Below are 69,858 nucleotides of genomic sequence, written 5' to 3'. Positions count from 1 at the left end.
TAAGCCTGGGCATGAAACCAACATAGGCTGAGAAATAGGGAGAATAAGAATCCTTATAACAATGTTTGAACTGCTGGATCCAGCCATTCCTGAAGCCAGAGTTTTCAGCTGCATGAGCTAATCAAGTTCAATCATTCTCCAGAAAGAAGGCAAATCAATCAAGATTCTTTCCATTGCAAATGACAGAAAACCCAAGTCTAACTGCTGTGGTGGGCAAAATAATGCCACCCACCGAAGACATCTATGTCCTAATCTCTAGAACTCATGAATTTGTTGTTATCTGACAAAAGGGATTTTGCAAATGCAATTAAGGTTATGGACCTTAAGATAGGGAGAGTATTCTGGATTATCCACGTGGGCTCAATCTAATCATTTAAACCCATAGAAGCAGAGAACTTTCTCCAGCTGGAGGCAGAGAGGGGCAGGCAGGAAAAGGAAGTTGAAGAGATTCAAAGTGTGGGCGGAAGGACCCGCTGGCGCTGGAGGGGCCGCAGGGAAGGAGGGGGACACAGGCAGCTGTCGGGAGCTAAGACCAGCCCCAGCCAACACCCAGCAAGGAGTGGGGACCTCAGTCCTACAACACGGAACTGAATGCAGCCGGCGCCTAGATGCCCCTGGACGTGGGCTCTTCCCCAGAGACTCAGCCTTGTGAGACCCCAAGCTGAGGCCCCAGCTGGGTCATGCCATCCCCGGAGTTCGGACCCACAAAATCGTGACGTAACAGATGAGTACTGTCTTAAGCTACTAAGTTGGTGACGGTTTGGTAACAGAAAACCAGTACGCTGGTTTAATGAAATAAGAGAATTGACTGGCTCTCTCTCTGCTCTGCCTTCAGGAATAGCTGGATTGAGCAGCTTAAACGTTTTCATCAGGGCTTGATTTCTCTCTTTTCTCCACCCTGCTACCTCCTAAACTGGTTTCACAGTCAGGCTCCATGAAAGGTCAGGGTCCTGGCAGGCTCTAACCCCCGACAGGTTAAAGTTCACAGAAAAGGGGCCCCGCTTCTCTCCCGGCCTCCCTAGCATAAGCCTCATTGTATCTCACTGGCTGTAGCTGAGCCCTGTGCCCATTCCGGAACCAATCACCGAGGCCAGTGGCATGCAATGCTCTTATTAGCCAGGTCTGAGTCAAATCCCCCAGCCCCACCCCGAGCCCCAGGGACTGGGATCAGGACAAGGATGGCCCCCCGACCTGCGCACATTACAGGGAGTCTGGTGAGTGGCCCCACCGGCCACCTGCACAAAGGGGCTTGCGGGAGGTCCATTCTGGAAGAGATTTGCCTTGCTTTACTTTCTGCAGGGTGACCTGGGTCGAGGAGCACCCCCCACGCCCCAGCCCCCCAGGCGGCCCCAGCAAATGACTCAGAACCTCCAGGCAACCCCAGCCCGAGAGCCCTTGGCCGTGGTCCCCTGTCCCAGGTGGCTAAGGAGCAGGGAAGCCTTCTGTTGCTCAGAGGCAGGCTTTCTTTATTGGGACACAGAGTAAATAAACTGGTATTTATACCACAGCCCCACAGGGGGGCCACTTGGTTCTGAGGCAAATATGGTCAAAACTGAATTCTGTGGCCCTGGGAGGAGAGCGAGGTTGTCCCAAGAGGAACCGGGAGGGAGCCCTCACCGCCCACCCTCCCCTGTCTTTGAACTCTCCCGAGGGCTCCTGAGGGCAGGGTCGGGGGCAGGGGCTCTGGTCTGTCATCCACACCGCAGCCAGCACGGCCTTTCAACACCAAGGCAGTTCACATGCTCCTCTGCTCAAAACCCTCCAATGGCTTCTCCTTTTGTGCAGGAAATTAAACCCACACTTCCTCCCCTGACCGCAAGGCCCTGTGTGATCTCCTCCAGCTTCCCTCTGACCTCTCCCACCACCCTCCTCTCCAGCCACAGCAGCCGCCTCTCTGTCCCTCCAACATGCCAAGCAGGGCCCTGCCCCCAGGCCTCTGCACCTGCCATTCCCCTGGCTTCATTCTCTCACCCCACACATCACAGCCTCTCCCCTAGCCTCCTTCCGGATGTCGTTCTAGTGTCACTACCCCAGCGAGGCCTTCCCTGAACCCTCTGTAAATTAGAAACAGGCACCTCCTCGGCTCTCTGTCCCATCCACTCCACCTTGCCTCCCTGCCCAGCTCTTGGCACTGTCTGATGTACAATTCTGAGTTCCTCGTTCAGGAGAACAGTATGCTCCTTGAGGATAGGGACGGTGTCTCTTTTGTCCTGGCCGTATCCCCAGCCCCTAGAATGGCGTTGCCATGTTGCACATGCTCAATAGACATCAGTTATGTTCCTTCCTAACAGTTTCCAAGACGGTGGCCCCTCTGGGTGACTCCTGGGCGGGTGTCCTGGGGCTGACCAGGCATCATCGACACTCAGTAGTTTAAAAAGGAGCCGTTGCTGTCCCCAGTCCAGTCCCCTGCCTTTCATGTCCACTGTCCCCTGGGCCAGCTTGAGAGATGTGAGGTGACAGTGATGCCACCATCCCAAGAATAACTGTGGAAACCCTATCTGCAGGAAGTGGGCCCAAACCACCTGACCCTCTGAGACACCAGCCAAGGTGGGAAATTTTTCCAAAAATTTCTCTCTGTTCACTGACTACATGCCGGGTCTGTACTGGGTGCTGGGAGTTCCCAGGGGAGCCCAGCACTCAGGGAGCAGAAGGTGGCAAAAGACCAGAGAGACAGGGTCAGCAGATCATGCCAGAAGCCCAGGAGAGGGAAGAATTAATTCTGAAAACAAAATTTCAGGAACATTTTCTGGAAATGGTGCATTTGAGCCAGGTCCCCAAAGGTAGATTTTTAAGACATTGTATGACCTTTGTGTATTGTTTACTCAATGGAAAAGGTTCTTCTCTATGTCTCACTGTCATCTGTTTCAGTTATCCGTTGCTACATAACAAACTGCTACAAAATTTAATAGCTTAAAACAACCACCATTTTATTATCTCTCATGATTCTGTGGGATGGCTGGGCTCAGCAGGGCGGCTCTTCTCCTCATGTTGTTGGCAGTTGTCTGGGGCTCAACTGAGCTGGGGCATACGAAACGGTGCACTCCCAGGGCTGGTCCATTGGCAGGGAGGGAGGGAAGCTTGTGTTCTGCTCTCATTCCAGGTAGGCTTGCGGCCTAGTTCCTCTCTGCATGGCCTCTCCAGGTGGTCTGTCTACGAGATCTCTCCATAGGATAGCTGGACTTCTCATAAGGTGGTTTAGGGCTCCCAACAGGTAGAAGCAGAAGCTGCCAGGACTTCGTAAGGGTCAGGCCGAGAACGGGCACAATATTTCCACTGTAAACAGCAGTCACAGGCCAGCCAGGTCCAGGACAGAGGACCTAGACTTCTCCTTTCGATGGGTGGAGTGACAAAGAATTTACAGCCATCTTTAGTCCAACACACCATGCTTCACGTCTCAGCCTGAGGGCACCTCCTCAGGGAAGCCTTCCCTCTTCCGGGTCCAGGAGAGGGTCTCTGCCATGGACACTTGAGTTCCTTTCCTTCAGAGCATGTCTTCCTTGGTAAGGATTCAGCCACCAGTACGATTATTGGTGGACTGCCCCTTGCACAACTCAGGGGCCCCATTCACTCCGCCTTTCATGTGAATTTTGCCCCCAGAACACCCACCAGCCACTCAAATGCTGCCCCCAGAGTTGTGCCAGGTTGCAGCCCCAGTTGTCACCATTGTCTGTCTCCTGACCACCCTGTGCGCTCCATGAAAGCAGAAACCCTGGCTACTGCCCATGGGGTCCTCAAGTCTAGCAGGTGCCTGCCACAGCATCAGGGCCCACCTCCCCTTTTTCAGATGAGTCGCCCCTCCTGTAGTATCGCACAACTTGCATGGAGCTTTACAGTTTATAAATCAGCCTGTTATCTTATTGGACCCTCACAGCAACCCACAGGCAGAGCCGGTGTCTTCAACCCTCACTTTACAGATGCACAACCTGAGGCTGAAAGAGGAAGCCCGCTGCCTCACGGGCTGGCTCAGGGGGACTATGCAGGAAACTTCTGACTGCAAATAACAAAAATCCCAGCCAGAAGCAATGCGATGAGCCAAATATATCATTTTCCTTAGTGCAAACACAGGGTGGAGGTGGCAGTTCCAGGGCAGGTGGACTCTAGGGGACGTCATCACAGACCCAGACTCACTGCTCTGCTCTGCCTTCTCCATGAGTCACCTTTGTCCTCTGGCTTGTCCCTGCATGGTCATGAAGTGGCTGCTGTTGCTTCAGAGGCCACAGCTGACCTGACAATGTCCAGGGGAGGAAGAGAGGCCTGTGTCCACTTTTCCCCAGTGGGGAGGCCTGTCACAGAGTCCCCCAGCAGCCTTTCCCCACGTCTCAGTGCCCCAGCACTGTCACGTGTCCTCCCAGCCCAATCCCATGCAAGGGAAGGAGTAACTGGCTTAGGCCACCCAGGCCTCCCCCAACAGTCTGTGGAGGTGCCCACCCTCTGGTTCCTGAGCAAAACCGGGGTTCTCTGGCAGGCAAGGAGGAGATGGAATGGTCACAGGTGAGCATCCGCACCTGCACAGTGGCTGACCTCGAAGTCACAGCCAGGCCACCATAATCTGAGTCTGGTGGTCTCTACCTTCTAAGCCCCCTGCAAACGAGGGGTTGGCAAAGAAGGTATGTTCTGCAGGGTGATCAGAGCTCCCCCCGAGTCAGCAGACCAGGTGCTAAACTGCCCCCAGAGCCTGGCTGAGTTTTGGGTCGAGTTTGGAGGCTCATCCTAACAGGCAAACAGGTGGGAACAGAGGTGAGTTGAGCCCTATGGCGACAGCTCGGCACAAACTAGAAGAGGCAGCTCATTGCCCTCCTTCCATTCACTCGTGCTTTCCTGTATTCAGCAAATGGATGTTAGGAGCCTTTTATGTGCGCACTAGGTTCACACAGTTGGGAGCGAGACCCCCCAGTCCTGCCGGAGACACTGTCCTCGAAGTCATGCTGGCTTTGGTGTCCTCATCAGGAGAGGAGTAACACCCCCTAGGACCCCCCAGAACACGAGCGAAGGAAGCACCTGGGGCCCGCTTTGAGGGGCAGGCTAGAGGCTGCCAGCCCTTTGCCAGCATCAGGGCTGCTGTGCTATTGTCCGGGCCTGCCCTGTCCTGAGGAAGTGCCCTCTCCTGCTCCCGGGCCCTCTGTGTTGGGCAGGTCCCCATGCGTCCCCCACTTCCCAGTACTGAGGATCTCGGGGACCCCCTAGACCAGCGTCAACACCAGGAACATCCCTTGCTGGCTGGCTCTAACCCCAGCCAGACTTGGCAACCCGTCCAAAGCACAGACACGTCTACAGTGACTTCAAGAAGGGACCACGCGGCCCCACCCCAGAGCAATCCCTGTTATCGGGGCTCCCAGAGCTGCTGAGAACCACCTTGCCCAGCCCCACCTGGGACCAGTCTCTGGGGAGGGCCTGGCATTTCTTGATGATTCTCACGTGAAACCGGGCCTAAAGCCAACGTGCTTAGTTTAATTTTTATGTTTCCACCTGTGTGTTTTCCCGTTGTTTTTCTATTTAGTTTCTTCAGCAAAGGGATTCCGAGGCTGCGTGAAGAGTTCACCTTTGTCTTCCTTTTAGGGTTTCGGTGGGTCGGTGGTAAAAACGCTTTTCGTTAGTCCTCTGGTTAGAGTAGGGCGGGGGCTCTAAAATCCTCCCCGAGCAGAGCATGGGGCTGACTCCTCGGATGATTTAAACCGATTTAAAAGAATAACACTAGATGTAAATCAAAGGAAAAAAATGAGACGCCGCTTCGCATGGCTAGGACGCCGTTGGGAGGAGAGAGAACAAGGATGGGGTCGGGGGAGACGCCTCAGCCAGGAGGTCCCAGGAGCCAACTCCAAGGGCGACATGTGAGCTGGGGTTAAAGGGCAACTGGGGAGAGTGGCGCTCTCTGTCTCTGTCACTCTGTCTCCGACTCTTGGGATCAGAGAGGCGGCACGTCCGGTTCACCTGGCAGTGGAGGTTGCGGCAAAGAACTGGCATTTTACTCCAGGGCAGCAGGGACACTCGGAGGGCTTTTTTTTTTGTTTTTTGTTTTTTTTTGCCAGGAAGCGTCACGTTCTGAGTTCCATTCGCAAAGATGGAGTGGGCTCCCCAGACAGCCTGGAGGGCACAAGGGCAGCTGGACCCCCAGGCTCAGGCCGCGAGGGACTCGGGGCGTGGAGGCGTGCACGGAAGGTAAGGTCGAACCACCCAGCGCCAAACCTCGCGCTCCGGTTTTCGGGCTCAGCTGGGAGTGGCACAGAGTAAAAGCCCCTGTGGTCCTGCTGTTGCTAACCCCGGCCTGTTTCCTTCCACCCTGTTCATACATACATAGATTGTTTTAATTAACTTCCTTTAAATAGTACTAGTTTTGTAATTTAGACAAAAAACATTTATTTTTAATTTCTCTAAACATGCCCCCGTCCCTGGGGCAGGGAGGCCGGCAGGAGGCGCCCGGGGACCTTCTGAGCTGTTTCCGATGTGCCCGGGCCGGGCTGGGGGGCTGGGCCCATCTCGGGGCTGTGCACAGGCCTGGGGCACTTAGGCTGGGGCGGGGGCGGGCAGGCAGGGCCCGGGGCTGATAAGCGGAGACCGGCACTTATCAGCCACGCGGGAGGCCCAGGAGGTATCTGGAGGGCCAGGTGCCCGCCCCAGCCTGTGCCCGTGCGACACCCCGCCTGGGGCACACTGGGCAGCTGCCCTGGTGTCCTCGCTGCGTCTGGATGGTCCCCAGCCTGTGGCCCGGGGGAGTCCTGGTTCCGTGTTTATGGTGTTTACATGTTACTCAGCAGCCAGGACAGGGACGCAGGGAGGACACGCCCGGCTGGCTTTGGGGTGAGGGAGGTGGAGGATGGGGTGGTGGCCCGAGCCCGGTCCTCAGACAGAGGCTCCATATTCGGGGGGTGCGAGTGCTGACCCTGGGTCTCCCATTCCCCAGCTCTCTGGCCGTGGACGGGTGGCTAAATCTTCTCAGCCTTGGTTTTCTCATCTGTGAACTGGGCACAATCAACCTCCCACAGGTTGCTGGAAGGGTTTGGGGAGAGAATAGACTTACAGCCATGGTAAATTCTAGTGAACGTTAGTTGTCATGCATTCTGGGGGCCTGAGGACAACCTTAGCTCCAGAGGTGAGAGGCCGAGCGTCCTCCCCGGGCCTGTCCACCTGCCAGCTCCGAGGGTAAGAGCTCAGAGGCACCTGGCCCTGAGCAAGCCCTGCTGGTGGGCTCCCTGGCCACGCTGTCCTGCCTCGTCACCTCCTTGAAAGGGAAGAGAGCAGGAGCTGCCTCCAGGGCTCAGAGGACTCGGGAGTAGCAAGTGCCTGGCCCTCCCCGCACTGTGACACTCAGGGCTGTCTCGGCTGGGTGTGCAAACCCCAAGCTGCGGTTTATTTTGGAGGTGGCCCCAGGAGGCGCGTCCCAGGATTGAGGGCGTGAGATGAAGAGAAGGGTGTGTTATGGAGTCAGTCATTGCCGTGGGGACTCAGGGTGCCAGCGCAGGACACGCCCATAGAGCGATCCCGCTGGGGGCCAGGGAGGCGGGGCGTTTGCCCCCCAGCTCCCTGCCAGGGGCTCAGGCAAGGGGGCTCCACCCCTCGGTGTGTGTTAATGGGGATACCCATGGGTGACGGAGACCATCCCTGAGAAGCACTTGACCCGCAGTCAGCTGCCGCGGATGTGGGCAGCCACCGGCCTCTTCGCTCTGATTCCTGCTGCCGTGACTCGTGACCGCGGCCCAAGTCCCTGCGCCCTCAGCCCAGCCCTGCTGCCCACTCAGCTGGGGTGACTTGAACGTGCTCTCTCAACCCTGGGACCCAGGAAGATGTTTTCCAGGCCCCGCGGCCTTCCCCAAGGCCTGTCCCAGCGGCTGCCAGCGGCCGATAGCAACAGGAAACTCGCTGGCCACAAGTGGCCTTCCTGATAACCCTGGTAGCGCCCCCACCCCCTCTCCTTGCCCCCAGGCCCTTATCGGTGGCAGCAAATGTCTCCTCAGGGGGCACGCCTCTCCCTGACCCTCCCCAGGGTTCGTGAGCGGACGCAAGGCCCTGGGAAGAGTGAACTGGCAGAGACAGTCGCACCTGGCACCCGGCCTGCCTGACACTGCCCTGAGCAGAGGCTATTTGCAAATCTCAAGTCAAATTGGAAAAAGCCAGAGAAGACCCCTTGGGTGCCCTCCGGGGACAGAGCAGGGAGGGAAGGTAGCCCCAGGTCCACCCCACACTCCCTCCCCATCAGGGTGACCCCGTCTTTCTTCAAAGTCAAGGCTGACCATATGGAGTTGTCCCTGCACTCTGGGGTCAGACCCAGCTGCAGCAGAACTGGCCCCAGGTCTTCCTGGCCACGTGGCCTCCGGCGAGTCGCTTGACCTCTCTGCACAGCTACTTCCTTCTCTGTGGGACTGGGAGGCCACACTTGGCCGCGGGAGGTGGTGGCAGGATCTGCCCCATGACCCTCCTGCCCTTGCCCTGGGAGGCCGCTCTTCTCTCCATGTGTCCCTCTGCATGTCCCATGTGGGCATGACGGTGACTGTGGTCTCTGTCCCCTGAGCCCAGCCTCTGCCAGCTCAGACCTGCCCAGCACACTCCAACCTGCGTGGATGGGCCTGAAGCTGGTGCGGTGGGTCCTGGGGCTCATCCTTTGCCGGAAATCTCTGACACCCATTCACTGGCGGCTGGATCAAGTTCAGACTGCTTGCAGCGGGCCTCAGTTTCCCAGCTGTGCGCCTGGCACAGCACCAGTGGGAGCTCAGCGGGAAACAAGGCAGACAGCCCCTGCCCTCCAGGAGTTGATGTTCCAAAGAGGGTGGGACAGGGACAGATGAGGTTGAAGATGAGGGGAAGTTGCAGGAGGTGGTCAGCTAGAGGTTCCCGACAGTGGGAACAGCAAGTGCAAAGGCCCTGAGGTAGCTGTGCCCAAGGGACAGCGGGGAGGCTGGGGTGGCTGGAGCCAAGTGGGTGACGAGGTAGGTAGGAGGCCCAGGGAACCAGTGACAACTTTGGCTTTATCTTCAAGGACAATGAGGAGCCACGGAAGGGGCTGAGCTGGGGAAGGTGTGACCTCCCCGGGTGAACAGGGAGCCCTGGCTGCGCGTGGTCGTGGACTGCAGGAGGAAGTCGGCAGAGGCAGCGAGGCCATGGCAAGGAGCAGGTGAGAAGGTGGGTGGTGCCGGGGCCATGGCTGGGGCAGAGCGGGGAGAATGGGGTGGATTCCAGACGGGCTTAGGACGTGAATCTTCTGGACCTGCTGAGTCCAATGTGGGGTGAGGGAGGGAGCGGAGTTCAGGGCAACTTTGAGTCCCTGGCGTGGCTGCTGCATGGGTCAGTGAGGGCGGCGGGGACTGACCACCTCTGTCCGTACGCCAAGCTCTGCCCTGCCGGGGTCAGGGGAGGACAGGCCTGGCACGGGCGGCTGGCCTGAAGGAGCCAAGGCCACAGCCTCCTCACCAGGATCCCCCGCTCCATTCCCTGCCACGCCAGCAGCCCCTTCGCCCTCGAGCCCGCTGCCCCTCGGGGTCTTCCCTACCTGTGACATCTTCCCTGCCCCTCCCCCAGGCCCAGGGCTTCCTCTGGGCCCCACAGCTCCCTGGGCCACCCCCTCAACAGCCTCAACCACACCATGCAGGGCTTGCCGGGTGGCATCCCCGTGAACCCCCGTCCCCCCCCCCACCGCAGACCACATGCTCCACACCATTGTCCCCACGGCCCTGTCTCCCCAGCTCCAGCCCTGTCACCTCCCTAAGCTCATCCCTTGCCACTTTCCCCTCACTGCCCCTGCCTGCCCCCTCCCCAGCCACACTGGCCTTCTCCTATGGACCTGTCCCTGCCTCCAGGCCTGTGCGCCTGCCGTTCCCCGCTGCCCTGCACGGTCTCCCCCAGGGCTGATCAGCGTTGGGGACCATCCCACGGGCTTGTCTGTCATCGCCCCCGCCAGATCGTGAACCCTGAAGGGCGGGCTGTGTCTGTTCGTGACCAGCTCCAGGGCTTTGCACGGGACCCAGCTCACGTTTCTTGGAATGAATGAATGAACACGTGAGCAGCGAAGGTAGGAGTGGCCCATCGGCGCCCCATCACCGCCTCCCGCGAGGCCCGTCACCTCCCCAGCCCTGGGTTCTGGGGGATGCTGGGACTGTCTCTGCGTGGGGGGCCCATCCAACCCCAGGCCAAGAATCCCTTTTTGACTTTGCTACTTCTGCCCACCTGTCCTGGCTGCCAGCACCCTGGGGCAGCTGTCCTGGACGCCTGCCGTTCTACCTGCTCAGCAGCCCTTGCTCAGGGGCTTCTGGGGCACCCTTCTTTTGGGGAACTGCCCCCCTCCTCTGCGGACTCCTGGTGCAGCTGCCAATCACTACCCCCTGCCTGCCCGGTACCCCCAGCCACGACTGCAAGGGCCGTGCTCTGAGAAGTGCCTACGTGCGGCACACGGCTGCCTGGGGACGTACACAGTGGGGACGCCAGTCCTCCCCCATGGCAGTGGGTGGTAACGGGGCTGCCGCTCCAGCTGTCACCAAGGTGCTCAGTGGCCGGCGCAGGGTGGGTGTTTGATGGATGACTGTGAAACCCAGCTCCCCAGCCAGGGGGCCCAGGGCAGGAGGCCCAAAGCTCCCATTCGAGGAAAAACTATAAACCATCTATTTCTTTAAAGAAAACAAGTTTTATTTTTATAATCAGAACAATTCTAATAAAAATATTATAATATTAGCTACCTTTATTTTCTAGGCCTCAACTCTACCAGGCGTGCCAAGGAGCGCCGCACGCTCCGCTCCCGAGCCTCCTGCTCCCTGAGGTAGGTCTGAAAGAACCCCCAGCGGCCCCGCCTCCCCTCGGCCCCCAGCGCCCCCACAGGAGCCACCACCCCACCAACTCCCACGCACGGCAGGGGCACGTCTTGGGCCTGTATTCAGCAGGTGGCAACAGGAGGAAGAGGGTGGGCGTGGCCGATCCTGCGCTCTGGAGCCCCCCGAGGGCAGGGCTGAGGGTCACCCCCCGCCCGGCAGGCCCCTGTGGTCTAGACCCTGAGCAGCCTGAACGCCTGGGGCCCGCCCCCCGCCGCCCTGCCGAGGGCCCCGGCCTGCCAGCCGGCAGATGCTTCGTTACAGAGACACGGTCCTCGTCCCCACGGGTGGAACCCACAAAAGCAAACAGCTCAAAGTCAAAAATAGGTTTTGGATTCTTGGTGGCGGCAGTCTCCACTGAAAAAATAGACTGAACTTGTGAAATCATCTTAGTAGCAAAACGATTAGAATAAGAAAAAAGTCGCAGTGCTTCGACTGAAGGAGATCTCTGGGCAGAGCCGGGGCCCTCCTGCACCTGGCGCTCCGGTGGGCCTTGAGGAAGCCGCCGCGTGCAAGGTAGAAAATGAGAATTCAATGAGGAGGTGTTTGCCCCACACACCCGACTGAGGCTGACAGCTTGTTAGGATCCAGTGACAATAAACAGTCAATCTGCTTCTGTCGCAGGTTTCCCTGGGGTAAGGCATCTCCGCGCCGGACAAGGTATCTGCACAGGCCAAAGGGCAGCTGGGGTCCGGGGAGGATCCGTGACGACCCGCCTGGACGCTGCCGTGGAGACAAGCCTGAGGGCACCTGGAGTGTGACAAGGGGCAGGAAAAGGTGTGGGAAGAAGGCTGCGCCGTGTGCGAGGAGGAATTTCTTCTTAAAGTCCTCCCTGGTGACACAGGACCCAGATCTGAAGAGAAGGCCTCTCCCGGCTGTCCCAGGGCACAGGTGCTGGTCGCACCCAGAGCTCAGCCGGGCCGGCGGCGGCCTGTCGTGGCCTGGTGGGTCTGCCTGTTGTGGGTGATGCTGCCACGGTCCCCAGGGCGGGAACGCCCCTCACTGCATCCTGTCGGGCTGCAGCTGCGGCGCCTGGTACTGCACGAAGGCGGTGCCCGCGGGGGCCGCAGCCGACAGGGCCTGGGGCACGGTGGCGGGGTAGCCGTAGCCCACGAAGCTGGCGGCTGTGGCAGGTGAGGCGGCATACGGGTACTGGTCGTAGGTGGCCGGCGGGTACTGGGCGTAGGCCGGGCTGGCTGGCGTGTACTCGATGTAGGGCGAGGACAGCGACGGGACGGGGGCAGCTGGGATCACCACGCTGGGCTGGACGATGGCTTGCGGGTAGATGTAGTGCGGAGTCAACCTGCGGGGCCAGGCAGAGAAGTCAGGGGCGGGCGGCAGACAGTGGGGGACACACAGCTGGGACCCACCCGAGTCCCTGCTTCCTCCCCGTGCAGCAGGAGCTGCCACCCTGCGCAGCAGACACACCCCAGCCCGGGGCCTCTGCGCAGGCTGCTCCTGCCACACTGCGCCCTCCCGGCCCCCCGCCCATCACCTGCCCCCCAGGACAGCCACAGGATCTGGGCGGCCCAGTGAAAAAATAAAAAACATGGGACTTCTGTTTAAAAACGATTAAAAATTTCAAGACAGTGACAGCAGAGCATGAAACCAAGTGTGGGGCCCTGGCCAAGTGCCAGGTCGCTCGTCTGTGAAGCCAGCCCCGTCCCCCAACACCGGCTTACCTCCCCAACGCCTGCACTAAAGTGACATCAAGTGACACCTGCACAGTTTACTCATTTACCACAGCTGTCTCTTTAACTCACATGCCGCTTGCTTTCACTGCCCAGACTCCGGCCTGCGGTCGGAGCTGTCTTTGCCGAGAACACACCGACGCCGCCAGCCCGTGCCCGAGTGAAAGGCACCTCTCGCGGGGTAGCTGGACTCGTCCACCCCACCGGTGAGTCCTCACGTCATTATGCTCATTTTACACACGGTCCCGTGACTTGCCCAGGGTCCCACAGCGGATGGGGTGGACCTGTGCTCTCAGCCCCCAGCCACAGGCAGCCATGGCACGTGTCACGGAGGCACCACTTACTGCAGGCCTGCCGTGGGCTGCCCACCGTGCACGCAGCACACCCAACTCAGGTAAGAACTCCATGCCTCAGAGGGGGAAACTGAGGCTCAGGGAGGCAGCTGCCCTGGTGTGTGCCTGCTCTACTGAGCAGCTCTGGGCAAGCAGCTGAGCCTCTCTGAGCCTCACAGCACGTCTGCAACAGGAGCACCCACCTGGCGGCATCAGAAGATGCTGGGGAGCGTCAGGCAGAGTGACCGTGTCTGCACCAGACAGTGCTCCCCGGGCATCAGGCCTGCGTGAGTTACACAGGACAGGGCCGCCTATGGGGCGACCTGGGACCTCAGCTTCCTTCCACATCTGTAAGACGGCCGGGATCCCTGCCCTGCCCCTACTCGCAGGAAGCTGCCCCAAAAGGAAAGGTAGGACATCCCTCCCTGGCTCTCCACCTGTGGCAAGGACAGAAACAGGGCAGCCTTTTGTAGAGCATTTTGGTAACACAAGGGCCACTGAAAACACATGTGCCCTCCCTGCAGCTGGCCCCGCTCAGGATCGAAGAGGACCCCTCGCTCCCAACCAGCACCCACAGGATCTGACACCCCTTTAGGTTTAGGAAGGGAGGAGGCCCCGCTCAGCCCCCGCCTCCCCCACCATGCCGCTGGCAGGGAAGGCACGCAGCAGACCGCGAGGCTGTGTGTGCAGACCTGCAACACTGCTGCTAACGATGATACTGTTTGCACATATTGCTGATGCTAGAAAAATAAAAACCAATGTCCCTTTAAACCCAGGCCAAGGACAGGAGAGGCTGAATGGCATGAGACTACCGTTTTCATTGGTCCAAGAGATGCCACCGCTTTCCAAGGTGCCATGGCACGAATGCTCGGGAAAGGGCTGGAGAGAGCGGCACGTGCAGGTCTGAACATCTGCACGAGGAGAACAGGTTCCACGCGTTGTTAAAAACAGAACATTATTGGCCCTGACTCTGCCATGGAGACCCAGAGATCCAAGGGCAAGAACCTGAGTCCAGGTCCTGGCCGGGCCTGTCACTGTCCCGGGGACAATCACTTGGCCTCTCTGGCCTCAGTTTCCCCCTATGTGAACTAAGGATGTCACTGAGCCTGCCAGGCTGCCCTGAGAAACAGGGAGCTCGGGACGCTGGAACTGGCCAGTGCTCACGAGTCACAATGACCACTGACTGACGGACGGATACACAAAATGTGGTCTATCCATGAACGGAATACTATTCAGCCACGAAAAGGAACAAAGCACCCTGCGTGCCACAACGTGGATGAACCCTGAAAACATTACACTGCGTGAAAGCCGCCGCTCAAAAGGCTACACACTGTTTTGAGTCTGCTTAAATGAACTGTCCCTAAGGGGCACATCCATGAGAGGCTGCCAGGGGCTGGAGAAAGGGGAGTAAGTACCAACAGGTTTCCTTTCAGGACAATCAAAAAGTTCTGAAATTAGATAATGGTGATGGTTGCATAACTTTGAGAAGATACTTAATGCCACCAAACTGTACATATTAAAATGGTGGATTTTATATTATGTGTATTTTGCCACTCTAAAACATGTAAGGAACAAATCCTGACCCGTTAGGATGACAGTTCATCGGTGACCCACCACACTGAGAGTACAATGCACAGCAGACAGGTGTGGGCAGAGCTGGGCAGTGACGGGGCGCAGGGGCTCTGCTGTCCCCACGGGTCTGGCCGCAAGCACCCAGGGAGCCCAACTGGGCTGTGCTGCCGGGGAGCTCCTGCACCCTCCCCACTGCTGCTCCCTTCCCAGGTGGCAGCCACCCCAGCACAGCACCCTGCAGCCCGCAGGGCCCAGAGACCCAGGCGGTGCCTCCATCAAGACCGCTCCTGCCCAGCCCCGCCTCTGCCATGGGAACGAGACCTTGAACAGAGCCAGGCCTGGGTTCGAGTCCTGCCTCTCGAGCTGTGCAGCGCCCCTCTCACATGGCCACTGGGATTCACCAAGGAGCAGACCACATGGCCCGTGCCCTCGAGTGCACACGGGGGGATCCCGGCCACCTTACAGATGTGGAAGGAAGCTGAGGTCCCAAGTCCCCAGTCATAGGCGGCCCTGTCCTGTGCCTGGGCAGAGGGAGAGCAGAAACTATGGGGGTGGGCAGGGCAGACTCCCCCACACCTGACGCAGGTGCCTGGCTGGGGGGCGGGGCCATTTGGGGGAGGAAGACACAGGGGTTTCTTGGTTTCCCTTTCCCCGTAGTGCCAGGGCCTGGGCAACACCAAAGCCCCAAATCGTGGTGGTGCTGCAAGAGGCCACCATTATGGCTGAAAATAGCCTGCCACGGGGTCCAGGGCTCACCACAGCCCAGGACAGGACAGGGGCTCCAGAAGCCTGGTCCAGACCAGAAACCCAAGAGATGCCCACCTCCCCTGCTGTGCACACGTGCCCTGGCAGCGTCTGCGCCCTCCACTGTGGCCCGACACACCCAGGGCCACCCCAGCTGACTCTGCCACACAGACCCAGGGATCCAGGGGCAAGAACCCGAGTTCAGGTCCTGGCTGTGCCTGTCACAGGGACAATCACCTGGCCTCTCTGGCCTCAGTTTCCCCCTATGTGAACTAAGGATGTCACAGGGCCTGCCAGGCTGCCCTGAGAACATGGGGAGGTCGGGACGCTGAGAACCACGCAGCGCTCAGCGAGTTGCCAGCCGAGTCGGACGGGTGGCGCCAGGGAGACGAACACGCTGCCCCACACTCAAAGCAAAACTCTCGGTGAGAAATGACTGGCCACAGCCCAGGAGGACTCATTTTCTGAACACAAAGGCATTTCTGAAAATAACAACGAAAAAGGCAAATGAGCCCATTTCACTTTTTCTGCTCTCCAGGGGCCTGGCCCGCCGTGCGGGAGGCAGATGTACAGCTGCCGGCAGCCGCGCCTGCAGCCTGCCTGGGTGTGGGGGCCCCGTGCGCGGGGGCCCTGGCCCTCGGGGGGAGGGCCAGGTCCTGGGGGGACATTCAGGTTTTCTGGGGCCCTCCAGACAAGCCAGGCAAGGCTAGGGGCAGCTCGTCACAGGAAGCAGGTGAGGGCTCTGCAGATGCCACCAGGCCCCGGGACCCATCTCCACCTGAACTTGTCCCAACCCCAACTCCCGCCCTTCTCCCCAGAACTGTACTCCACAACAGTCAAGGCTGATCCAACCCTCCATGTCCTCAGGCCCAATGCTCTGGAATCTTCTTGAACTCCTCTTTTCTTCACAAATTCTTTACGATATGTACCCAGAATCCCCCGTGTCCCCAGGGCTGCTGGCCCAGGCAGCACCATCATCTCGCACCTGGATTACTGTGCAGCCCCTAAGGCCTCCACCCTCCACGCCAGCCCTCGGCAGGCCAGGTCACCCCGCAGCCAGAAACAGAGACACTCTGAGAACAGAGATGCGAGTCCACCTGTTCCTCCTCCACTCAGAGCCTGCCACGGCCCGTCGCCCAGAGCAAGGCCCCAGCCAGCGCTCCCCTGGGGCACCAGGGTCCTCCCCAAGGCCACCCTGCTGGGCCCACCCCCCCCCCCACCTCCCTCTCCCTGGTCTCCTCCCTCCTCCCACGGCCACCTGAGGTACGATTATTCCCTGTCTGGTCTGTCCCCCTCGTCACCACTGCACTACGGGAGGCGCTGGGATTATGAAGCAGAACGGGGTCTCCTCTCACCCCCGAGGTGTCCCTAGCCTGGCACAAAGGAAGTGTCTGTCGGATGAAGTGACGCCTACCCCCTTCCACGGGGTAGGTGGGAGGGGCTGGGAGAAAGCTCCGGATGCCCCAGCACCCTGCACCACGTCCCCAGGGCAGGTGGGGAGACTGACACTGGATGAGGAAAGGTCAGACCTGTGCTTTGGCCCATCTGTGGTCAGGCCCTGGCCTCTTGGCCCGAAGCTTCCAAAAGAGGCTGCCCAGGCCCAGCAGCAGGGGATCCTGCCAGGGCAAGCGGGGCCTGGGCGAGGGACTCGTCCTCGGAGAGGAACCCAACAACCGCCCAAGGCTGGTTTCTGTTACAGCGCCGCGGACAAACAACAGGTGCAGCACGGCTGCCCGCCCCACAGGAGGGCCACGGCACCAGCCCACGCCTCGCTCCAGACAAGCTGCCAAACAGGAAGCCACGGTGGGGGCCACGCAGGGCCACCGCAAGAGATACCCCAAGGGCGCAAAAAACCGCAACACTACCATGGGAGGGGGGGACACCGGCCTCCCTTAACCTCCATGGCCTCTGACCTCACTCTGTGCCCGCCATCACCTGCTGCTAGACCACTCTCCCCTGGGGTGCCCACAGGGCCAACTTCCTCACTCCTCAGAGGGGCCCTCCCCCAACACACATGTGCACGCACACACACGTGCACACAAACACACGGATGCACACCACCACCTGCAAGCCCCTTCCCTGGCTTTATTTTCCCACTTTGAATTATAAAATAATAATGGACTCCCAGGAAGTTGCAAAAACATCACAGAGAGGTCCCCTGCACCCTTCCCCCACCATCCCCCAAGGGCGACGTCTCCAGTGACCTCACACATTATCAAAACCAGAAAGCAGACGTTGCCACAGTGCTATGAACGACACTCCAGGCCTCCGTCGGATCCCACCATTTTCTGCATGCACTTTGTCGTATGTCGTGTGCAGTTCTATGACACTTTGCCACACGCACGGACACATCCACCCACCACCGCACTCGAGAGGACTGTTCGGTCTCCACAGAGGCACCCCTCACAGCCAGCTTCCTGTTCAACTGTACTCGCCACAGCCCGGGCCCACGGTGCACAGACGGAACGTGCGCGCCCTGAGGACTGTGTCTTATGCAAAGTATCCCAGCCACAGGGCCCGGCATACAGCAGGCGCTCAACAGACACTGGAGGAAGGAGCGTTTCTGGAGGCAGCTCTGTACATTCTCCCAGCTGGGTGTGCTCCACGCTCCTAGGGAGACACACATCTCCCAGCACCTCCTTCCCTCACCCCGGGGACCAGGGCACCCTGCTCAGGCCCCTCGACACGCACACACCCATGGCCTGGTGGTGTCGAGGGCAGCGTGTCCCAGCATGGGCACCAGGGACCGTCACACGGAGGACGCAGGTGTCCCTGGAACTACATACTGAGTGGGCCGTGCACGTGCCTGCGAGTCCTGCCGCTATCAATCTCCAGGGCTCCCACGCCCTGATGCACCCAAGGGCTGCCCCGTGGCCAGAGGGAGGCACTAGGATCCTCAAGGAAGGGACAAGGGTCTCAGAGCCCCCTACTCAGGCCGAGCCTCTCCATTGCTCTGGCCTTGGTTTTGCAGACGGACAGTCACCAGCCCTGCAGCAGGAGACGCCTCACTGACAAACAGAGAGCCTTCCGGGCCCACGGGCTCCGCACTCAGGAGCTCCCTCAGTCCTCAGGTCGGGCCTGTGGAGGAGGCACTGTCACCATCCCCATAACACAGATGGGTGTGAGCCCTTGCTCCAGCACACAGCATGCCTGACATGCAGCCCCAAGACCCCGTCCTGTCGTCTCGGACCCCAGGGCCTGATCCCATGCCTGGCATGGAGTGAAGCTGTCCGTGAATGGGCATCAGGCCCACAGCGGGCACCTTAAGAACAAGGAGAGGGACCTGCACACACAGAAACAGCTGACCCGAGGACAGGGCCAAGTGCAGCCAGGTCCAGGGGTGGACAGACACCCCCAACACTAGGAGGCCCTTCCAGGCCAGACCGACACTGCCTGGACTCGAATCCTCTCCAAAACCCCGCGCCCTCCCTCCTGCGTGCCCCACTCCCCGGCAGAGACGCTCGGCTGGCAGTCCATGGCCACACGGGTCGGCTTCCACGGTTATCTCGCACTCGCCATGGGGAAAGGAAGGCTTCCCCAAACCCTGGGCCCCGCCCTCCCCACAGATACAGTTAGGTGACAGAAATGCCAGGCCGAGTTAGGTCTGAAAGAGCCTGTCCAACTTAAGAAAAACACAAAGACACTGGCAGGGAAATCCAAGCAGATGTCAAAGCGTAGCAGCTCCTTGGTGAATCTTTCTAAGCGGACGTTCACGACCCGGCCAGGCAAAGCTTCTGCCCCGTCTTGCCTGAAACCTGTGGAATCTTTAGAACTGTCCAAGGCCTGTGATCGGGACAGTCTGGGCAGAGTTCAGCCAGGCGGGAGAGGGGTTAACTGGTGGACAATCCTCAGCTGCCCGGCTCCCACCACGCCCTCACCCAACGGCAGGCCTGGCCTCACTGCCAGCCCGAGGCTGACAAAACTGACCGCTGAGTCAGGCCCGGCTGCGCTCCCGGGGCCTGATTGTTTGCAAAGACAAAAGGGACGCTGACGGCCCAACTCTGCAGCCTGGCCAGGCGGGAGCTAGGGGCAGACAGCTGACCCAGGCAGCCGGGCCCCGGTCGCCTCTCCAGGGCCACACCCAGGGACTCTCCAGCCATCCCGGACCTCAGCAAGGCCCGAGCAGGGGTGGGAGGTGGCACGAGTCTCAGAGGCTTCAGTTCAACGCTCACAGGAGACGAAGAGTGGACTGTCCCTCTGACCCCTTGCCCCTGTTTGTGTCTCCACCCCTTGGCAACCAACAAATAGAGTTTGTGGCCTCTTCCTCGTCACAGGTATTAAATGGCCAGCCAGTGGATTTAGTTACAAAACACTGTCGCCTGAAGTCAGGTGCACACAGCAGCAGTATCTGTGACCGGCCCCTGACTCCTCTCGGCCAGGTGGCGCTCATGGGACTCCAGGACGACCAGGGGAAAGGTCGGGCCCTTCCTACCCTCCTCGCCAAGAGCGCAGCGCCAATCTCCTCCTGGATGCTTCCTGCCTCGCCCCCCGGACAGGTTGTTCACTTTTCTTTGCCTCTGTTTCCCCACCTATAAAGTGAGAGTATCAATCTCAACCTCAGAGGCCTGTTGGGAGGACGGAAGGAGGTGCATGGGGAGCACGGAGCACCCAGCCCACGTGCCCTGTGCTGTTTTAAGCAGTTATTCTCATTCTCAGGGAAACTACGGAGGACGCCACTTCCAGGAGGGACCTCACTGGTAAGTGGCAAAGTCCACATTTGAACCCAGGGCTGCAGGCTCCGAAGGCCAAGCACTGGCGGTTGCTAGAGCGCCACAGGCAGCTGAAATGGATCGGAGCAAGCCCAGACACTGGTCGGGATGGTGGGGACAGCCTTGTCACACTGTAGGAGGGAGAGCTGCGCACACTTGAAACTCTTCCCGCGTCTCTAGGCAGTGGCCGAACCCAGCCCTTGCCCCTGGGCACCTGGCGTGGAGGTGGGGAACAGAGTCAGGACAACGGAAAATCAGGAACATCCTTCTCATGGGGCCTGAACCCCAGAGAACGAACCTGTGGTGAAGGCATGAAGCTGGGGTGTTCCCAAACCCCTTCTCAGACATTTATGAAACAGATCCCAAGCTGAGAAGAAGGCTCAGAGCCACCCGCCCGCCCCCAACGCCCTCCACGCTCCCTCCCAGGACAGAGATGCCTAGATGGGAGCTGAGCTGCCCGGCCACCCGCACAGGCCAGGAGGGCCCAGGCGACATCCTGACCCCATGGCCAGCGGCCCCTTCTGTTGCTGAGTACACACACGTCCACCAAACCACAAGGGAGCCACCGTGGAGCCCCGAGCCACCCCTCAGGGCAAGTGCACCCAAACAGCGGGCATGCCAGCTCCTCCCAGGTGACTTGACTAATCTGCTCATCAGCCCGTGAGCCGGGTGTAACCCTGTTCCACGGGAGCCTGTGTCCACACCGCCCCAGTGGGACACGTCACTCCTCAAGCTGTGTAGCCCTCCACAGTTAGCGTCTGCACGTGCACACACACTCAAATTGAGGCACAAAATCTGGAGGCCGGGATTTGGACTCCAAGAGCTCAAGAGATGATAACGTTCTGAAAGGGTGGCCCGTCTTAGACCTGCCCTCCCCCCCAACCCACTCCCTGCACTGGGGCAAACAGCCCACATTGCTGGGAAAGCAGACTGCGTGGTAGGGTCCCTTGTGTCCCTGAAGTATGCGTGTCCTCTAAGCAGCTGCCAGGCCTTCTTAGATGTTTAAAAAAACAGGCAGGGAGGTGGGAGATTTTCAGGACAGAGAATGACGGCACATGCTGCTCCAAAGTGAGTCAGACAAAAGCCCACAGGCTGGGCCACTCGGACCCACGACATCTGGCCCTGATCACATCTTACCTGCAGCAGTTCACAAACATCGGACACTGGCTGGCAGTGACCTACTGCCACCATCTACCCCAGCACTGGAGCAGGTCAGGGGTGCCCAGGGAAGAGTCTAGCCCGCCAGTTCTAAGAACATTAGCACATGCTTCGACAGTGCCTACCTGCTCCAGGTCCATCCTGAGCCCCAGACTCATGGAACTCAGATGTGCTGCTACCACCCCCATCTCAGAAGTGAAGAAACTGAGGCACAGATGCCTGTGTCAGCTGCCCAAAGCCACACAACTCGTAAGGGGGCCAGGGTCTGCACTCGGGCAGGCAGGCCCCGAGGCTTGGCTCCCCTCTCTGTGGTGTGGCCTCTGTGAGGGATGAGAAATGCACGCTGCCTTCTCGTTCTCCCACCATAAACACAACCCCGTTTCTGAAAACTGTCCTCCCCCAGCCGCTGAGACCCAGCAGCCCAAGGCACCCTTCACCTCAGCTCCAAGAACCACCCACCCCAAGCCAGCCACGGCCACTCACCCGTAAGTCCGCTGAATCAAGGTGGGGTGTAGCTGCTGCACACCGATGGCAAAGCCTAAAATGAGAGAATGGTCAGGGACCTGGCCTTGCTGCAGGTACGATGTCCAAAGGCCACATATCTCCAGTCAAAAGGGATAATCAGCTTTCTCTCCCCTCCCTAGGCCACCCTCCTCGTGGACCCCAAAAGACTCGGCCGAACTGGGCCAAGGGACCCAGGTGGCAGCTCCTCCTGGTGTCGAAGCTCCCAACTTCCAGGCCTGGGGTGATGTCCTCCCTCCCTTCCTCCAGGACAGCTGACATATCCGTCCCACGGGCCACATGCTGCTGGGAAGAGGTCTAGCACCCACTCTGGGGGGGGTGACTGCCTTGTGAAGGCTCTGCAGGCCCATGATAGCTGACTGCCACTCCTGGGGGTGGTGGGGCCTTTTTCCACCCAACAGATACTGAGGCCGAATATAGAAACCGAGGAGAACCAGGGGAGGAAAACACAAGCTCTCACCAGTCTGGAGGCTCCGAGGCTTGGCGCCCAAATATGCTAGGTTCACATTGGCCTTGCGGCCGTCAATGATGGGGTTGGGGTCCTTGCACGCCCTCTCAGCCGCTGCCCGGTCGGCCATGGTCACCTGCAGAAGCACAGACACTTCAGGGGCTTCCGTAGGGGGGCCAGGGGGGAGACAGAGGCAGAGAACTCCGCCCTGGCACTTGACCCTCCCTTCCCCCACCAAGGGTGCCTGTCACCCAAGGTCCTTGGGCCAAGGCCCCTCTGACCCCAGCCCAGAGACCTCCCACAAAGACGCCTCCCGGATTCCAGCTCCTACCCTCGAAGTTCAAGTGCTGGGAAACGTTGCCTTCAAAAACAAAAACAATCCCCTGAGGAAATGGGAAAAAAAAACGAACCCCAAACAACTGTGGGGGCCCAGCCTGGCCTGCCCACCAGGGAGGACCCAGAATTTCCTTCTAGACGCAGTACAGCACATTGTTCTTGGAAGAGAAGTAAAAAATGTATCTTCAACTGAATTTTACATAAGTTGGTATTTATTCGGGTTGGCTGAGGGGATTGTTGAAAACACGAGAGAAGGGCCAACGGGCCCCAAAGCACCCCTGGGTGGAGCCTTGCCCATCGCCCGCCGGCTTGCTGTTCCCGGAAATCCCAAGCGTGGCCTTCTGGCCCCAAAACCTCCCCGCAAACTTAGGAGTCCTCCCTGAGCACAGCGGGTCTCCCTCCTACACCGCTGGGGGCGGGGAGCCGCGGGGCGGCGGAGGCGGGACGGCCGCGCGGGCCGAAGACGCGGCAGGTGCGCGCGCCCGGCGGGAGGCGTCGGCGGGGGGCGGCTGCGGCCCGCGGGGCGGGTGCCCGAGTTGACTCGGGGCCCGGGGCCGCGATAAGGCGGGGGCGGGGTGCGGACCCGGGCGCAGGACCACTTACGAAGCCGTAGCCGCGGGACTTGCCCGTCTGGCGGTCAGTGATGACCACGGCCTCCTCAATGTCCCCGAAGCCCTCGAAGTACTTCCTGAGCGAGGCGTCGGTGGTGTGGTAGGGCAGGCCGCCCACGAAGATCTTCGTGAACGTGGTGTCCTTCTGCGAGCCGTGCATGGCGCCGCCGGGGGCGGCCGGGGGCCGCGGGAAGCCCGCGCTGGGGGCGCAGGGCGCGGGCTGCAGCAGCATGGGGGGCGCCCCGCCGCCTGCGGACCCGGGCCGCGCAGGGCTGCGCGCGGGGGGCGGCGGGGAGCGCGCGGCGCGGCGAGGGACGCCCGTCCAGCCGCCAGGCCCGTCCGCTTGCACGCCGCTCCCGCCGTGCGCCAAGCTGCGCCGCTCAGCGTTGCGCTCCCGACCGGCGCCGCGGGGACTCTGCGCCCAGGCGCCGCCCCCGGGCTTTGTAGCCCGCCCCGCCCCCGCCGCCCCGCCCCCATCCGGCCCCGCCCCGGCCCGGGCGCGCGGGGGCTGCCGGGAAGCGTAGTCCCGGCCCCGCCCAGCCACGCGCCGCCCGGGGAGCATGGGCCCCGGGTCGGGTCGCACCTGGCGAGTGTTCCCACCTGGGCGGCTACCGCGCGCTCCCGACCCCAGGCACGGGCACAGCCCGAACCGGACAGGCCAGTCCTGCCCTCCGGGGCGCCGTCTGGCGAACAGACGAAACGGTTGAGTCAGTATTTAACCCAGGGCTACTTGGGGAGCAGCGACGGACCCTGTTAGAAAGGCGAGATGACTGCTGTGTACCAATATGTGAATATAATTAATCCGAAAGACGGATATCAGGGCCCCCACGCGCGGGGCACGAAAGCTGCGGCGGGCACGTACCACCCTCCTGGCCCACGAGACGCCTATGCAGAAGGCCAATAATCCGTCAAGTGAACGTACAACGTGGGATCGGGAAGGAACTAAGTCAGGGTGCTGCGATGTGGGGGGGGGGAGGTCCCTCACGGGGTGTTGAGCTCGGCTGGTGCCGGGGATCCCTGTCCAAGAATTACTGGGCCGGCGCAAAGTGCAAACGCGAGGCCCTTCTTCAAGCGTTAGAGATTTCAAATTGGCAACAGTTGAGCGTTAAACCAAGCACGGGGCCTTTCTGAGCTTCCCGCCCTGGGAGCCGCCACGTGGCAGCATCCCGCCCCTCCCGTACCCGTTTATCGCCCATCCCCAACCCGTGTCTCACACACCCCCTTGAGGAGTCGAGTCTGGGGCCTCGACCCCGCCCCATCTCTATACACCAGTGTTGTGATCGTCAGTGCGGGTGGGGGCGACACAGGAGGGGTCGTAGAGGACTGGGAAGGCACCCCGCGGGCTGAGGGGGCGGCGAGGCAAGTGGAGAGTTAGTTCACCAACCGCTCAGCTCCATCTTTCCGGCGTTTATCCAGCACCTTCTCTGCCCCAGCCGCTTAGCTCCAGGCAGAGAGGAACTTTCTAGAAGCCCCTCCCCCACCCCGGACCCATTCGCCACCGCAGCTGGTTAAGTGTCCCCTTCCCTACCGCCCTGCGCCAGCCCCTGCACACTGGGAATGAAACCCCAAGTCTGGAAAGTCCAGGGGCGCCGCGCACACGCGCCTGCTCTCATGAGGGTCTGCTCCACCTAGTCGGGCTCCAAGACAACGGGGACCTTGGGTGTTTTGCTCAAGCTGTAGGGGCTGGCAAGCAGAGGGCCCCCGAGAAAACGTTTGTTGAGTGAATCCACGATGGAATAAGGCGGGCAGGGAAGGCTCCCCACCAGCCAAAGTCCCCTCGAAGCGCCCTTTGAAAACTTGGATTCAAGTGTGACCTTCACTTGCCCCCTAGAGGCCAGGGAAGGCAGCCACTGCCCCGCAGCGCGACTTTGGGCCTGCTGGGTCCCTTCGTCGAGCCTCAGTTTCCCCTTCTGTGACGCATAGCGCCTCTCCGAGGCTGTCCCCAGCCGTCGCGTCGCCAGGGCGGACCGGGAGACGATCGGCGCGCGCTGCGGCCCAGAGGCGCCGGGCCCATGCCTACAAGTCCCAGCGCCACCAGGGCCACCCTGCCCCGCCCCGCCCCGCGGGACAGCTCCGCCCCGCCCCGCCCCGCCCCGCCCCGCCCCGCCCGGTCCCCACCCCCGGCGGGACGGCCCGCGGGGAGCTTGGCGGCTTGGCCGGGTTGGGGAACACGAGCCACGGAGTGGGGCGCGGGGGCCGGTGGGGTGTGGGGCAGGCGGCGGGGGCGCTCCACGGGCTGCGGTGGGCCCGGAATGGAGCGGGAGGAGCTTGCGGGTCTGGGAACGCCGCTGCCCTTGGGTTTCTGGGTCACCAGCCTCTCCGCGTGTCCGGTGGCCCCACGTCCGCACGTGTCACCAACTCCTGCCTGACAAGCATCGGTTCCCCCGAACACACACTTATTAGTGGCCTGTCCCCGGGGATGCAGCAGAGGGGCAGAGACAAAGCATGGATGAAAGAACGTGTATACGTACTGTATTCATACTCGGGTAAAATCTCCTAGGCAAGTAATGAGTGGGGCTCAAGAGGAGCAGGGGCGAGGGCCAAGAGTGACCGGTGCCCTGTAGAGGCAGGGAAGGCCTCTGGGAATTGGTCAGATCGGGGGCCATTTGAACAGAGGGAACAGTGGGGGGAACAGACAATGCGAAGGCTAGCAGGTGACAGAGCCACCGCCATTTAATGAGTACTTTTAGAGTGCTGGGTACTCTTACGTGGTTAATTCCTCACACATCACTGATAATTACAAAGGTCAGTTGCCTTAGAGTGCCTGTTTTGGGCCAGGTCCTGGACTGAGTGACTTGCATACATTAGGCGATTTAACCTCGGAGCAGCCTTTTCCTTGACAGGTAGTCTTAGACCAGTTTTAGGGAGTGAACAGAGGCTCAGAGTGGCTTCCCCAAGGCCACCAATGGCAGTAAATGGCTGGATCTACAATCCCATTTTGTCCTCCCAGCAGCATTTAGAGGAGAACCTTGTCTCCCTGCTTTGAGGGCTGGGCAGGTGGAGCCTCAGAGAGGCTAAGTGAAGTGCCCAGGGCCAAAAGGAGGTTCCCAAGTCAGCGTCCTGTGGTGACAGTACCGCAGGGTGGCTGAGATCTGGTGACTGGTGCCCGCAGAGTCACAGAATCTTCACACTGCCCATGTGACAGGCACTATAATTATCCCCATGTTAAGGAAGGCATGCTGAAGACAGTGCCCAGGGCCACACAGCTAGTGGGGGTGGGGCCGGGAGCTCCAGCCCGGCCCTTGTCCCTTCTCCATCCAGCCTTGAGGCAGCCTGTTCAGAACCACCACCAAGAACCAAGTCAGTGTGGGTGTGGCCGAGGGACTTTCTGGTAAATGGTTTTTGTCCCCTCTGCCATGGCTGCAAGCAGCACAGATAGAGAGCCCAGGATGAGTCCTGCCTAGTGCCTGTTCTGCCCTGGGCTTGCTAGAAAGAATCTCTCCCAGGTCCTCAGTTTGCCCATCTGTGGAAATAGGGGTTTGGACTAACTGTCCTTTACTGATTTAGGAATCAGGCCAGTTGTACTAGAGCTGCCTGTGACCCCGCCCCAGCTTAGGTGACCTCTGGTGTGCATGGAGTCACTTGCTCCCCGAAATTCTAATCCTGACTTGCCTTGCCCTGCTTAGCTGTGTGGTCTTGGGCACTTCACTTAACCTCTCTGGATAGGATGCTGAGGCCTTTGCAAAAGCTTCCACTTTTCTGCTAAAAGACACAGAGGCAACTGGTACTAGTCTGTCATTGTTGTTTCTGCCCTGACAATGGGCAGGACGTCTAGAGCTGTGGCAGCCATCTGTGACCATGAGGCAAAGTCCAAAACACTCACAGACACTGGTCCTGAGTCTAAACCCAGGGGACATTTGGCGATGTCTGGAGACACTTTTGGTAGCCATGACTTGGGGGTGGGATGCTACTGGCACCTAGGGGGTGGAGGCCAGGGACACTGGTAAACATCCTACAGTGCACAGGACAGCCCCCACCGCAAAGATTAATCTGGCCTAAAATGTCAATAGTGCTCAGACTGAGAAACCTTGTTCCAAACCAGTGCCAACAACCAGACTCCTTGTTGTGTAAAAAAATAAATCCTGGAGTGTTTAAGCCACTGTTAGTTGGGTCTTCCATGATGACAACCAAAAGTGTTCCCAAATAATGGAGATGCAGTTTGATATCCGCTACTGAGGGGGCCATGTGGCCTGGAAACAGGTCTCCCTGCAAGCAGCACAGAAGCACCCTGCGGCTTGGTGGGTTGGCGGTCAGCCTGGGGTTTGACCTTGCCCTCTTCTGTCTGTGAGCTTGAGCTGGTGTGGCTCCCTCCAAAGCTTTAGCCCCTTCATCGTACAGGAGACAACGCGGTGCCTTTGGCACTGGGGGATTGGGAGGCGGGTGTGGAAGTGCACAAGGTGTGGTGACTTCGGCTGGGCCTGCGTGGGTTAAGCACCCAAGAGCCCGCGTGTTATCTCTGCTTCCCTGAGGGATAGTCCCCCAGACTGGCTGCTCTGCATGTGCAGACGGAAAGGGCGGCGCAGGGTCCCGTGGATTCAAACCAGAGCAGCCACCTCTTCATCTCAGAGGAGCCGGGCTGCAGGACGGGAGCGTGCAGGCCACCTGTACCACCCTCAACCCAAACCTGAGCCCCTGAGAGTCTTGAAATAAACACCAACACAAAAGGCAAAAAGAGGAAGCAGAGAGCGCCAGGCCTGAAGACTTTCAAACAAAAGCTGAGCCTGGCTTGGCCATGCTGTTCCAGCTTTGCAGAGTGACCAGCCTCACCAGGTAGCAAGATCCACCCTCCCTTCTCTGTGGGGCAGCCCAGGAGCCACACCTGAGAGAGCAGGTCCAGACGGACAGTTCTGCGCTTGCGTCCTGCATACATCACGCATTTTTGTGAGCCATGACTTCTCTGAGCCTCAGTTTCCTCAGCTGTAAAATGGGCATAATGATAGTACATTCTTCACAGGGCTTTTGTGAGATGAAAGAAGATACCACTCAAAGTGCTGAGCTCATCCTCACAGAGTCATGGCTCCATAAGTGCACGCTCCTGCACTTTGCATTTTCTCACCCAGCGCACATCAGTTTCCAGCCCACCCTCCCCCTCCGCAGTGGGTGCTGAGGGGTCCAGGTCACCTCTGCCCAGACTGGCTCCCAGCCCGACCTCACCAAACCGTGCCCCCCTCCCAGGGGTCCTTTGTGGGCCATGGAACCACCGGCTGAGGCCTAAGTACCCTTCTTAGAGTGATGGTTTTAAACACTTAAAAATAAAATGCCTAGGTTAGCAAAGGAAGACAACCATACTAAAATGCAGCAAGTAAAATATTAAAAAGCAGACGTGTGATGTAGGAATGTGCGTGCTTCATCAATGCGTTAAAATAACAAGATGGAGCAGTGGCTCTAATGATGCTGTAGTTGAGAAGTACTGGGGAGCAAAACCACTTTGTCAAGACGCCAGCGACAACTGTACGTGGCGGTGGGAAGCATTGTGATTTCTTGTGGCTTCGGGGTGGCAGGTGCTGCTGAGAGCCCGGCCGGCCCCACGGCAGTCGGGCTCGGCTGCAGAAGGTGAAGATCTTCCCCAGCAGCTTCCGGTCCCTGAATCCTCCCCCTGCGCTCCGTGGGTCCCCGGGCCCCAGGTAAGCACCCTTTAGTGTTCGTTTCCTGCTCCTACTGTAACAGATCACCACACGGTTGGTGGCTTTAAACAGCATGAATTTATCCTCATACACTTCTGGAGGTCGGAAGTCTGAACCGGGTCCCAGTGGGCTACAACCAAGGTGTTGGCAGAATCCATTATTTCCTGGCCCTTTCCAGGATCCAGACGCCACCCACATTCCTTGGCTCCCAGAGTACTCTGTCTTCAAAGCCATAAGGGGCAGGTGGTGGCTCCCTCTGCCTCCTTCTTTCCCTGTTAATGACCCTGTGATTCCACGGGGCCCCGGAGCAGCCCAGCAGACTCCCTGACCTCAGGGCCCACAGCCTCATTACAGCTGCACAGGCCCTTGGGCCACGGACGGTCACGTGCACAGGTGACCACCTCTGGGGGCTGGGGATTATTCTGCCCGCCTGTCCTTTCTGTGCCTACCTCTTCCCTGCACTTACCCGGTGCTTTTCACCCCTGGGCCTGACAATGTGCCTGAGTCACACATGCGCTGAAAGTATTTTCTATTTCCTGACTGATTGAAAGAGCAGAGAGGCCAGCTCTTTCTACAGGGAGAATTAAACTGGCTGGGGTCGGTTCCTCTGGTCACTAAATGCCATCCGAGCTGAATGTACAACCCTGCCCCTTGCTGGCTCCTCCCGCCCCTCTCCCAGAGCCTCTCACCTCTGCCTGCTGCTCTCCTCGGAGCTCCTGTCTCTCCTGGGGTCCAGCCCCCATCCCCTCACCAGCCCCCCTCCAGCCACACGATAACCCTCCGTGGCAAAGACTGCCCGCGTCACCACCTCTCAATTCCCAGGGTGGGCTTCTCCCTGGGGCTGTCGTAGCATCTGTGGCTCTGCCTGGCTCTGCCCAGTGATTCTAGGCCTGCTCTGGTCCCAACAGGAGACGCCTTCCCAGAAGCGGTTTCCACCATTGTACACTTCCAAACCAGGGGACGGAGGGGAAAAACCCAGGAGCTGCTGACACGCCTGGATTGGGGTCTCTTGCAGCCTTTCGTCCCACCCTGGGAGCCCTGGATGCTGGGGCCAAGAGCCCCAGGAAAATGGTGGGTCCCAAAGAAATGTTTCCAGATGGGACCAGGCGATTTTTCCACGGCTGTCATCCAAGACCCGCCCCTGGTGTGGACCTGCACAGACAGAAAGACCTTGGCCCACAGGCCGCTGAGCCCCAGCCCCCAAAGATCCCTGGAACCTGTGAACATGTCACCTCACATGGCAATAGGGACTTTGCAGATGTGATGCAGTTAAGGGTCTAGAGACGGGGAGAGTCGCCTGCATCACCCAGGTGGGCCCTTGGGGAGACGTGACCAAGGAAGCCGGAGGTTGGGGTGACGCGCCACGAGCCGCGGAATGCTGGCGCCCACCAGAGCAAGAGATGGCTTCTCCCTTCGAGCCTGTCGAAGGGACCAGCCTTGCCGACACCTTGATTTTAGTCCCCTAAGACTCATGTCGGACATCCGGCCTCCAGAACTGTGAGAGAACATGTTTCTGTTGTTTCCAGCCACCAAGTGTGTGGCAATGTTACAGCAGCCACAAGAAGCTACTGCAGCTCACGTCAAGAGCTGAGCTCTCGTCCCCCAGGGAAAGGGAGACAGTCCCAGTGACAAGTTGGGACATTGCAGAGTAAGAACCCAGGACAGCATATTCTTCCCTTTGAGTAGTGGAATGACCTCAGCCGTCTCCTGTCCCGAAAGTCATTCCGTGCCCGGGGTCTTTCCCATGAAGAGAGGGCGGTGGGTCCCTGTGTGTACTGTGGACAGTGTGCCTGCGAGGGATCGGGCTGTGTGGGGACCGAGGGAGCCCTGGAGCCCAGCTCCACGGTGACGCCTCCCCTGGCCATGGTGATCTTTGATCCTTTGGCTTCGTCCGGATGGTGATGAGAAAAGCTCCAGGAGAAGGAAGTGCCGCAGAGAACAAGGGCTCTCTCGAGCGGAGACGCAGGACGTCGGGCGAGCCAGGCACCTTGGCACCTCCTCGGCCAGGCTGAGAAAAGCAGCCGCTGCTGGTTTGAAAACCATGAACGCCACGGTGTCACCTGAAGCCTACCTGCTTGTGATCTTTTGGCACATCACAGGTTAGCAGGGGAGGGAAGCTCCGTTGTCACGGTGCGGTTGCAGCTAATCCCTGAGCTGCGAGCTGACACTGGGTAAGGGCCGAGCACGTCCCCGCAGGGGCAGTGAAGGCCACCCAGCCCGGGGAGCCCGCCCTGCCCACGCAGCGCTGCCGCCACCCAGAACTGCTTGCCCTGGGAGCCAGCCATGGGCTGTGGCTGGTTCTGCAGACCCTGCAGCATGACTGGGTCACACTGCAGAAAGGAAAAGGCTACCTGGGAATACTGTGGCGGGTGGCTCAAGCTGCCATGACCAAGTACCACAGAAACGTATTTTCTCAGAGCTCCAAAGGCTGCAAGTCCGAGATCAAGGCGTCGGCAGGGCTGGTTCCTTCTGAGGCCTCTCTCTGGGCATGCATGTGGTCTTTTCTGTGTTCTTGTCTGTGTCCAAATTTCCTCTTCTCATAAGGATACCAGTCCCATTGGATTAGCGATCTAACTTTAACTTAATTACCTGTTTGAAGACCCTATTTCCAAGATACAGTCACAATGAGGACTAGGAGTTAGGACTTCAACATATGAATTTTTTGGGGGGGGGACACCAGTCAGTCCATGTGTAATAAATCATAGTTTGCTTTTGTAGGCAACTGCCAGTTGTTAACCAGAATCACGCTGGGGCCTCCCAAACTGGTCAAGGTGTCCTTGCAGCAAAGCCCCACGGATGCGGCCCGAGGGGTGGACTCAAGTGACACGAAGTCCCAAGAGATGAGGAGAATGGAGGCCTAAAGGATGCACGGGTGCCCCAGCACTGGAGGGAAGCCTGCCCTAGTTGACAACAGCAGGAAGCACCAGGCTTCAAATGACAGCCTCTCTTGCACCTGCTTTCAAGGCCAACCCTGGGGCCAGAAAGATCACAGGGAGTGCAAGTGATGGCAAGTGCGGCACTTGGGGCCGCAACCCAAGGTCAGGAGGGGCCAGGGTGCAACCTGGAAATTCAGTCTGCTCCACTGGGGAAGGCAGTGGGGTCACTGGTGCCACCTGCTGGTCTGACCTAACGCAGCCTCCCCGCGGGCGTGCTCTGGGACACCGAGCTCTCACGCCAGCTCGGTCTACACTGTTGTTCCCGCTGCACACGACAGCAGGGCCTGGTGGAAGAGGAACTTCTCGCCAGCGCCGTCCCCTCTGGCAGTTACGGTAGCAGCAGCTGACATGTGAGCACTTACCACAGGCCAGCTACGGGGGCACTTCTCACCCGTGGTTTGTGACAGCTACTTTTAATGGTGACAGAGTTGGGACGTGAAGGCAGGCAGTCCAGCTCCAAGCACGTTACTTTGTGAGGTACCTGAATATATTCTGTACTTGTTTGTGGCTCCATTTTTTAAAAAAATGCTGGTTGCAACAACACTCATTTCACAACCTACGAACGGGGCATGATTTGATTTGGAAAATGCTGGCTTAGACGTTTCTGTGTGTTCAAGAGCACGTGTCTAGTTCATTTCTTACAGAAGCTTTCCTTCAAAGGAGACTCAAATTTTGGTTGAATGAGAAAAAACATTATTTCCCAAATGACCTCCAAAATGACAGATGGGCTCTAACAAGCACCTAAGATACATAATGCCATCTCAATAGAATTTGCCAGTGCAGGGAGGTACATTTGTCCCTTGGAGATGACTTTAGGAGGTACATTTTCATTTCCATAGTATTATTTCATTTCCCAGGATTTTTGCATTTTATTAATTCTTATGGTTATTTTCTACTTTAGATAAAAGATACTAGTTTTCTATATAGTGAATTTTCCTATAAATTTATAGCAACACATTTGTCTTACATTTTTAAAGTGGATCAATTTAAAGAAAACTCCTAACAGCGAGGGCGCGGCTGGGTGAGCGAGCTTGGGCAAGTGCGCTGCGCCCGGCTGTTTCCCCTCCCTGGGTGGCATCGCCGTTGCTCGTGCCGGCGACTGCTCACCGTCAGCAAGCTGGGCACCCGCACATCCTCCCTTCTTCCACCGAATCGTCCTTCACCAAAGGAGCCTCTGGCGTGACGCACGCACTAGCACAGGCTGGGGAAGGCAGGTTCGGTCGGCCCCGTGACCGAGAGGATTCTCACAGGCAGGCTCGCAGGGGCCTGTGCACACCTGTGGGCACACGCAGACGGGCGTCACACGCAGCCATTGCATTTCCACGCTATTTCCACTATCTGTCTCCAAGTACGCAGGGTCAGACCAAACATAACAGGAAGGGAGAAGTACCCCTTCTGGTACACAACCCCAAATCCGAAACACCTCACGAAACACCTCCTTTCAGCACCACCTGTATACTCAGTCCTGGCCACCGGGCCTGCGTCCACAATTAGTTGGCCGAGGAAATGGCGTTACAAACGAGGAGGAGAAAAGCCTGGCAAAACCGAACGGAAAGATCAAGTGAAAGTCTCATGCTTACGGCGGAATCCGGGTGGTGGACAGAGGATAGGTGTATGTTCACCGTAAAAACTCCTCCAGCTTTTTGTGTTTGAAAATTTTCATAATAAAAGGTTGGAAAAATTAAGTGAAAGAGCACAGCGTGTCTTCCCCATGAGGTTTACATATTCCACTTTCGATGAGAGCAGTGCTGTTTTTAGCAGGGTGTACAGTAAATATTTAATGGCAGAATATGACTTGACATTTGTTAAAACAAAAAGTCAAAAGATTACACTGGTATCTTTTTGAATTAGGAGACGCCATCAAATTTACCAATACTTAATGAGCACCTACTGCATGCAACTTACAGCACAGGGATGATGAAGTTTAGGATGAAGAGTTCCTCGAAGACGCCACATACGTTTTAGGAGGCATGACAGTGTTTTGAGCAGTGTAATGATCTCAGTGAACGTTTAACTGGTCCGTCACCAGCAAACGCGCAGGGTGTGTTTGTGCTTTAGGTTCTGGGAGGTGGAGAGATGAGCCTGGCACACCCTGGTGGCGGCAAGGAGCTCCCGACTCCTGGTTTCTGGCAGCCCAAGTCCACCCTTGGTTTTAAGCAAATACTTTAAATTTGCCAATCACAAAAACTACCCCCTTGGTGAGGTAGCAAAGCCCAATCCTGGAAAAGAACACTCTAAAAGGCCCATGGTTTTAGACTCACTGGTTTGTCATTTTCAACCGGAGCCAGTCACCAGCCTGTAATAAGAGTAATGAAACTCCGCTAAGCTGAAGCTGACTAGTCTGGTCCCACCCTCAAATGAAAGTCGGCTACTGAGACCATCATGCTCGGATCTCTCCCCACGGCAGCCTTTTCTACTCGCTAGATCTTCTCGTATGTACAGATCATAAAACCACATGCCTGATTCATAAAGGGAAGGGAAAAATTAGCTGTAAACAGTTAACTTGAAAATTCACATTTTTCTAGTGCACCTGCCTTTTTATATCTAAAAAATAGATTTTCAGCTAAAAAAAACAGGGTCAAAGAGTTGGGTCTGAATTCATTTGTGAACTACCAAAGAATTTGAACCACTGAGCGCAGGCAGTCTCTTCCAGTAGAAAATTTTATTTTCATTGCTTTTTATGAGTAGGCAAACACATCTTACAGCATTAATACCAGAATTTCACACTCAACAAGTCAGAGTTCACACACCAGCCCCAAACAATAAGGCGTAAGAAGCATTTGGGATCATGGGGTAAAAATACAATAGACTCAAAAGTCAAACATTAAGTTGAATTTCATTTTGAATACTCACCAATCAGGAATTTTAAATTACTATGAAATAAAAAAGCAACACCAAAATGATCACTACTGGGGGCACATGTTCGGAGCAAAGCCCATGCAGAGGACCTGGGTTCTACCCTGAAAGACATACAAGTGTCACCCACTTGGGCCTTGCAAGGCTAACCCACAAAAGGCCTGTCACTCAGCACAAGGAACAGTCCCCACTTCAGAGTCACTAGGAAGTCTGCACAGCAGAACCGGAAAGCACAGGGGATGCTGAAGAAGGAAATGAAGGAAGTAAGAGAAGAACACATTCAAACTCTGCCCGCCAACACCTGGAGAGGCTGACACTCCACGTGGCAGAAATAATTGAACCTCAGGATTCCCTGTCCCCTAAGGTACAAGATTTCTGCATTTCCCAAAGGGTGTATGAAACCATAATTCAAAACCCAATGTTGATGCCAGGCAAGGTGACCATTTTGAGGTCACTGGGTGGGGCAAAGGGAGACAAGGACAAGGAAGCTGAGTAGGCAATCTTCAAAATACTTTATTACAAAATACAGTACAGGGTTCATAGACTGTTTTCCAATATTCTCTAATACATACACTGCTGAATGAAGCACTGCAAAATAACCTGGCATCGCCCTCAAAAATCTAACTTCTATAATAATTTCAATCCCCTCAGAGTTACAGAAAGACTCTGCAACAGGCAGTGGAATGGAGAGACGGCAAGTCGCCGTGGACAGCTGGGCTCTCGACTGCTCAACAATGACATGGTTTTCTCCAGGGGTTGAAATCCATGTCCGTGGCTGACAACCCAAAGCTGGGATCAAATTCGCACAGAGACGAGGCAGAGTGGAGAGAGAAGGACTCCAGACGACCCAGAAGTCTCAGGCTACTACTACTTCTTATTCCTGGGTTTTAGCTCTTCTGCTGCATTACGTAGGAAAATGTAATTTTTCTTTTGGGGATTATAAAACTCATGTCCCTAAAGAAGAAAAAAAACCCAATGAGTTTATTATTAAAAGCAACAGTTAGCATTCTGTGGCCGCTTTTTATCTGTCAAGTCCTGTGCTATGTGCTTGAAGCAAAATCTCTCAGGGTGCAGGGGAAAAAACAAGACAACAAATACACAAACACAAGTCAAATGGTACAAAAGAACTTTAGTCCTCAGAGGCTAAGGACCCGGTGCAAGTCTGTCATCAACACCCTGCTGGGAGGGACTGTCTTCATTTGTTTGTCTTTTCGGTACTGAGCCCCCTTTTAACACCCTACACCTTTAATGCTAAGATAACTGCCCTGGGGTCCCCTGGTCAGGACTGGCTCTGACCTGAGAGGGTTTCGCGGAGGAGAGGACACCTGGCCCATGACACGTCATAGGGATGAGGACCCAGGACGACCTGCCCACACGGGAGCAGTGGCACAGACACAGGCACGCACGGCAGTGAGCACGTCTGCTCGTGCCACGCTGGAGGGGATGAGGGAGGGCTGTGCAACGTCAGAGGGGCCCCAGTGTCAGGATGAGGCCAGACCAGGAAGGGCCGTGAACGGCAGGTTGAGGCCTCTGAACGTTACGCACAGGGACAAGGAAGCGTGTCAGTGGCGTGATGAGATCTGAGTTTTAGGAAGAAAGGCGAGTGGGGTGGACAAGGCAGACAATCCGCAAGAGTCAGCAGGCAGGTGGGCAGGGGATCCAAGGCCGGGAGAGCAGACGGGCGTGGCGCTGCAGAGCCGTGTTTCCAGCCTCAGCCGGCGGGAGGGCGCGAGCTGCCGTGCCCAGCTGTGACCACTGATTCCCACCACAACATACAAAGTGCAGCTTTTGTGAACAGCTATGTTCAAGCTAATAATATTAATCATATGTGATCACGATTTTATACCAGAGGTAATGGTCCTTAAACTGAGAACAATGAAAAATTCCTGAAGCAAAATTTTTCTTTAAACAAAGACTGGAATTTTTGTAACTCCCACGATAAATTGACATTAATTGCTTCGAGGAATTAGACCAGGTCAGTTCTAAGCAGCACTCAGTGCAGTGAGATTTCCTGCTTCTTTCAATTTACTACTATGTTTTTAGTGCTTACGATGCACGGAGCCCGAGTGTGATGTGAGTTGAAAGGCGGACGGGATGCAGCCGCTGTGCCGAGAGATTCAGTGAAGGGCCCCACGGAGGGACGAGGGCCTCAGCCCCCACGCAGGCCCCAGCCTGCACAGCCTCAGCCAGGCAGAACCAAAACCGCACACTCTCTTTGCAGAACTGTGTGCACGGCTGAAACAGGTGCGTGGATAAGCAGACGGTGGCATCCCCGTGCCACGGAATACGACTCGGCACTCAAAAGGAACAGACGAGCAACACACGCCACAGCACAGGTGAGTTTCAAAATCATTCGGCTCAGCAAAAGCAGCCGGGGAAAAGAGTACATAGTGTATGACTCCATTTACGTAGATTCTAGAGAAAGCACACTAATCTACAGTGACAGAAAGCAGATCCACGGTTCTGTGCACGCAAGGGAAAAATTACAGCACATACACGGAAACCTCTGGGGAAGACGAACACGTCTGTTAAACTCCTGACTGTGGTGACAGTTTCAAGGGTATTTACAGATATCGAAACTGATCAAATTGTATACTTTAAACACGTCCAATTTACTGCATTTCATTGTGCCTCAATAAAGTTGCTTTAAAAAAAAAAAAAAAAGGAAGCTGCTGCTAAGCAAGCCCTGGAAGAGAGGGACACAGGAGTAGCCTGGTGGGGAAACGGCTGGATTTCTCTGTCTTAAGAGAAAGGCCTCAGGGGCCAGGCATAGCCATCCTGCTGAGACTGGGAAACACCGAGAGAGAAGGGGGACAGGCCAGGAACTGAGTTAGAAACCACAAGTCACTGGCTTTTGGGGGCAGAGCCAGGGCCTCAAGAACAAACACTTGGAAAAACCCAAGGAACAGCTCAGGCTGAGACGGCAGGAGAAGGCTGGCAGGTAGGAGCCCAAAGGGATGACAGGAGGATGGCAAGCAGCGGCTGGAAGGAACCAGGAAAGATAACGGGAGAGAAACCAAGGGAGGAGAGCTCTGTAGAGGAGGAAGGGATGGACCACAGCGCCTGACACAGACAGGAGGGAAGCTCTGGACTGGACAAGGAGGATGTGGCCGAGACTGCTGAGTACGGCTCCAGGAGGCCAGAAAGTACCGGGCAGTGGACTGACAAGAGGCCAGAGGGCAGGGAACGAAGAGGGCAGGTGCTACCCACTCCCCCAGCAAGCTTAGCAGTGAAGGGCTACAGGCTTCTCAAGGCTTCCTGTGCACTTAGACACAGGGGAAGCAGCTGGGGACAGGGACAGAAGACGGTGGGAGAAAAGGCCAGCATCCAGAAACGGAGTGCGTGAGGCACCGCATGTGGGCTGGGCAATGGAGGCAGCGGTCAGCGAAGGTGGACGTGCGTGGAAGACACTATGGTAGGGGAAGGTCTAGGAAGCAAAAGGCAGAGGGGATGTGGGAAGAGAAAGATGAAAACCACAAACATAATGAAGGCGTATTCTTCAGAACTAACAGCTGAGAAGCCGGGAAAGTTGCAGGCAGGTTGGCAGATGACACACTTCGTGTGGGGTCTGGGCGGAGGACCGGAGTCTGCACGTTTCACCACGGCTTCACCATGGCTCCCAGAGGCCTCAAAAACTCAGCCATGGCCCTGCCAGCTTCTGACTCCCCAACCAACCAACCAAACAAAGCTGCATGACGCGCCCTGCGGTCCCCTCACGCGCTCCCGACTGCATGAATCACCTCCCAAAGCATCAGCCCCTCCAGCTTGCCCATCCTTCCGTACCCAGGGGCAGGGCAGCCTGTGACCGCTTACACTACCTGGCACTTCTTGTGTGCCGGGCTCTGACCAAAGGCTGTAATGAATCCCCACAACCCATCCAGGAAGCCCTATCTCCCCTTACAGGGCGGTGACAGTGATGTGAGTCCGGAGAATCACAACTCAAGCCTATGCTTTCCCAACCCAGAGCCTGACTCTGCTGCCTTAGGGCACCCAGAGCAGGCCTGGGAATTCTCACCTTTGACCAGTCATAGCTGGAAGCATACGCAAATATGTTTCCATTGTGATTGAAGCAGCAAGCCGATATCGGTTGATCTAACTGTTCTGAAGTTTTTAGTTTTGTTCTGGCATCTTTGTCCCAGAAGCTGAATCTACCGTCAGACCCCACAGTTGCAAGGGTGCCGTGAACAGGATGGAATGCGATTCCATTTACCTGCAAGGATTGATATACACAATGAGAAGCCAAGGCAGCAGATGGAGAAGCGGGTTTCGTCAATGCATGCTTCCCGTTAGAGTTAGGAAACCAAGTGCACACACACACATTTCATTTGAGCTGGCTGCCCACTGATGAGAAGAGAAACTAGCCACGCTTCCTGCATCAACTGCCAGCCCAGAACTAAATCTTGTCTCTTGTGATGAACACACATCAGCAGAAGTTAATGTGTGTATTCAGCAAGTACCACCGAGGCGCGTATCTCAGGAAAATGCCTTTTTCTTTTTTAGCAAACAGCCACTTCTCAGTCTTAGCTATGTGTGTAAACTGTCAGAGGAGGTAGAGACTCTCCCAAAACACCTTAAGCTTGCATTCAGAAATAAGAGAAGGAAGCCAGTCAATATGTTCATAAAAACAGAAAACCAAAGGCTACAGCATAAGCCATTTATCTCCAGACATGAATACATACAGGTTCTTCACTGCTCTTCAATGATTAATCTTTTCTGATCCCATAATTACTCAGCCACCTCCAAGTCAAGTTTCTAGATGTATTTTCAAGGTAAAAGTTTCTAAAAACATACCGCATAGATGTCTTGAGGAGCTGAAGTGTTGGTTCCGTTAGATCGATGACATTTAAAGGTAAAGTTATCTTTGGCACTGAAAAACAAAGGCCCACCTAAGTTTTCCTTTCTAAAAAAAAGTCTCAAGTGCAAGTTTGCAAGCTAGTTGAGTGCAACTTACGGATTTGGGGGGTTGATGTAGTGAATAGCAACTCTCCCCTCGATACTTCCCAGGGCAAAACCAGTTGGTTTGTTCTGTTTGTCTTTAAAAATAGCTACACATCGATGCTACAGTTAAAAGCAAAAAAGGACATTATCATGATGTAATACAAGATTTCATGACTAATGTGAAGGAAAATCATTGTTACCTGATTTTTAGGTTTTAGAAGAACCAGAAGCATATTACTTACATAGGATAAAGAAGCATTACTTTCTAACTTTTCGACACAGGGTCTTGCTCTGTCACCCAGGCTTGAGTACAGTGGCTTCATCATAGCTCACTGCAGCCTCAAACTCCTGGGCTCAAGCGAACATTCTGCCTCAGCCTCCTGGGACTACAGGCATACGTCACCATGCCCAGGCTAATTTTTAAAAAAAATTTTTGTAGAGATGGGGTCTCACTATGTTGCTCAGGCTGGCCTCAAAACTCCTGGCCTTAGCCTCCCAAAGTGCTAGAATTATAGGTGTGACTACTGTGCTCGGCCTACATACATGCTTCTTGAGTTGACTTATGACTCACCTGATGTTTCAGTGGAGATTCTATCCTCCTGAACTCAGAGGGTTGATTCTCTAACTGATAGACAATCAGGCCCCGCTCTGCAGTCGCCACCACGGCCATAGGGTATATCTAGGGAATGGAGGGAAGCAGAGAATGTGCTTTTTCATACCAATGTATTAGATCAATTTTTTAATCACAAAATTGTCTGAATTTTTTAAGTTTAATAATCCAATGATATCTACATGTTACACAAACCTAGAGAAATGGTATTTGAAAGTAGAACCTTAATATATTTTTAAAAGACTTGTTTTGTAAAACTAACTATAAAAATAAGTGAATATTTAGAAAATATTGCAGGAACTGAGAAGAAATAAAAATCACCTGTACTATCCCTCCAAACGATAACTGCTAACATTACAGCGTATTTTATCTGTGTATGTGAACTTCTGCGTAATTCCTGTCCTTTACTCAAAACATTTCATGAGCATCGGCCCACGTCATACACTAGAGGCGGCTGTCTACTGTTCCTCAAAGGAACCCAATGTTTTACTACATTATATAAGACAAAGACCATTTGCATACTTGATTATTTTTCTCATGATACATTCCTAAAAGTGGAATTACTGGGGCACTTGGTACAAAACTTTAAGACGTATGACTAAATGAACCGGCAAAGTTCTTCAGTTTCTATCCCACTCAGAGACAGTCCCCAAAGACCTAGTACCACACCACAAGGTTATGACAGGCTTCCCTACTGTCACACAATAAATGTCACACTAGGGATGGTATGTAGCTGGCTGCATATGTTCAAACGAGTGACCAAATACCTTGACACCCACGATTTAGTTAATTCTGGAATAAATGCAGCACAACAATCTCCCAATTTAAGATGACTGAGGCAATCTGAACTATATCTCTCGCACCTCTTACTAAAGTGAGAGGGAGTTTTAGATAACCTGCTAACTACAAGGTGCCATAGGGTGAGAAATGCTTGTTTTATAAAAGGAAATACACATTAAGTGATATTTCTTACCACATCAGCACAGTAACACCTTTCAGGGAGTTGCAAAACCATCATAGGATTTGATGATCGAGTATCCCAAAACTAAAGGAAAAAAAAAAAAAGAGGAGCTAGTAAGTGACCATTTGGAGCTGACATCCAAATGGCGTAAGAACAAACGCCGAGCTTGACTGGGCCATATGATACCTCAGCTGCATATCGTACCTTTAAAGTCTTATCCCAGCTCCCAGTCATCACACAGCTGTAGTTTGGAGCTTTGATCCAATGTATGGTCTTAACAGGAGCATCATGCTTTCAACAAGACAAAAATAAAACAGGTCAAGGTAAACGTAACAAGGTGCTAAACAGCTTTAGTTCTGGGATTCCAAGAGAAAGAACTAATTTAAACACTGAGGTCACAACAAATGTCAAAGGATAGTAGTGCTTCCCCATGACCAAAATATTCAATTTAACACAAAAGCGTTTTTGATTTTTATCCATAGTTAAGTAATATGTGAGAGTGAAAGTACCCCTCCCTAGGAAGATATTCAGCAATAACTAGGAGAGAACCCCACCAGTTTTTTTACTAAGGTGACAATAATTAAGAGATCAAGGTCATGCTTCTAGTACACAGTAGTATGATCTCAGCAGCGAGTGAAAATGTTTCTGTCAAGCAGCTCTTCCTGCACCCCAGACCAGGCTGGACCATCTGGGTCTAGGTTCTCTCACCTTCATTACCTCTGCCCTCTCTTAGCATTCTTCACACAAGAACCTGCCTATGTCCCTGAGCAGACTGTAAAAGCCCCAAGGGCGTGTGGAAGTGTCCCTCTTGCTCACTGCTGTATTTCTGAGCCCCAGTGCAGTGCCTGACAAATAGCAGTTATTCAATAAACACTTGCTGCATGGATGAGCAACGAAATGTAGCTGATAGAAGGCAGCCACACATGGGTGTGGGAATGGCAAACATGGGAATCTCAAGGACCACCTGGAACTTGTGTCTTTTATAGATTTTAACGTCACTAACGCCTTAGGATGCCATCTACACCTATATGGAAGACCCAGGACAAAACAATCTGAAATACTAGTAAGAGTGAGAATGGTTATAAAACTGGTATTTTTGTGCTAAAGAGGTTTCTGGTATATTAAGTCTAATTGATTTAATAGAGTCAAACTGCATTGTCTGTACTAGAGAACTACTGTAATTAAAGAATCATCACAATACTGGGTACCAGTCTCGTCCAGCCTTTTTACAGGGGCTTTAATTACCTGCGCGATCTGTATCGCTTGATTACTGTTGAGGTCCCACATTTTAGCAGTTTTATCACACGATGCCGTAAATACTTTGCTCCCATCCTAAAATAAAATATAGAAAATTTTGCATTCTAAGAAAAATTAACTCTCTATCTATATATAGGTATTATTAATAGGTTAGTTATACTGAGGCAAGTTTTGTTTTGCGATTTTTATTTTTCACCAAGTTTGGCTTTCATGCCTCAAGGCAAGTGGGTCTTTGGTGCCTCTACATATGTGGTTTCCACTCCCAGCTGCGCCCACTCCTCCCAGGCGAGCCCATGCTCCTCCTCTAAGGCTCTGCAGGGGAGGCTAAGCACATGGCTCTGGAGCCAGGAAGGTCTGGGCTTAGGCTCAGCCCCTCACTTGTTATGATCTCTCAAGCAAACCCCTTAACCACTTTCTGATTCTATGTAGATTTAATCTAGTTGTCACAACTTTCCACCAACTGTAATTCTTAATTGTTTCTGTATTTGTCCTAGGAGACCATGAGTTCCCTGAGCATAGGTCTGTTTGTTTGTTTGGCCTATTTTGATTTCCACTATATCCCCTGGGCTTAGCACACAATAGGCGCCGCCTGATAATTAACTTGGCAAAGAGGCGGAGCTGAAATTTGAAGCCAGGCTGAGCCTGGATGAGGCAATGCTAAAAAGCTGTAAGCATGTGGTTTACTTTTCTCTTTTTAAGATTCAGCCCAATTCTTGTCTCTTTTGTAAAGCATTCACGGAAGCCTTCCCAAACTTCATAGCTGCTTTCTGTGTTCTCTCCCGCCTGCACCATTCATCCTGCCTCCCTCAGAACTTAGCTCACTGAGTTCATTCCTGCGTTTGATCCCCCCACTAGCTGGGCTGTAACTTGGGAGACAGGAATAGGTTATATTCACTGTTATTAATAGAAATGCCACAGCCACTTGATAACATTTGAGCAACATAATTCCTCTATCAGTTCATTCTATTTCTTGTCATACTTTGTAAGAAACTTTGAAATTCTGACCCGTTACCCAATTAGCAAAGAAAGATAGGCAAAATAAATTAGAAATATTTTACATCTATTCAAGCTGCTACTTTACTACAGGAAAAGTAGGTTGCATCTGTAACGAACACTTTACTTTCCAAACTTCTCATATATCTACTAATTTAGTCTCATAATAACTCAAACAGGTATGTCAGGAATACATTTTATAGACTGACAAAAATGCCTTGAGAAGCCCATCACTGCTAATGAATAAAATGGGAGCAACTCTGCCATCTCAAAATATTTATAAATACAAGAATTATTTCTCATATATAAGCTAAATAAGATCAAAGAAATAATGATAAGATTAAAAAATGACAATGTAAAATAGAATTATTTGGCAATTTCTCATAGTTAAAACATACACTTACCATATGAGATAGCAATCCCACTGTTAGATATTTACCCGAGTAATGAAAATTATGTTCACAGAAAATCAGTATGTAAACATTTATAGCTGCATTATTCATAAGCACCAAAAACAGGAAACCCAATTGGCAGATGGTTGAATAAATGGTGACACGTCATAGAAGGGAAGACTACTCAGCAATAGGACAAACTGCCAACAATCACACGGATGGATCTCAAATGCAATGTGCAAAGTGAAGCAGCCAGACTCAAAAGGTTACACGCTACAGGATTTCATTTATACGACATTTTCATAAAGGCAAAACTTTAGGGACACAAAACAGATCAGTGGTTTCCAGGAGCTAAGAGTGGGAAAGATTTGACTACAAAAGGGCAGAAGGGAATCTCTGATGGATCTGCTCTATATCTTGAACATAATTCTATGCGTTTCTTAAAACTCACAGAACTGTACACTAAAAATGTTCAATTTTACTGTAGGGAGGCAAACCATACCTAAGAAACATGACTTAAAAAAAATAGGTACAGGGCCAGGGTGGGGACCCTCTGCAGGTGAGGGGCCTTCAGGCTTAGCTTCCTTAGCCTCACAGCACATCTGCCCCTGACTGTCAGTCAGGCCCCTTTGTATTCTCTCTTTTTTTGGGTTCAGCCACAGCAGCAGTGGTAGGAGGCGGGGCACACAGGCTCCCGACGCCAGCCTGAGGCCCTCTGCGGCCGAAGCCCATGCTGTGCTCCAGGAGGCTGCGCACTTGCCCTGGGTGCTTCACCTGCCCTGTTGGTTTCTCTGTAAATGGTCCCTTCACCAAAACACTCTCCCCAATCACACACACAAAACTTAATTCAAGAAAAGCTTTCAGAGAGAGCACCTAACTAAAGCTAACATTAAAAACATCAACAAATTACTATATTTACATTCAAAAACTTAGAACTCCTACAATGTAGATACACACATGCTAAATTGTGTTCAGATTATTAAATGTTCAGAACTAAACTGTACTTTAAGTGAAAGAGAACATTAGAAACGGAGTAAAACATACGTCACTCCAGCAGACATCCAGCACAGGCCCAGTGTGCATCTGCTGGGCTTTCGGGATGGTTTGTCCATTGTCTTGAACTTCCCAGCAGCGAACCTGTGGTAACAGACAAATTAATGCAAACAAAGCAATTCATGAAGTACTACCTACATTTAACACCTAATAATTAACAGGGTACAATTTAACTATACATGGACTTCTCATATCAACCTAATTATCTAACTTTAAAAACAAAGCAACTGAAATAAATATGCCAAGCAGCTGCTTTCCTTTCCCTGTGCCATTAAAACATACACATTCTACTGCTTACACCTAAAACTGCAGAGACTTTTTGCATCGCATCTACAAGATATGTCTTCTAAAGCAGAATGTCACTTACCCATTACCATCAGGACAATCAAGACCAAAGTGGAAACTTACCTCTCTGAATACTTTTTTTATGTAATTTTCCCCGATTATAAAAACAATGCAATTTACTTAGAGATTTTCTAACTACGACAAGAAAATAAAAATCATCCTAATCCCACCACAGACAAGCACAGTTAACAGCTGCATGTGCTCTCAAGTCTTCTTTCCATGTACACATATTTTCGTGAAAACACTAGATTATTCAGCATCTTTACTTGTCTCACCTGTATCATTAGTCTATTCATCTTTTAAACATTCTAACTTTTTTTTAGCAGCAACACAAGTGAAATATTTCCAGAAACTGCATGTAAAAAGCCAACTTGTTCAACCTGGACAATGCTCCTCCCTCTGTTCTCTCCTGGCCCAAGACCCACGGCCTCGCAGCTGCAGGCCAGTGTGGATCCTTTCCCAGACACCTGCACACCACAAACTGACTGTACTGTTGGATATCACAATTTTCACTAGCATCACGTTTTTATGACAGGCAATACAATACCCAGCAGTGGCAAGGAGCACGGCCCCTGAGTTGGACTGTGCTGGCTGCTGCCTCCTGCTTTGCCACCCAGACAGGTGATCTAAGGCCAGTTACTTTGCTTCCCGAGGCCTCAGCATCCAATTCATAAAATAGAAATGACAATAAGTTCACAGTGCTTTAGCTGTTATAAAGACTAACCTTAGACAATGCATATAATGTACATTATCAGATTTCCTCAAGTCCCAGAAGGGGAACCAATGAGACAAAGGGTATAAACTTAAGGATCTCTGAATAATGTTGCCAATTATCCTCAGAAGAGCTCTGCCAACTTATATACTTACCAGAAGCACATGTAAGGTTTCAGCTTACCCTTCCTGGTACTATTATTCTTTTAAATTTAATTTTATTAATTTGATAAGAAAAAAGAGTCTATTTTATAAATTTGCATTTAAGTGTGTGACTGGTTAAGTTTATTCTCCCTTTTGTGAAGCGCCTCATCACATTCTTTATTTTTCCACCCGTTTTTATCTTTTTTACACTATGATTTTTTTACCTGGTTTTGTACACAAAAGTAAGTACGATGTTGAAGGATTTGTGTCATCTAAGTTGAAGAGTTTAACATATGCCTAAAGAACACTTTCAGGATGCCAAAAGGGAAATTTGTTTGTGTGCGCCATCATGGATAACATTCATTCTTGACAAATATTACATTTGATTTGGGAATACACTTCAGCATACTGAACTACAGTAGGAATTTCTGAACAATGCAAATGATTGTGCTTTCCTAACAAAAATAAGCATTAAGAACAAGTGATGTTGCTGTTCAGAAGGGTTCACACCCTCTAAATTGATTTCTTTAAAAAGGCTATGCATAAGTCTTAACTCTGATTCACTCACTTGGGAAAAAATGGAACTAAAGCTAATCTTGCCCATACCAAGAGATACGTTATAAAACATGCATTTAAGGACCACTTACATCATTAGCCCACGATCCTGCAATAAGAAAGTTCCCAGGCAAGGTTGGTGGGCTAAAAGATAGACAACCAATGCTATCATCAGGAGAAGATGTTACTTCAATATCCTGGAGGGAAAAGTCAATGTTAAAATGTATGCATAATAACAATTTAATTCAAAATTGCTTTCTTTCTCACTAATCACCTAACAGTGGACTTTCCTTATGCTCACAAACCAATTGAATTGGACCTTTCCTTACTTTATTAAAAAGAGGAGTAATACACAAGCCAGTGAAAGCATTAGCACTGCCGGGACTGGAAGCAGCACTCTAAATGAATGTCCTCAGCCTTGTTTTCTACATGATGCTCCACAAGGACACTCTTGCCCCAGTGCTCAATCACAGTTTTCAACTGCCCTCCCTTCTCCCCAACCATGGAAATTCGGACTGAACAGTCCTGGGCCAGGCTCTAGGAATCTGCTGCATTAACAAGCATCTTGGGTAATTCTGGAGATGTGGCAAGTCAAGAGGAATAGGACACTGGTCCAGGGACACGTATTATCTGTGCTCCAATGCTTGAGAAAGTTGGGCCAGACAGAGTTTCAGAGCTTTCACACCAAGGGAGGCTCCCAAGCCATCTCAGATTTTCCTTCTGTCCTTGAAGTGAGAAACTCTGGCCTGAACTCTTTCTACAAACCCTGTGAAGCTTTGTGAGGTACCTTCATAGGGTTGTGATTATCTGTGGTTGTGCTGCCAAACATGCTGGTCCCACCAGTTCCAAAACCCGAGGTTGTTCCAAACAGACTCATTTTGGCCCTAAAAAATAATGGGAAACGTTAAGGACAGGTTCTTTCTTAAGTAATAAATATCACTGACAGAAAGTATAAAGACAATTCATCGAAGGGAAATATTCTAAATGGCTTGAGTCTAGGCTTCTCTTCAGAAGAGATCTAAATAAGCAATAAGCAGAGTGCTTTTTATTTATTTTTTTTAGAGACAGGGCCTTGCTGGAATGCACTGGTACAATCACAGCTCACTGCAGCCTTGAACTCCTGAGCTCAAGAGATCCTCCTGCCTCAGCCTTCCAAGTAGCTGGACTACAGGTGCGCACCACCATGCTTGGCTCATTTTTTAAAAGTTTTTCATAGAGATGAGGTCTTGTTATGTTGTCCAAGCTGGTCTTAAACCCCTGGCCTCAAGCGATCCTCCTGCCTAGGCCTTCCAAAGTGCTGGGAGTGATTACAGGCATAAGCTCCCACACCTGGCTGCAGAGTGCTTTTTAAAAATAAACTTTTTCAGAAAAGTTTTAGGTTACAGAAAATTGTAAAGATAGAATTGCCATACATTTCACATTCAGTTTCTCCTATTGTTAATCTTATATTAGTGTGGTACCTTTATCACCATTAATGAACCAGTATCGATACATTAGATTTTTTTTTTCAGTTACCAGCTAGAAAAATAAATTCTTTCATTCTTTACATAGTTAGTGTACCCCAAGAGTACAACAGTAAACAAGACAGAAGGTCCCCATTCTTTCTTTCATGTTTCCACTTACCAGGAGTTTGCTTTCTTCTTACTAATTTTTACATTAGTTTAGGTTTAGGTCAATGTCTCTGCATGAAATTTCCAAGAATAACTAGTCCTGGCAGCGACTCAGCAATTTCTCTGTAGGATGAATTTTAAAAAGTAATCCACTTTAATCCGCTAGACTACAGAACATCTGCCATTATGTTGTGCACGCTTAGCCAGCAAGAATTTCCCCTACCCCAAGGTTTTTCCTGGGTATCATGGTCAGCAGACCCATGAGGATTTGAACAGGGCCTCTGCCACTCACGAGAGCTGGGAGTCTAATCTGACGAGGCCTCATTTTCCTGCTCTGCAAACACAAAGAATATCAACACCTTCTCCAGGGCTGCTCTGAGGATCAAATCAGATTGTGCAGAAAATGCAGCGTCTAATGCAAAGTGGGTGCAATAAACAATTTTCTCTTCTTATTTCCTTCCAAGGAGAAAGTCTGTGTATTGTAACTCCCCGATGATTCACATACACTGATGCCACATTTTAATTGTTAACCAGTTAGCAAATTTTTACACCCAGAAGTCTACCGTGTCACCTTTCCAAAAGAAGCCCAACAGCTGAGTGCCATATTTGCTTGCAAGCATAACATCTTAAGACAACACAGAATGGAGAAACCGCAAGGAATTTGGGAAGGCACTGAATTTCCCCGGCTTCATAAAAAATAAGCATGTGCAGAAGAAAAGGTCAGAGCGACAGCTAAGAGCACATTTATACCTCAGAAAGCGACTTTGCGAGAGGACATGGTGCTTGCCAACCACACCTCTGCCCTTAAACGTAGAGATGTACTTGAAACACTATAGTTAACCGTGTGAATGAATGACAAGACTTCTGCAATCAGATCCAGGAGCCAGCTATATGGCTTTGGGCAAGTTATTTAACCTTGATTTTTCTCATCTGCAAAAGAGCGACACTAATATGATCAACTTCACAGAGTTCCGCACATACAGCGCCCAAAACACTATAGATTCTTAACAAATGTTACTTCCATTCTATTCCCCTTCTTCAACCTGAATCAAGTTGGGAGAGAACATTTCTACAGTAGGGATGAACTTAGGGAAAAGAACATGGTAGCAAGAGGCATATTCACGTGTTCATCAGCCCATTTGGACATGTTATGCTGAGCACTGGGAAGCTTCAGAAAGTTCAGAAGGCACAGGTACCTGTGGAATCTACCTAATCTCCTCTCACTTTCCCTCCTTGCTTTTCCATCCATTCCTTTCTGCCAGTGGACACTGCACGCTCATCCCTGCCCCCTCGCTCCACCCCGCAGCTGCCTCTTCAGATCGCAGAAGTTGCCTCCACAGAACTTTTTGGAGTGATGGAAATGTTTTAAAACTGCACTGTTGTGATGTTTACACAACTACATGAAATGCCCCAAACTCATCTAAACGTACACTTTAACTTTAAATGGGTAAAATTTTATGTTATGTAAGTTATACTTCAACAAAGCTGTCAGATGTATTCTTTTTAAAAGTCACCTACTTGGAGGCTTCCCTAATTTAACACAATCCAACCTTCAATCACATTCCCTTGTTTTCTTCACAGCATCCGTTACGACCTGGAATTTCTTCTTTACAATCAACCTCTTCCCGAACAGAATGCCGGCGCCAAGAGGGCAGGGACCTGCCTGGATTCTTGCCTTAAGGTACTCTTGGTCCCACAGCACAATGCCTGGGCCAGAGCCGCTAGTATTTAATAAATACTTGCCTGAAGAAATGCTGCCTGTACAACTGTTCACATATACATATACGATAAATACTTGGCTGGCGAAGACCGAAGCAGTTTCAGAAGAGTGGTAAGTGCTACGAAGGAAATGAAGCAGGTTGGCACGGGAGCGACTAAAAGAGAATGCCCTTCTGCGGAACAGTCAGGGAAGGCTTTTCCGAGCAAGTGACATGTGTCTGACGAGAAGCCACACATGTACAGGGAAGGATGGAGGCGACAGACATTGCTATTAACTCAGTGAGGCCCCTCCCCGGGCCTCACTTTCCCCAAGAGAAAAACGACGGGTTGGACCCTAGGTGACCCCCGAAAGTCCCTTCCAGCACTGACTTCGCTTCCAGGGGCCACTAATGAGGCTGGGTCAACGGTCCGGCTCGAGCCCCAGCATCTCGCCGCGAGGCTCTCCCAGCAGAGGGGATCTGGCCTCCGCGGACGCCATAGCGGCGGGTACCGAGGGGACGCGGCACGGGGCTTACCTAAGAGTCGCGCCCGGGCGGGAAGCGGCAGCGGGGAGCGGAGGGCACTGGGGAGCCTGAAGAGCTGTTTCGGCGCGGAGAAGAGGGCGGGGTGGCGCGTACGGGAACCCCAGGAGCCCGGGGTCTCTTCACACCGGCGGTGGAATCTGCCCCAACCACCACAAAGCAACGCGCATGCGCCCCGGAGCCACTTCCTGTATCTCCCGGAAGGCATCCAAGAAAAAGGCTCCTCTTTCCGCAAGGAGATTGCACATGCGCAAAAGCCCTGTTGATGGCGAGAGGAAGTCCTTATGCCAGCAGTTTGCGAATTGGTCGAAAGTTGGTGTAACCGCTGCAAGTTGCTAAGCGACCGGTTTTGTAAATCCGCAGCTTGGGCTAGTGGATGGCAGTTAGCTGTTTTCGCTTATGAATTAGCGTGTTTAAACGTCTGAAAAAATTCTGATTGCTGTCAATTCACGTGCAAGTCCATCCTCCGAGATGCTGCTGTCAAGCCGGCCGCCTGGGTTCCCGCCCTGGCCTCTCTGTTTGCAAACTGGGGTACCTTGAGCCACCCTGGGGCTCTTTGGGCCTCAGTTTCCTCCTGCATGTTGGGGATAATAATGCCTAACTTCCAGGCTGCTCTTAATTAGGGTCAAGTGAAATTAACACGTGAACAACTCTTGCTGAATGTAACATTCTCTAGAAATGTTGAGGGACTGTTATGACTCATACACAGGCCCACTCCACATATTTCAGCTTATTGGTGTTTCTTCTCCTTTTAGAAGTGTCTGAAGAAGAAAGAGGAGGAAAGAAAGTAGGTGGGGAAGGAAAGAAGAGAACCGAAGAGAGGAAGAAAGAGAAGGGAGGGAAGAGAGGGAAGGACAAAGCACGAGGAAGGGATCTCGTGAGGCTGTGGTGCAAACACTGGATCCTCTACTCTGCTCAGTGTGGTCTGCGTACCTTGACCTCCTCAGGCAGCTTTTGGACCTGTGGGATCTTGTTACATAATACAGATTCAGTAGATCCAGTGTGGGCCCGAGAACCCACATTTCTACTAAGCTCCCAGCTGAGGTTGCTGGGCCCCAAACCACAGTAAGGACGAAGGATCTAGATCAGGCATTTAGAATTATGGGGAGCTTTTTAAAAACTCTGATGTCTGGACTGCACCCTCAGAGATTCTGATTTAGTAGGTCTAGGATGGAATGGAGAGAATTAATACTTTTTTAAAAGCTCTCCAGATGATTCTAAAATGCAGCCAAGATTGAGAACCTCTAGTCTAGATGATATAATAACTAGCACTATCCTGTGATAGTTCATCACAAAGCAAGATCAATAAAATTTGTATACACGGGTGATTATTGAGCCATACAGTATGAGTGAAAAATAATTTAAAAATAGAAAATAATTAAAATTAAATTTGGTAGTGAATATCAAACTAGTAAACTTTTTTGCCATTTTTACACAGGATATTTATGAATGTTTACAGTTTATATTTCCATTTCTAGGTGAATAGAAACTGAACATGCTTATAATTAATTAATTTTCATTTAAAGTGATATTTAGTTTTGCAATGTTAATTGAAAAGTTCTAATATGGGGGTTTAAAGTCTTGTAAATAGCTTGGTTGCAAAGCACACATAAAGCATAGCTTTGCAGTGAATCAGGGCATCCAAAGCTGATGACCAAAGCAGATTTCTGTCAAGAAGTACGCAGTATCACACAGAAATCCTCACTGCTTTCCCCAAACTCTTTTGTTGTGTCTCAGACTCTTCCATCCCATTCCTTTAAAAAATGACTCAAAAATATTTTAAAGAAATTTCCACCCAAAATAGTGGATTTGAGAGAACAGTGAGCTTCTGCCAGCAGAGTGTGACCTTGGCTTGTTTTTACAGGATCATTTTCTTGGTGAATAGGAGTTCATTTAGCAAACAGAAATGTTTCTCAATAGTTCATTACAAAAACATTCCACAGAAAATATTTTAATGTACATGTACATGAAGGTTAGTTTTGAAAGCATCTGTTGTTTTCAGCAGCACTGAACAGATATCGACATCAAACTAGCAGTTCAACAGAGATACTGAGTAAGGAAGTCACACTAGAAATCCTGGCAGGTTTTACCTGTTTTTGTAGCACGTGCACTGTTTTGTTTTTTTCATGAAATCATAACTTCTGAAATCATTTAACATCACCAATGATAACAGTTAAATTTCCTGGAAATTTCGGGTTATTACAAGCAGCTTTTATTTTATAAGGGTCGTTATGAACCCTTAAGGAAAAACTGAGTCTCTGAACACATTTTTATTGTACTAGTTTTTATTGATTTTAATTATAAACAGATTCCAATCTAATGTTCTTTGCCTGATTAAAATTATGGAAATATTCAAATTAGATAACTAGATGATGGTAGATGGGATGACTGTCAGCAGTCGCCATCTTAAATAGCTATTTTACAGTAATCCTTTTTAGAAACATATCATAAGAACTATAATTCTAGATGGTTCCCAAATATCAACTAGCATTAATTTTTCATCTTCATCTAGTAAAGATAGGTAGTAAAGTCAAACTATAGTGTATTTTGCTCTCCTTCCATTTTCATTTCCGAAGTAACTGACAATTATTTTAAGTAAATTTCCAATAATAAACTTGAAATGATTTAATTATCCAAATTGGATATATCTCCAAGCCTTTTTAAAATTTATTTTTTAATTTGAATGACTGTTGTAGATTTGTCATTCCCTCCCATTTTGGTAGTATATCCTAATCCACATGTGTTCGATAATCCACATATTTTTAAGTTAGTAATTTCCTCCTTTACAAAACTTGTCAAAGTTCAGTGACATTATTACATATTAAGAAGTATGGCATAAATTAAAAAAAAACTTTTGTGATTCATAAAAAGGTTTTTTAGAATTTTTGATAGTTTCACAAGTCAGTCAAATTAACAGCATACCAAAATGTTCTCAAAATTAAATGTTTGGTTTCAATAATACCAGGGAATACAACATACTTGTTAATGTCACAGGCATGGCATCGGGGGTCTTGATTTGACACTGGCCAAAAATAAGATTGGTAGATCTTTCCCTAGCACTGTGCATATCAGACCACATGTGAAGCATGTTACATGCACCAGTGTAATGCATGTACCCAGACTCTGGATTTCAGTTCCAGCTCCACTGCTTATTAGTTATGGGACTTCGGAAAGTTACTTAACCTCCCTGAACCTTTGTTTCCTCATCTGTAAAATGTGGATGGTAAAAAGAGTACCTGGCTCATAGGGTTTCTGTGAAGACAAAATGACATATTGTTTACAAAGCACCTAGAAAAACACCCGGCACAAAATAAATGCCATTATATAAGTACTTTCCTTTATTATCATATTGCCTTATTTAATCCTTACTACAACCTCTTGAGAAGGGCCAGCCCAAGCTGTGCAGTCCACAGGACCCCAGGCTAAGGGCCCGTGCTCGATTTAATTCTCTGCTGCTGTTGTCTTGAAATTCTTAATAACTTTTGAACAAGGAACCTTGCATTTACATTTTGCACTAGGACCCGCATATTCTTGAGGTAGATAATTATTATTGTCCCCTAGTATTATTATTGTGGCTTTGGACAAGTAACATCCTCAGTGTTCTCACCTGTAAACTATGGTATAATTGCTGAGTAAGAACAAGGTTCTCGGGATTATTAAGTGAGATACTGTATGAGCAGTGATTGACATGTGTAAGTTCTCAGAAATGGTATCTCATTATTGTTTTTTTTTTTTTTTTTTTTTTGAGACAGAGTCTCACTCTGTTGCCCAGGCTAGAGTGAGTGCCGTGGCGTCAGCCTAGCTCACAGCAACCTCAAACTCCTGAACTCAAGGGATCCTCCTGTCTCAGCCTCCCGAGTAGCTGGGACTACAGGCATGCGCCACCATGCCCGGCTAATTTTTTTTTCTATATATATTTTTAGCTGTCCATATAATTTCTTTCTATTTTTAGTAGAGATGGGGTCTCGCTCTTGCTCAGGCTGGTCTCGAACGCCTGAGCTCAAATGATCCGCCCACCTCGGCCTCCCAGAGTGCTAGGATTACAGGCGTGAGCCACCGCGCCCGGCCCTGGTATCTCATTATTGTTATTACCATTTATCTTTATAAAATAACTACCCTAACATTTCTGTACTTCTATAAATTCATATTCTTGCTTAAAACTCTCAATGCAGTTAAAAGTTTACTGAAAGTACAGAATAAAGTCATAAAACTATTCTCTGGCAAAATTAAGGTACGTTTGTGGAGGGGGAAAGATCACATCTTTATTATTAGAGAAGTGCCTTATTAAAATTTGAGGCTTCTATAAACCTTAAAACTGAAGAAGTTCTTCATTTTATAGACCTGGAGTAGAGAAGAATTCAAATGCTTGAATATGAGTGGTAACCCATAAGACCTTGGAGAGCCTTTTCAAATAAGTAATATTATCAATAAAGAGGACACACAATACAAAATAAAACAACACACTGAAGACTACATCAACCCAAGTATTTATTCATAATAAATTTTACTAATTTAACAAATGAATTAGTAGGGTTAATTCCCTACACTAAAACCCCTACACTTTGAAGGCAAAGGAAATGTAAGAAGGAAATACTGGACACTATAATTCATTAGCAACATCTCAAATTTAGATGATTATTATTATTGTTACTAATAAGATTCTTCATGCTTTAACACTAGTTATATTGTAGAAGGTAAATAAAATATTTTTGTAGACTTTGATGACATGTATAAAATATTATTTTTTCAAATAAAATTTAAAGGCCAAAGTAACATATATCCTCTTATAATTTACTTTAGAACTTAGGCTAGAAATCAGTCTCTACAGAGGATAAAATAAACCTTTCTAAAGAAAATTGGAGCATAGCATTTGTTTTGAAAAAAATTTAATTAATGAAAAATTATTTTACTTTTACAGAGTTAAGAATATATGTTCTTTCCACAACAGTATTTACCAACTAAAACAAAACTAATGAAAAGCCTCTGGCAATCACAAATTCTTCTGATTTATTTTTATATCCACCCTCCAAATCTTAATTTGTTAGGTAAGTATACTCTGGAAAGATAATCTGATGATAGGAAGGTCAAAGCTTGAATTTCTGCCTTCATTTTAGAATCTGCCATTATTTCCATCTGTCAATAAAAGTAAAATATAGTCATACCAAGCTCTTTGCGGCTGTTCTATCATTTCAACAAACTAGTAAATCTACATTTGTTTTATTCTCTAAAACCGCAGGCCTTTACGGTCACCTGGAATATTCTAGAGCTGCTACAGCTAAAAATATCAGGCTTGAGAATACGCAGTATGGATGCCTTCAATAACTAGGAAAGGTCTGAGATCTTTGTAATGATTTATTTTTCTTCTTCTTCTTTTTTTTTAGTCCCCAAAATGTAATACAGCCATCGACAGTAGGTATCTAACTGTGAAGAGGGTAAAAACAGACCAGCTCCATTCATCTGATCTCATCTATTAACATTCATATGATTGAATTTCAACAACTATTTACTGCCAAACAACACTAATGTTAGTTTTTGGTTATATAAAATTTCAAGAAGGATATTTTCAAAATACTATGTGAATAAGTGAAAGACAAATAGTCAACACTTAAATTTTAAAAAGAAACATCTTATACTTCTTTTCTCCAAAATGGTTGGCAGGTAACATAAGGTCTCTTCAGGATACTGTCAAGTTTCATTTGGTCCCGTTTTGTTAGTGGAATCAAACTATCTTTAGGTATATTTAACCTGGAAAAAATAGAGGAAAAAAATCAGTAAAAACAAAGTGTTCGTATAACATGAATATCACATACATTTTGCCTGTATTTATTGTACTATTTCAAGAAACTCAGAAATAACAGATAAAATTAGTACAGGTCTACCTCTTAAATCCAGCATTTGGGGAAGTGTCATGTCCTAGACCAGAAAGTTTTCAAGTGGAAGTTTGTGTTTCCACAGAACATAAGATTCTGTTCTACGTCTTTATTTTTATTCAGGTCACACTGGTGATAATGATGACAGGAAGGCAGATGTTAGTTATTAAGCAAACACCAATAGCACTAACATCATGTGTGTCGACACCAAGGTAGCTAAATGGCGGTACAGTTAAGCCATTTAGCTTTGTATGGTTTGAGCAGTGAACTCCAATACACATGGCCAGCAACTGAGATTGAGGGACTTTAGATAACACTGAGTACTTAATATTTGTAATTAATTAAAGATTCTGGGCCGTGGAAGTTAGTCTATCTCTTTTCTCTCTCTCTCTCTCTCTCTCAAACTCTCACACATACCTATCTAGTTTTAAATTTGAAAAAAGTAGTATATAACTTTACTGTGATATGTGTTTCAAAAATAGAACATGAGAGGTCCAGGATTTATGGTGTGTTCTACTTTTTGATGTCACAAATCCTAGATTCCCCACAAGAGCTCCAGTTTCAAATAGTCTTTTCAACGTCCCCATAATTATGACCATTTGCCAGGGGCAGCTCCTGCACAGGGGCGACAATTTGATTGAAAGGGAAGCCTAGAGGATTTACCTTGAAGTCAGGCTTGTGTAGCTACTACACTGTTTTTCTTTTGGTAGTATATTTATTTGGAGTGGATTTTGAGAGCACTGGTGGAATTTATGAGATGCAGCTAGAGTTTCTCCAAACCCTCCACCTTAATAATTATCAGATAATTTGTTCTGAATTTGTGTTTAAAATGGTCTTCAAACAAATAGATCACCCCCAAGGGATTTTGACCATGGTACATATACTAAATTGAACAAAACTTTAATTCATGGGAGTATAAATACTCAAAAGTCAAAAATGAGATGTTTCCTCTTGTGCCCTCATTTTGTAAGAAGTAGCTGATCACCCTAAACCTGTTCACATACCACATTTAGGAAGCAAGCACCTGTTATCAAGAATTGCTCACTGCTTAAAGAAATTCAATAAACATGATGAAGTCATTCTTACTGGACAATTAAAACAATAAGAAGACATTTTAAAATATCACATTAGCACAGATAAGTATTAATGCCCTATGCTGAGGGACAGGTGAACTCTTACTCTCCAGGAAAAGCAAAATAATTAACCTACCCAGAGGGCAGTCAAAGCCTTGAAAACGTGTTCACGCTTTGACCCACGAATTCTTCTGGGAATTCAGCCTAAGGGACTAATTAAAGATGCAGGTAGAGATTTAGTTACAAGAGGGCCAATCTTGTAACTATCTATCAGAGCAGAGATTTGGAAACCACCTAAATGTCTGGCTATGAGGGATTGGCTGAATAAACATTGGCATATCCAGAATCTTAACTCAGTAATAGAAGACATTGAAAGGAGGAATATTTATTGACATGGAAAAGTGATCACATTGTGTTGTGTAAAAAGAAGAGGATTACAAAGCAACATTAGAGTATGATGGCATTTTTGTGAAGAAGTTATGGCCATGCACAAAACAGCTACAAAAGTAAAGCTGCTCATCTGTAGATGATTTTTATCTTGTTACTTAATGATATTTTTTATATAATGAACATATACATTAATAATAGACTTGTCAAATTTGAGTTTCCTAAACTTTAATAATCTTAAAATGATATTTTTGAAGTTAAAATTTAAAATGTATGATAAAATTGATTCATATGGCAAATGATGTCAATGCTACAATTTAATTGGATTCAATTAAAATAGTAAAAAATACTGTTTTTTAAGTATAAAAAATTTATAAAATGCTTTAACCATAAGAGGAAAACAAAAACATTTTTAAGCTAACTGAAAGTTCAATTAACCAAATTCATGTGTTAAGTATTTTAGTAGTTGAAACAGAAACATTAATGAATTTAATTCATAATTATATAATCCTGAGTCATAGTGAACAATATAAATAAAAAACATTAAGAGCTTTCCCTTGTATTGACTTTTTAGACTTGACATGTAACAATGAATCATCACTTTAAATATTCTAGTTTTGTTATACCATCTAACCTTTTAAGATCAGAAGGGAGGAGACCAAGCCATCTAATAGCTGGAACTGTGAGATTATGAGCTTCAAAAGACATGGACTAAAATAAAGAACAAAAGTATATTAAGTGAAGCTAAATTGCTGAAAACTAGTATATTTGTTTTTGCAGTCAAATTTTTTATTTATTAAAGAAAACAGGGCCAGGCATGGTGGCTTATGCCTATCATCCTAGCACTTTTGGAGGCTGAGGTGGGAGGATTGTTTGAGGCCAGGAGTTCTGAGCAAGAGTGAGACCCCATCTCTACAAAAAATTTAAAAATTAGCTGGGCATGGTGGCATGCGCCTGTAGTCCCAAGCTACTCAGGAGGCTGAGGCAGGACCACTTGAACCAGGAGTTTGAGGCTGCAGTGAGCTGTGATGAAACACCACTGCATTCCAGCCCAGGTGATAGAGTGAGACCCTGTTTCCAAATAAAATAAAACAAAAACAAAAAATCTAAAGCTGGCTTCACATGCCCAAAGCCCACAGAAGTAAGAAAATCACTGGGAGCTACAATAAACTGGGAGCTGGGTTTTAGTGAAGGTGTTAAAACTTCTCTGTAGTATTTCTCTATTAATTTTCTATAAAGCAAAACTAAAAATTAACCTCTTCAGCCTGCATTTATTATTGTTTGTGATTCCATATCTTACACCTGCTCCACTATCCTTTCTATCTGCTACGACCTTTATCGTGCATCAGAATCACCTGGACCCCCTCCACCCCCCAGCCCAGTGATGCTGGTTCAGTAGGTCTGGATGGGGACTGAGATTTGCATTTCTAACCAGTCTCCAGGTGATGCTGACACTGCTGACCCAGGGCCACGCTTTGAAAACTACTGATACATGGTAATTGCAGACCCTAGTGGAATTTGGTGTTTTCATTTCTCTTTATGGTGGGAGAAAAGGGACTGGTAAAGTCAGAATTCAAAGCTATATATAATATTTAGAGTAAAAAAATATTTAGAGCATATTTGGCGATCAGTGTTGTTGTTACTTCAACAGGCCAGGAGAGTGCAGGATAATAAATAGCCTCTTGCCCACAGCTACTCCCACTGCCATCTGTGGTTGCACTGGCCATGCTGGAAGCTGGAATCACAGCCACTGAAACACAGATTGGTCCTGGAATAGGATACTAGGCTCTTTGGTACCTTTTGGGAACTCTCAGCCTACTTGGTGGTGATAAATAAATGCAGAAATCACCCCCAATGAATATAAAATATCTAAATATTGGAAAAAGGAAAACTTTTCTATGCTTACCATTGATCCATACTTATAGATGCACATTATTTCTATGCCTGTTAAAAGAAAGTTAATTACAAAATTCATCCTATTGTATATTACAAGTTAGATAATCTGTACTCTTAAATTTTATCTAACATATGCAATTTTAATTTTGTGGACATTTGCAGTATTAAACTGGTTCTCAGTTTAATATGGCAAAAAAAAAAACCACTATAAATTGCCTCAAATGATTATAGCCCTAATTTTAATCTCATCATTTTCTTTTAAAATGTTTTATGAAAGTGTTCTGAGAATTGAAGGCACAACTGCAAATACTATTGTTCTGAATAACCCAGTGATAAACACCGTGTGGATCAGCATCTACGAGAGTGAACACTGGGATGTGGAACGTATCCCAGAGCTTCTTGACCAGAAGTCTTGTGTTCAGATCAGGAACTCCCTTTCCCTAAAAGCAAGATGAAAATTAGGCATTTTAATTCCAGTAGAATGAAATGAATACAACTACATCCTTATTTTATTAAAAATTTAAAAGATACATCCCCCTACCTTGAATTTCAAGTGGTGAAAGACTATGGTGTTGACTGTGAAAAAATGTATAATATATACAACAAGGTGAAGGACTAGGAATTATCCCAGTCCTATAAAATGAGCCTAAGGAAATATTTCAGCAGAAACAGAAATAACAAAAATTCTATATGCTTAAATATGCTTACTACAGAGTTACTTAAAATGGCAAAAACTAATATAAATAGCCAAAATATCTAACAACAGGAACATGGAGAGGTGGCATAGCACAGGGGTGATATGCACCAGCTGCAAGGCCGGATACCCTGGGCCGGCATCTCGGCTCTGCCACTTCTTAGCGGCAGGAACTTAAATGAGTAAGGAAACTACTCTGTGGTTTGGGGCTCTGTAACCCCCTGTAAGGTTATTATGGAAATTAAATTACTTAATAATCATAACACACGTAGAAGACTACCTGCTTAAATTTAGGCTTTAATAAATTCTAAATGGTGGAATAATGAATTCATTAAAACAATAATTACAAAGGAAGGTAATTTAAAGTGTTACAATGATGTTAACAGAAAAGCAGCAAACCAAGTGACACATGGAGCAGAGGAAGAAAGCAGCGTACACATTGAAAGTAAGAATGGGCTTTGGTTGGTGTGGATGCGGAGAGATAGGAACACTCCTACACTGCTGGTGGGACTGCAAACTAGTACAACCTCTATGGAAAGTAATATAGAGATACCTCAAAGAGCTAAAAGTAGAACTATCATTTGATCCAGCAATCCCATTACTGGGCATCTACCAAAGGAAAAAAAGACATTCTATAAAAAAGACATCTGCACTCAAATGTTTATAGCAGCACAATTCACAATTGCAAAGATGTGGGAACAACCCAAGTGCCCATCAATACATGAGTGGATTAATAAAATGTAGTATATGTATACCATGGAGTTCTACTCAGCCACAAAAACCAGTGGTGAACTAGCATCTCTTGTATTATCCTGGATAGAGCTGGAGCCCATTCTACTAAGTGAAGTATCACAAGAATGGGAAAACGAGCACCGCATGACTCACCATCAAATTGGTATAATCGATGAACACTTATGTGCACATATAGTAGTAACATTCATCGGGTGTTGGGCAGGTGAAGGGGGAGGTGGGGAAGGGGATATTCACACCTAGTGGGTGTGGTGCACACTGTCTGGGAGATGGACATGCTTGTTGCTCTGACTCACGTGGGGCAAAGGCAACATGTGTAACCTAAACATTTGTATCCCCATAATATCCTGAAATAAAAAACAAAAAAAAAGAATGGGCTTTGGATCAGACAGCTCTGAGTTTGAATTTCCTCTCTGCCCATCATCAGTGGTGTGATCTTGGGCAAATTGCTTAGTCTCTTTAGGCTGTGGATTTATCTATAAAATCAGGATAAATATGCCTGCCACATAGAGTTATGACATAGCAACACGGAGCTCAATTCTCTGAATCGCAGTCTTGGATTTCATCAGCCATGGGATTGTGGTGAACCATTTACCTGCATCCCAGTACCCTGTTATTAAAGTGGGGATGACAACAGCACCTACCTCACTAGGCTGTTGAGTGTCTTCAGAAGTTGGTGTGTGATAAATAGCAGTAAGTGTGAACTCTTATTATGTGAAGTGCTTAGCAGGGTTCCTGGCTCATCATGAGCACTTAGTGTATTTTAATGTTTTCCTCTGGGAAATGACAACTAGGAGGCATCCAGAAAGTTTAATGTAGAAATACCAGGCACTAACAAAAGTTTTTGAATTGGAGGGGAGGGAAATGACGAGGATTAGTGTGGCAGCTTATCAATTATTAATAGGTGGAATGAGAGATAACTGGAGTCGGCAGCCTCTCTGGAGACTATCGGGGGTCGTCTTGCTGTAAGGATGAAAGGGGAGTGATTACGGGGAAAGGACTGAAACAAAGGACAGTCCCAAGGCCAATTCAAAAGGACTTGGTGACCGTGGGAAGTAAGGAGTGAGTCAAAATGACTCTGATGTGTGGGCCTCACTGCAGTATGACCATTGATAACTATAGAACAAGTGACAGGAACACTCAGGAAGAAAGATTTTGAGTGTGGTTTTAGAAATATGATCTTGAGGTGATAGATTTGAGGATGTTTAAATAAACACCTTGGAAATTCCTGTTCTATGATCCAAATGATGCAAATATTGAAAGCAGGATGTTGTACAGATAATGCTATAAGCCTCTTACCAACCACCATGGTGTACGTTAGCTTTGGAATTGTAGGAAAGGTAGATGATATACCGTAACCATGATGCATGGAGACATTTTATTGCAAAAGTTGTCATCTAGGAGCCGCTGAAATGTTGCATCTTTTTCTACAATTAATACAAATTTTGCATCTGTAATTAAATCTGTGAAGTTAAGGCTGATGAATTGAAGGCAAGAGCATTTCAATTTAATCACCAACTAAATTACAGTGCCATATAGATCAATTCAAAAGCAGCTATAGATATAATATTTTCATTTTTACCGTCAAATATATAAACATATCTATATTCAGGTGTCTGTCTCTCCCACTAGATAGTGAGCTCCTAAAGGAGTCCTAAAGAAGGGACCATGTTGTGTTCTTTGCGACTGCTATAGGGTCTAACTTGTTTGTTATGCATTATGAACGTTTGGTTTGTCAAAGGAATGAATGAATGAACACTCCATAAGTTTAAATAGTTTTCCCACTTAAAGGATACTCCGAATTCCTTGAATATTAGAAGGCACAGCAACGGCCTAAGTTTTAAAAGAAGACAGTTTTTATTTCAAATAAATGCAAGTATACCCACATTTTATAACTTTTCACAATGTTTTCATTTTTCTTTGACTATACCAGTCATTAGAGACTTATTCCCCAGTAAGAAAGTAGTAGGAAACAGATTTACCCCTCAATAAGAAAACAGACACATGACCCACAGCAATTCTCCCAGCAGGAGTACTGGCTTAGGACTGTGGGCTCTCTACTACCAAAGCCCACCAAATAGTTTACTATTAAATGTATTACTTTCAGAACCATAAACCTTCATGAAGGTTACTCAATAACCATGCTAAAATGGTCAAGCCACACTCTACCTGAAAATAATAGTACATTTTTAAAAGGAATGTGTATGTTTATTTCAATATGACATTTGACAATTAGCATATTTTGAAACTATGTAATGTACAACCCTGTAAAGCATACACCTAGTCTTCTTTCAGTTTTATTTTAAAATCTTAAGTTCTGAACTACATAAAGAAACAAGAAATAAAACACATTTCAAAATCAAAGGAACGGAAAGGGAGTAAAGTGTGAAAACATTAATGATGCTTACTGTTGCACCACCAGTACAGTTCACTTTGGTGCCGTCTTCCTCAATGTATCTTAAATTGCCAGCAATTAAGCCTTTTGATGTAGATAACTAGAAAAAATAATAGACATACTGGAAACCTTTTTCACTAATACGTTTTATGCTGCTAAGTCACTCTTTGTGTTCACCTGCTAAATTATTTGTATATTAGCTCAGATTGGAATTTAGGAGATGAAGGAGAAGATATGTAAGGGTATTTAGGATGTAAAAGTATTCGTTAGTTTTCATATGTTCTGGTCCATTCATCCAAAGGAATATATTGAGAACAGATTATTTAAATTTATAGTGAGACAAAATACAGTATCAAATAATGTCAAAAGAAGGCAAAGGTTATATTTATTTTTATTATAATTTTATACATTTTGTTTTAAAATAAAATATTTTGTACTAAGTACTACTTACTATATGCAGACTTCTTCTTGGCACTTTTAACATACAAGAAATGTCACTGATAATATTGTCCACAATAGTCTGGTTACCAAAGAGTTGGCTGTCAGTGTAATATATGTCTCTATGAAAATTTAAAAAAATATACTTTTAGTTAACCATATTCTCTTTAAATATGACAAGTACTGGAGTGCTATTTGAAGAAAGCTTTAACTGAATGAAAACACAACCTACACAAAAAGTAATGTATTATCCATAGTTTAGGCTTACATAACTTTTCAAAGCATATAATAAAAGTTAATCCAACTAAATCTCATATTACATTTTAAAGAGTAATTTATGGCCGGGCGCGGTGGCTCATGCCTATAATCCTAGCACTTTGGAAGGCCAAGGTGGGAGGACTGCTTGAGTTCAGGAGTTCGAGACCAGCCTGAGCAAGAGCGAGACCCCATCTCTACTAAAAATAGAAAGAAATTAGCTGGACAACTAAAAATATAGTAGAAAAAATGAGCCGGGCATGGTGGCACATGCCTGTAGTCCCAGCTACTTGGGAGGCTGAGGCAAAAGGATCGCTTAAGCCCAGGAGTTTGAGGTTGCTGTGAGCTAGGCTGACGCTATGGCATTCTAGTCTGGGCAACAGAGCGAGACTCTGTCTTAAAAAAATAAAAATAAAAAAAATAAAAAAAGAGAACAAAAAAAATAAAGAGTAATTTACTAGAACAATTATTTACCTTTTGGTTGCGTAAGTGTTGCTCTGTACTAATTTATAAATCATTGACAATATTTTCAGAATTAGAGCTGGAAAATAAGATGCAGAAAACAAGTTACTCATCATTTCTCCTACTAACTCAGAAGACACTACTACCAAGGATTTTAACTTACTTTCAGTTACTTTCCATGATATTTAAAAAATTTTCTTTCCAAAATAGAAGGGTTAAGTACAGAAAAATTGCCTGAAGAATCAGATAAAGTTAGTTGCTCTATGGACAGCAAAACTGAGAGGATAATTTTCCACTGAATCACATACCTTGAAAAATACATTTATTTTGAAATGATAATCTACTTCCATGGTTACTGACAATGAAAAATTCTAGACTTTTTTTGCAAGTACAAGGGTGATATACTGAAGAACAAGTAAAATTGTTTAACTACAAACAAATAAAATCTAGAAGATAACCAAATATATTTATTCTTTATGACTAAAAGCTAAGAAAGATTAATTTACCAAATTTTTGAACTGATTTTGGTGAATCACTTTTGATTTTTCTTGTGGTACAATGAGATACCATCTGAAGACCCACAGAATCTTCAAACCTGTGATTTTGTTTAAAGCAAGAGAATAAAGTGGATATGACTTAACTTCTGTCTGACAATATACACCTAGGTCTTCTGCACATCATTTAAATCCCACATTTCTTCTGAATGTAAGCATAAAAGCTTTAGGATCACCTGGTTTGTAAGCTTAGATCATTCCAGATTGCAACTAGGTAATTAGGTTTGTGACATACAGAGGCACTAAGATAAAGTATTTAAAATAAATGAGTTAACTATCTTTGATTAGGGAGTGAGTGAGTGTGTGTGTATAGGTGTACTTCTTTCCTGGGAAGATATTTTTAGTCTATGTAAAATGTTCTCAAATATGTCACAATTTTTAGCATTTTACTCATTTTTAAAATTTACTCATTTAATAGTAAGTTTTGAAATATTTTATTTTTGATTTGCCTGCAGAGTTACATTACATAAAATAACAATTTATATTAGGTTGTTAAATTGAACTACCTAGCCTCTCCAAAAGGTGGCAGAAGACACCAGGCAAGGATGCCAGGTGTCAGCTGCTTAGAAGCTAGATGAAACCCATCTTTCCAAATATGATGCAAAGTATGAATCAAAGTATACAGTTAATATTAATTATATTGATCATAAAATAATAATGACTAAGGAGCCTCAAAATTCCTTTTATTTTGTTTCTGCACCTCTTACAAAGTATGAGACCATTTTTGCAGTATTTTTCATTATTTAGCAGAGAAGATTTTACAAGTTAAAAAAAAAAAACTACATAACTACGTTCAAGAACTTTGATAAAGCTGTTTGTTGATTTCTCCTTGGACAAATGACTTAGCAGGGGTAGAAAATCTTCCAGGAAAATCTTCCAGGAAAAAGAGCCTTGTAAACGTGCTTGATGTTCAGGATACTTTTATTTCCGTCTGGGTATCAGGATTAGTTACATTAAATACTTCCCCTGAGAAAGTGTTTGCTTTTGCAGTATAGATGAGAATTGCACCCATCCTATCTCCCCCTCTAAGTGCTAGAAAGCTCAGATTGAAGCTTGGTGTCTATTTTTAGCAAGATTATAAGACTTTATCACATGCATTTTGAATTGTAACCTCTTTTGAAGCTACAATTTTTTGTTACTAGCATTATTTTTCCTTTGCCTTATCTTTCACACCGACTTCTAGTTTACATATTCTGTATAGTATATATTTTGTAACTTCCTAAATCCTTTATTGGCAGGGTAAAGGCAATAAAAAGAATGAAATATTACTAGAACTCTAAATTCAAATAATGACATAGATAATGTATTTAAAAATAAAAACGCAAAATGCCCACTTTATATTTTCCCAGCTTGATCTGTCGTCTATTGTGAATGCAGGTGCTTCATTTCTGGCCAAGCTTGTAATTATGTCTTGGATAATATTTTCTATAGATGCAAGAACCTCAGAACTAAAACAATAAACACACTATGATTCAATCTTAATAATAAATTATGACTTTATAATATATAAGATTTCCCCAGATGATACTAACATCACTTTTTGTTCCATTGGTTGTTTTTTAAGAGTAGGTAACCCACATCAACAGTGATCTCTCCCACTGAATTTTGCCATCAGTACTGCAATAAAACAACTGCATTTACAGTGGTTACTTAAAAAGAAATTTCATTTACTTGTAATTTTTTTTCTTTTTCCTCTCCTGTGCTCTGAGATGCATGTATTAATAATTTTATTTCTCAAACAATTACCATTTGAATTAAGATCTCCCTTTTACATTAACGACTAGATCAGGGGTGGGGAACCTTCGGCCTTAAAGCCACACGTGGCCTTCTAAGTCCTTAAGTGCAGCCTTTAAATTTGTTCCATAAAATTTGGATTCAGTTAAAGGCTACACTTAAGCACCTAGAAGGGCACCTGTGGCCTTAAGGCTGCAGGTTCCCCACCCCTGGACTAGATAATATACTCCACCCCTGAAGTAGATATACTATATTTTTATCTACTCTTCATATTAACCTACTTTAATCTAGCTGTACTTAAATACATACTTGTTAGCCTGAAATACTACTTATAGATGTTTTAATTGAAAACAATATAATCGTTTATTTCCCAAAAGTGGAATGCAAAAATATTTCAAAAAGAAACACCACTTCTCGTAGCACTTTACCCTAGTTGATCTCGTGCCTTAAAATCAGCCCTTTTGAAATTTAGTGTTACAAAAAGGAAAAAGTTTAATCACTACCATAAAAAGAATAAATCATGAGTTCTGCACCGAATAGTTGACTTGGCAACTACTGCACCACTCTACAGCAAAATACGAAGACTGAGCCCAGTTTTCTGTCAGCTGACTTTTAATTTCACAAGCCATCAGCTTCAAAAAATGTTGTTATAAATACCATTAGCATATTGTCTAGGAAGAGAAACCAAATTGAATCTAGAAAATGGGCAAAATGTTGAGGGCTTTAATTTCCACAGAAACTGCAGAGCTTTTACTGAAAATTTATGTCATCAGAAAATGGACTTTAAAACATTTAATACTTTCTAATACTGAGGGCAAAAACTGACCCAAATATCTCATGTTTTTTTCCCAAATGGAAGAAAACAAGGTTTAGGCCCCTACTGTGACCAACTTTGGACTCATCAGACAATCCACGTCCAGCGGGAACCGGACTCCCAGCCTTGCCCTCCCTTGCCCTCCTAAGTTCTCTCCCAATCCAAGTCCTTTTGTAAAAACTTGTTTGCTTTTGCGTTTTTCGGATTTTTTAGTCGTTGGACTTCAAAATACAAGAAATTCACTAAGGCTGGAAAAACCTTGCCAACAAATCAGACAAGCAGCTCAAGGAAGCAAAACAGCGGAGCATTCTGAGTAAAAGTGGCCGGAATCATGTTTTCTGTAGTTAATTCCAACCTGGGTAGCTGGAGAATTTCTGTAATTGATTTTAAATAAATCATTTAAAATATATACATTCACTCCACTTCCAAGTCAAGAAAAACGTCTTATCATGAACCCTTTAAAACGCGTTGACGTCTCATTCATGGTGAGAAAACCGTTAGCTGACCCAGGGTTACAGCATTCAGGCTCTCACGTTCCTCCCTTGTCAAAGAAAATCCTAAAAGCTTTTTAAGTTAAAATTTTATCTGAAAAAAATTAAAATACAAAGCCAAACTGTACCCAAAACTCCCTGACCTGTAAGGATCTTAGGAAACCTTCACACCCAGATACAGGGATGCTCCTGGAACATTCTAGGAGAACATTCTAGAAGACACGGAGGCACCTGTCAACAGAAAGGTGCCGGGGGAGAACTAAGGAAGGGCTTTCTCGGGCTGCCCGCCACCGGCCCCTCCTCCGGCCTCTACACCAGCGAGGCCCCCGGGCGACAAGGGGCGCCCCCGCATTCCTCCAAAGAGTAGCTGCCTCGCGCCAGCGGCCCCTTCCCGGGCTTCCTCAGCCTTGGCCCGAGCTCTTGTACCTAGAAGCCAGGCGGGTCCCCCCACCGGGGGGCTCCCCGCCAGCTCGCCTCAGCTCGGCCAGCAAGGAAGCCCTGTGCCGGTCCAAAACCTCGAAGAACGAGGCCTCCGGCCCCATGGGTGCAAACGCCATGAGGTCAAAGGCAGCAAAAAGCTCCAGAGGCCGCGGGGTGCCTCCCACCCCGCGCTCCCAAGCAGCGCTGCGCGCGCTTTCCCGCGCTTTCTGACTGAGCCGGCGCGTGCGCACACCGCGCCCCTGGGACGCGGGGCGGGGGAGGGCTGGACGGACGCGTGCGTATAGCACGCCCCTTGGGTGGAGTGCGCAAGCGCAGGGCTCTCTCAGGTGTGGTCCCACCTGGGAGGCCGGGTGAGGGGCGCCCAGAGCTCTGCTGGCAGATGGCAGGGCCCAACGGGGCTGAGCTGTGAGACATTTTTGTGGCCTGCTTGGGATGTTGGACCTAGATTTCCTTGAGATGATTTTATTATTTTTAGGGGGCGCTATTTAGCGAAAATAGTATCAGCGATCTCTCTCTTTCTTTTCTTTCTTTCTTCACAGGGTCTCGCTCTGTGGCCCAGGCTGATCGTATCTCACTGCAGCCTCGAACTCCTGGGCTCAAGTGCTCCTGCCTCCTCGCCTCCCAGGGTGCTGGAAATACAGACGTGCGTCACCGCGCCCTGCCCGATTTTCCGTTATAACAAATATAATAATTATGAAGATCAACTATGTCAGATACAGGTCTAGGCACTGGGTTCAGCTATGATCCAGGCAAACACAATTAATTCCTGCCCTTATTAATGTTTATGTAGTAGCTGAGGGCTCACAAAGCCCTTTTTACTCAGCCTCTCCTAATTCCTTTGACATCCCAGGGAGTTCCTAATTTTGTAGGACCCGAGAAAGGTCCACACAGGTCAGGCAAGCCTGGGTTATAAACCCAGCTCTCCCACTCTGTAGGGCAGATCTAGAAAATTAAAATACAGGAACAGCCAGTTAAATTTCAATTTCAGATAAGCAACAAATACTTTTTTTCTTTTTTTTAAAGGATCACTACATCCTGTGTACTATTTGGGATGCAGTTTTGCTATAAAGCTATTTCGTAGCTGGGTGTGGTGGCGCATGCCTGTAGTCCCAGCTATGTGGGAGGATTGCTTGTGTCCAGGAGTTGGAGGCTGCAGTGCACTGGGGTTATTGTGCCTACGAATAGCCACTGTACTGCACCACGGGCAACACAGCGAGACCCTGTCTCAAAAAGCAAACAAACAAACAAACAAACAAAAAACCCCAGGTATTTCATGGTTTATATGAAATTCAAACTTAACTGGGCATCCTGTATTTTATCTAGCAACACTACCATTTCCTCACACCCTCCCCTTGCAGACTGGGTGAGCCATGACTTTGTCCCACTTGCTCCAAGCCTTCCAGAGCAGAAGACAGGAATTCTGAAGCCCTAGGAAAGGAGTCCTGACTCTGGGGACAAGGTCCTTGGGA

The 69,858-nt window shown here is 49.3% G+C and overlaps 3 protein-coding genes across 6 annotated transcripts; all 3 read right to left on the bottom strand.

Annotated features, from left to right (window-relative positions):
* Nucleotides 1–11,011: 11,011 nt before the first annotated feature.
* RBM38 (RNA binding motif protein 38) lies at nt 11,012–23,142 on the bottom strand. Of its 2 annotated transcripts, XM_069495966.1 has the most exons (5): nt 22,903–23,142; nt 22,259–22,346; nt 21,976–22,125; nt 21,477–21,531; nt 11,012–12,090 (listed from the first exon to the last, which is right to left on the bottom strand). In XM_069495966.1, the coding sequence occupies exons 1-5, from the start codon at nt 23,140–23,142 to the stop codon at nt 11,787–11,789; spliced, it is 837 nt and encodes a 278-aa protein (XP_069352067.1). In that variant the 3' UTR covers nt 11,012–11,786. The 2 variants fall into 2 exon arrangements, with proteins under 2 accessions (XP_069352067.1, XP_069352068.1); XM_069495967.1 differs by lacking the exon at nt 22,259–22,346 and having other exon boundaries at nt 21,976–22,099.
* Nucleotides 23,143–34,113: 10,971 nt separating this feature from the next.
* On the bottom strand, nt 34,114–50,273 carry RAE1 (ribonucleic acid export 1). Of its 2 annotated transcripts, XM_069496636.1 has the most exons (13): nt 50,130–50,149; nt 47,909–48,018; nt 47,073–47,169; nt 46,378–46,482; nt 44,522–44,614; nt 42,081–42,167; nt 41,040–41,126; nt 40,848–40,919; nt 39,836–39,943; nt 39,278–39,384; nt 39,118–39,193; nt 38,342–38,536; nt 34,114–35,280 (listed from the first exon to the last, which is right to left on the bottom strand). In XM_069496636.1, the coding sequence occupies exons 3-13, from the start codon at nt 47,160–47,162 to the stop codon at nt 35,194–35,196; spliced, it is 1,107 nt and encodes a 368-aa protein (XP_069352737.1). In that variant the 5' UTR covers nt 47,163–47,169; nt 47,909–48,018; nt 50,130–50,149; the 3' UTR covers nt 34,114–35,193. The 2 variants fall into 2 exon arrangements, with proteins under 2 accessions (XP_069352737.1, XP_069352736.1); XM_069496635.1 differs by lacking the exon at nt 47,909–48,018 and having other exon boundaries at nt 50,130–50,273.
* Nucleotides 50,274–54,606: 4,333 nt separating this feature from the next.
* SPO11 (SPO11 initiator of meiotic double strand breaks) lies at nt 54,607–68,533 on the bottom strand. Of its 2 annotated transcripts, XM_069496153.1 has the most exons (13): nt 68,375–68,533; nt 66,244–66,357; nt 64,862–64,950; nt 64,368–64,434; nt 63,652–63,760; nt 63,214–63,300; nt 62,602–62,638; nt 62,159–62,268; nt 59,702–59,801; nt 59,372–59,409; nt 58,100–58,176; nt 55,769–55,880; nt 54,607–55,268 (listed from the first exon to the last, which is right to left on the bottom strand). In XM_069496153.1, the coding sequence occupies exons 1-13, from the start codon at nt 68,503–68,505 to the stop codon at nt 55,149–55,151; spliced, it is 1,191 nt and encodes a 396-aa protein (XP_069352254.1). In that variant the 5' UTR covers nt 68,506–68,533; the 3' UTR covers nt 54,607–55,148. The 2 variants fall into 2 exon arrangements, with proteins under 2 accessions (XP_069352254.1, XP_069352255.1); XM_069496154.1 differs by lacking the exon at nt 66,244–66,357.
* Between the last annotated feature and the right edge of the window lie 1,325 nt (nt 68,534–69,858).

The sequence above is a fragment of the Eulemur rufifrons genome, chromosome 20 (genome assembly GCF_041146395.1).
Source record: "Eulemur rufifrons isolate Redbay chromosome 20, OSU_ERuf_1, whole genome shotgun sequence".
Taxonomy (NCBI): domain Eukaryota; kingdom Metazoa; phylum Chordata; class Mammalia; order Primates; family Lemuridae; genus Eulemur; species Eulemur rufifrons.
The sequence above is the reverse complement of the archived record's forward strand: the minus strand, read 5'-3'. Positions and strand labels throughout refer to the sequence as shown.

Excerpts from the sequence above, each read along its gene's own strand:
- SPO11 (XM_069496153.1), bottom strand. The coding sequence starts at position 68,505 with ATGGCGTTTGCACCCATGGGGCCGGAGGCCTCGTTCTTCGAGGTTTTG. Across the intron at positions 66,358-68,374 it reads GGGACCCGCCTGGCTTCTAG|TTCTGAGGTTCTTGCATCTA; the intron begins GTACAAGAGCTC and ends TTATTGTTTTAG. Across the intron at positions 64,951-66,243 it reads TCAAGCTGGGAAAATATAAA|GTTTGAAGATTCTGTGGGTC; the intron begins GTGGGCATTTTG and ends ACAAAATCACAG.
- RAE1 (XM_069496635.1), bottom strand. The coding sequence starts at position 47,162 with ATGAGTCTGTTTGGAACAACCTCGGGTTTTGGAACTGGTGGGACCAGC. Across the intron at positions 42,168-44,521 it reads TGGATGTCTGCTGGAGTGAC|GATGGGAGCAAAGTATTTAC; the intron begins GTATGTTTTACT and ends ATTTTATTTTAG. Across the intron at positions 39,944-40,847 it reads GGTGTTACTGTGCTGATGTG|ATATACCCTATGGCCGTGGT; the intron begins GTAAGAAATATC and ends TCCATTCCCTAG.
- RBM38 (XM_069495966.1), bottom strand. The coding sequence starts at position 23,142 with ATGCTGCTGCAGCCCGCGCCCTGCGCCCCCAGCGCGGGCTTCCCGCGG. Across the intron at positions 22,347-22,902 it reads AGTCCCGCGGCTACGGCTTC|GGGATTGTTTTTGTTTTTGA; the intron begins GTAAGTGGTCCT and ends CCATTTCCTCAG. Across the intron at positions 22,126-22,258 it reads GGGAGGCGTCTTTGTGGGAG|CCCCTGAAGTGTCTGTGCTT; the intron begins GTCTCTGGGCTG and ends CCCCTACGGAAG.